This window comes from Clarias gariepinus, chromosome 21 (genome assembly GCF_024256425.1).
Source record: "Clarias gariepinus isolate MV-2021 ecotype Netherlands chromosome 21, CGAR_prim_01v2, whole genome shotgun sequence".
Taxonomy (NCBI): Eukaryota; Metazoa; Chordata; class Actinopteri; order Siluriformes; family Clariidae; genus Clarias; species Clarias gariepinus.
Window position 1 is genome coordinate 23,987,503 of NC_071120.1, and position 53,836 is coordinate 24,041,338.

Sequence of the window (53,836 nt, forward strand, 5' to 3'; positions counted from 1 at the left end):
ATGGTCCAAGGAAGGGCAACCCATCAACTAGTGGCACCATCATGGGCACCAAAGCCTCTGTGTGGCGCAAAGACTACCCTGTGTGGTCTGATCTCACAGAAGAGCTACTGTAGCTGTCCTAGATGGCTGAAAATATTACACTATCACACTGCAAAACATGGTGTGAGGAACATGACAAATAGGTCAAGCTGTTGACTTGTCCTTCAAATTCCCCAGATCTTAGTCTGAATAAATATGTCTGATGCATGGATGGCTTACCTCACAAGTTACAGAACTTAAAGGATCTACTGAAAACTTTTTCGTGACAGATACCACAGTATACCTTCAGGGGTCTTGACTGGTCAGAGTTGTTATGGCAGCTAGAGAAGGTTTGGGCTGTTTAGTGTCACATAACATAAAAAAAAAAAAACATACCTTTTTAAAAATTCAGTTTATGTGCAATGTCTGCGTATGAGTCCCTGTGGAAGTGGTTTCTATAGAAAAGATAAAAATGACAGCAGCACCACGACTCGAAATTTATTCAACCTCAGGAAGGAGTCAGGAATTCAACAGCATTCGGTAAAAAGCATCAGTTTTGTAGAAGTTAAAGAGACCTAAAACGACTTGCCAATGGAGACAGGTAATGCTGTAGGATTTGAGTCTTGCATTTATCCAACATTAAAAGACAGACCTTCCGTAACAGGCTGTCATACTGGGTGTGGTGGTGTTGGCAGGCTGAGAGACAGACCAACATTCAATCAGAAAGAGACAACCGTGAAGAGCTGAGTCATACGTCTAGCAGAATAATTATGGAAATTACTTTTGGAAGTATGCGGCCTCCGAACAGCCCCCTAAACCTGACTAATCTCTCCCGAACTCATTCACTCCTGCATTAAGAGCACTACGCTTCTGCTAGACCCCAAAACTGTTGCCTTTATTCCTACTGTCACATTACAGCACAGAACAGGTCAGGGAGAGGCTAAACGACTCTCACGCCGCCCACACGCCTGTCATCGTTCAGGCCAGTCTGGAAGATGACACAGTAATGATCAGAACAGCAAAGAAAGAAATAAATAAAATCCATTTGAAACAGAAAATGAGGGGGAGGTGATTATGTATGTATCTGTGCTTCTCTATGATAAATGATGGATAAATTTCATATTATGAAAGATGAGAAATAGAAAGCAGTGTGTGCTTGAATGGACAAGTTTGCTTTTTATAACTTAAGTAATAAGAAAAAACTCATCTAGTTCATATTATGCATTATTGTTTAGTTTTTTTGGCATTTTGGTCCATGTGCAATCCAACACATTGGGCGACCACCATGGAGGTACAGTATATCCGTCGTTTCTGTGGCAATTACTTAAGGGGTCGGGTTGCCAGCTTAACGCCAATTAGCCTAACCTGCATGTCCTTGGACTATGGGGGAAAACCAAGTAGCCGGAGGTAACCCACCAAGCATGGGGAGAACATGCACACTCCATGCATGCGGACCACGAGGCGGAATTCGAACCCGGACTGTTGAGGCGCAAGGCGACAGACACTGTGCTAACAAGTAAGCCACCATGTTGCCTGGTTCTATAGTACCAACTTACTGTAGGAACAAAGATTTGTACAATATGTTGGTAATATGAAGTCAATAAAGTTGGGCATCAATCAAGGGACAACCTTTGATTCTAAAAAATGAAGCCAATACATAAGTGACAAAACATGCAGTTCCTTGAATGTCCACTAGGCCCCAAAAAATGAGTCAATCCCCATAGAGCCATGATCAAATTGCTAGCTGTCTGCTATGTGTCACTTTAGCTACCCAGGGAATTGGAATATTTTTACGTTAATTAGTTAGGCAACAACAAATCATTGTGACAACCATTTGTCACATACACATTATTGTACAGTGAAATTCTTTCTACGCATATTCCAGCGTAACAGTAGTCAGATCGCTGGGATAGGTATGATACGGCACCCCTGAAGCGGATGGGGTTAGGGGCCTTGGTCAAGGGCCCAACAATGGCAACCTGCAGGAGATGGGCCTTGAACCTCTGATCTTGCAATCAGTACCTCTGCACCTTAACCCTCTGAGCTAGCATTGCCCATAGTTTACCTTACCACAAGAAACGTAGGAGTTGACACGGAAATGTCCATGCTATGGATGACGGAGCCAACCATAGTACTTTAGCTAAGGTGAAGCTAATAATCATGCTGTCTTGTGGATGAAAACCGAGTTAGGTACAGTAGGCACATTCCAAACAACAGCCAACAGCCCTGTTTGTTTCGCCCATTTATGGATTAACCAGGGGTTTAGGCGGAGTCAGCTCCTGCCAAGATGGCGATGACCAGAGCGTCTACATCTGAGCTTCTAAAAACGCTTTTCAGAAAACCTACGGGTGACTTCAAAAAGTCTGTTACTGTCTGTATAATCACCCCCATCACTCCCCCATCATCCCCATCCTTTGTTCTCTAAGACAGACGTATAGACTATGTGCCTTTTATGCTTGAACAAGGAGGTATGCTTTCTACATCTCAGTTTCTGGCTCTAAAAAAGGCTCTGAAACAGGCAATGGGACTCTTTCTCTTCCTCATACACATTTCATCTTTTTCTGATTTAAATGCACATACATTCAGTTTCTCTCTCCTGCACACAGGGTGATTTAAACAAAAGTGCTTTGAAACATATCCATATATACAGTCCGAGTCTCTCTCGCTCTCGCTCTCTCTCTCACACACACACACACCCACAGAATCAGATCTTGGCCCCTTGACAAGCTGGAAGCATCCCTCTGTGTCAGCAGTAGTTCTGGTCCTTGTTGCCTGAGCTGTCAGCAAAACAGACAAACTGTGAATGTGGATACCATCAGCTGATCTCCGGGCCAGCTGTGCTTTTTACACACACACACCCGGCAAATGCTTTGTTCTTCTTTCATTTAACAGACGGATCTGTTGTTCATTGAGCCTTTATGTCATCTGAACACTCAGTTTCATGCAATTTACACCTACACACTATTACAGATGACAGCACTGATGACAACGCAAACAGTACTTACTGGTGTCCTACAACGGTACAGAACACAACCCCTGCTGGTTGTTATCTTTAAAAAAATGCATTTAGTTAGAAACAGTCCGTGGCCTTTATGGACTTTGGTACTAATCGACCACACGACTGAAAAGCAAAATGCTGCAAATGCACACCTCACTATTCAGCTTAACTTGAATATTTTAGTGCAGTTCAGTATCGTGTGCATGTTACAGCATGTATAGAATTACACCTCGCAATTACTTCATGGCCTGAAAAGTTCATGAACCAAGCTCTTGCTAATTAATTATAAACATTAACTTTAACCATGATATGCAAGAGAACTAGAAATATCCTGGTGGCAGAGTTTTTTCCACAGGATGAAAGGCAAAGATCAATTTGTACAAAGCACATGTGCAACAGAATTCTATACATTCTATTTTAAATCTAACATTTTAATGACAGACTCACTTTATCAATCCCTCCTGCTCCTACAAAGACTGCAGACCAATCCCTCCTGCTCCTACAAAGACTGCAGACCAATCCCATCTGCTCCTAAAGATACTCTTGACCAATCCCATCTGCTCTTACGATGACTCAGACCATTCCCATCTGCTCTCAAAGACTCTTAACCAATCCCACCTGCTTCTAAGACGCTCTTGACCAATCCCATCTGCTCCTACTAAGACTATAGATCAATCCCATCTGCTCCTAAAGACACTCTTGACTAATCCCACCTGCTCCGACAAAGACTCTAGACAAACCCCATCTGCTTCTAAATACATCCTTAACCAGTCACACTTGTCCCCCAAGGCATTCTTAAGCAATCCTACCCACTGATACAAAGATTATGGGTCAATCCCATCCATTCTTAAATACACTCTTGGCCAATCCGACCTCTTCCTTCGGACACTTTTGAACAATCCAACCTGCTTAACCAGACACCCTTGAGCAAGTCTATTTACTCCCTCAAATACCACAGACCAATTCCACCTATTCCGGTTGTCACATTTGACAAAATCCAACTAGTCCCACAGACAATAGACCCAACCAACCTGCACCTACAGACACACAATACTAATCCCACTTGGTCCTACAGACACTTTTGACCAATCACATTTACCCCTACGGACACATCTGACCAATCACACCTTTGTTCTATGGAGACTCTTGGCCAGCCCCACTTGCGTGTACAAAGATTCTGGACCAATCCCACTGGCTCCCCTTCGCTTCTCTTTCTTCACACGCGTTTGACCAATGGTGCCTATTTGACACTTCCAAACGAACACACTTGTTCCTACAGAGACCAAGCCCACCAGGTCCTATGGACACACTTGACCAATCCCAAGTGCCCCTATGGACACTGCAGAACTAATCGCATCTGCTTCTAGAGAAACTCTTGACCAATCCTGCCTGCTCCTAAAGACATTCCTGACCAATTTTCACCTGGTTATATAAATACTCTTGGGCAATCCCATCTGTTTCTAAAAATACATTTGGCCAATCCCACATTGCAGATACTATTGGCCGATAACACCTGCTACTACATGCACTCTTGTCCAAGCCCACCTGCTTTGAGAGACACTCTTGTCCATTCCCACCTACCTCTACAGAGTCTCCAGACAAAACCCATTAGCTCCTACAGAGACTCCAGACCAATACCAATCCTTCCTGCTCCCACAAACACTCTTGGTCGATTTTAGTTTCTCACTTTGCCAATGGCCAATTTCCGCAGTCACACTTGTTCTAATCTTGCTCTCTCCTGCAGTTAATTTTGTTTGCATCTGCTCACAAATACCTCTAAATCAAATTACTTGATTGGGTTTCCCAAAAATGTAAATTAATTAGTATTTTAATACTGCAGTGGTACTGAGCCATCACCTCAACACCATAAACACTTTGGGGAAATATTACAGCAAGTGAAACAGGTACATGCCAATTAAAACAAAATGGTACCCACACCACCAACCTACCCTACCCACTTCCTTCATCCCTGATAGATAGAGGGATTTCCAATTGTGAAAATATTATTCATAATAGTAAATCAAAATGATGTGTGCTATTTATCCTCATTCGAGAATGAGGAAGGTGAAGGTCTTGGCAGGCAAACTGCAAGTAGCAATGACTCACACTGCTATAACTTCAAGGATAAAAAACTACACGCTTTGGAAAAGCTGATTTATTGTTACATAAAATACAGTATACCAGTAGACATTGTGAAATATGTTGCTGAAACAGAGAACAAAGGTCATTATAGAAAGTATTTTACAAACTAGAAAGAAAAACATGAGAACTGAATTGTACATCAGACCAGATAATATATCAAAACAGTCATAAATCACTTTCTTTAAGAGATCGCAGATTTAGCTCAAGCAGTCCATAGCATTGTTATGATGTTAAAATGCATTTTGTTCAGAACAGGGCACAGTGATGTTTCCTCATGAGAGAAGCGGCTTTACCAGGAGCTGAAGTCTCCAAATCCTGTCCTGCCTTTAGGCTTCTTAGCTGCTGTCTCGCTGCTGGATGGTTTGCTGTCCTCATCGGCCGCTGAGCGCTTACTGAACACATGCAGGCACAGGCACGTTAACAGCCACGCTTTCACAGTAGACCGCAAGAAAACAGAACGGGTAACGAACGAGAACTGTGTGTGCACAGAAAAGGGCGAGTGGCGCTTATAGTATGTATTGTGGGTCTGTGACTCGTGAGATGCATGAAAGACACACACAGCAGGGTTGCTTATGTGTGTATGAAACCGAGAAAGAAAAAAAGATCAGTCCGAGTGTGATGACTTCACAACAAATTTGGCTCCTATATACTGTGTGTGTGTGTGTGTGTATAGGGAGAGTGGGACAGGAATCGGTGGGGTGCCGCGGGTAATTATACCGACGTCCCACTGTTTCTACAGAGAGGCTCGATCATATCCTGAACCCTTCTAAGCAACACTAGAACCCTGAAACAATCACCTGCACCCCCTAAAAACACGGCAGTGACGGTGGTGACTTAATCGGTTAAGGCTGTGGGTAACTGATTGGAAGGTTGGGGGATCAAGCCCCAACACCGCCAAGTTGTGATTTTAGAACCCTTGTGCAGGGCCCTTAACCCTTTTTGCTCCAAGCCTCTGACACTGGGATATCCAAAAAAATAATTTCGCTGTGCTGTAAGATACATGTGACAAGTAATTTAATCCACCTCGTCCAACTCTAACAATAACAGGAGCTATCCTTAACTTTGTCAGACGCAGGTCGAAGTAAAAGTGCCTCAAGGTTTCCTTTTGTGATATTTAACTTTCTTGACTTACAAATCAAATCTATAAAAATGGTGGTGATAAAAATAATCGGGTTTATTTTTTAAGGCTCATGATTGAATCTCATGATCTGCTAAGGATAGGGTGAAACCTTAGAGCGACTCATCAGGCTGCGGTGTAAAAAAAATTTTTTTTTGAAACAGTTTTGATTCTTTGAAACAGCCCCGACTCCAGCTCTGGCTCCGAGCCCTTCACCCACGAGTCTTTCATCGTGTTACACATTGTGTGGGTGTCCTGTTCACTCAGCTGCTCTGTGCCTCCCTGTCAGTCCGCCTGTGTGTCTGCATCTCCGTTTTGGTCTCCCTCTTTCTGTCTGTGTCTCTGCAACTTTGTGTCTTTCTCCTCCGGTGTCTTTTCATCTTGCTGTGTCAGGATCTTCATCGTATCAGTTTTTTTGACTAAATGTTTGTTTGCGTGTATGTAAGAGGCTCCACCTTAGTGGATCACGTCCCCATGTTATCGTCCATGAAAGTCTCTGTGTCCCTCTTTGTCTGTCCGGCTCCCTGCTTCTGAGGCTCCATCTCTATTTTTCTGTCTCTGCATACCTATTTGTGCACGTGTAAATACGTGTGCGTGTATCTGTACGCATGTAAGAGTGTGTGCGCGTGTGTATACTCACCTGGCAGCCATATTGATATATTTGCCCACTCCGGCTCGGTACGTTTTGGGTTCTTGTTCAGTTTTAGCTTTGCTAAGCGAAGCTGAGGTTTGGGCTCGTTCTTCATCCTGCTTCTGAGCCTCCTTTTCCCGCTCAGCTGCAATCTGTAACACACACACAATATATCAGTCTATGGTGACAGACCATATATTACAATCACTCTAAAGTGACAGATCATATATTATAAGCCCTGAAATCCAGTCCACACTCAAATAGTCAGATGTTAATATGCACACACACACACGAACCTGTGCATCTGCTTCCTCATAAGGATCCACAAACACCGAAGTGCTTATCAGCTTAATCTCAGTCTGTAAAGAGGAGAAAGAGAAAGAGAGAAAAGTGTAAAGGAAAACAAAAGAAAAAAGAGTGTCTCTTACACTCACACACACACTCTCACACATACAATATTATCTGGGAATTTAAGAGGATTTGCTCTGTCTGCTTGTTATTAGTGTCCCATATAAACTAGAATCAGAACTAGAATCCTTGAGCAGGGCCCTTAACCCTATTTGCTCCAGGCGCAATGTATCCTGGTAGACCCTGCCCTCTGACACTGGGATATCCGGAAAAAATTATTTCGCTGTGCTGTAAGGTACATGTGACAAGTAATTTAATCCGCCTCGTCCAACTCAAAGCAGCGCGACTTAACAATAACAGGAGCTATCCTCAACTTTCTCAGACGCAGGTCGAAGTAAAAGTGCCACGAGGTTTCCTTTTGTAATATTTAACTTTCTTGACTTATAAATCAAATTTTTAAAAATGGTGGTGACGAAAATAATCAGGTTTATTTTGTGATTGAGTCTCATGATCTGCTAACGATAGGGTGAAACCTTAGAGCGACTCATCAGACTGCGGTGTAAAAAAAAAAAAAAAAAAAAAAAAAAGGAGAGCAGATTTTCTGAAACAGCCCCGACTTCAGCTCTGGCTCCGAGCCCTTCACCACACCCACAGAGTCTTTCATCGTGTTACACATTAGACGTATATAATATATGTGTTAGTAAACTGGGTTGGAAACAACTGTACAAAACTGTATCCCCTTCTGTCATTTTGACACATGGTCAATAAAATGTTTCTTTTTTTTAATAAATAAATGAATAAATACTTTTAAAAGTATTTCCTTAACCCTATGTATAGTTTTTCAAAGCATGTGCAATGTACTAAAAGACTAACTTTTTTTTAATAAATAGGGAACAGCGGAAAAGCGTTCCCCCTCTTATCCAGTGATGACGAGTTAATTCCCGAGTGATGCTCCAGACACTGATAGCTGAGAGACTAGAGAGCAAAACGGTCCTACTTTCTCTGTGTGGTGTGTGTGTGTGTTCTGCATCATTTATAGCGATGCTAGACATACACAAGCATCTCTGAGCTCATGCAAGCAGAAGGGGTGGATAGCGCTTTCCTCCAAATGTGTTACAGCAACTTGAAAAGTTGCACTGGTACTGTAACTTCATGAGCTTCAGAGGACACATGTAAGTGTGTTCCCTCAGTGGTTGGTAGCTGCCGTTGATGGGCGAGTGTCCCAGCACTGTGGTTCTTCTCCATCTTGGTTCTGGAGCGCCCTTTTTTTCACCTAGGCACCAAGTTATGGGGCTAGTTCGGAACCGGTGCCTCATTTTGAAATAGTTCTTTGTTTTCAGACAGCAAAAGCACAAAAAACCTGGTTCCTTGCCAGCTAGGACAAAGAACTGGGACTACCACGACCAACTAAAAGTTTGTAACCTAAGTAGGGTAGCCATGTGTAGTGTAATGTATCTACTGATAGAACAAAACAAAGGAAATGCAGTCAAAATGCAACAGGTAGCACTAGTAATGAACACTGATCCCAAAGCAGACTCGCAAAGCCAGGAGAACTGCTTGCAAAGTCATGTTGAAGTTTGTCATTGTTGCTGCTGTTGGGTTTGCTGCTAGTTTTTTTGCGCATGGAATTTTTCGGCTGTTAGCATTGCTGGGAAAGTATTCCCAGACACAAATGTATACAGTGATATCGTGTTGCGACTTTCTACCCCATGAAAAAATGGGGTAGCTCAGTGGTTAAGGCATTGGACTACGGTTCGGAAGATCCCAGGTTCAAACCCCACAACCACCAAGTTGCCACTGTTAGGCCCTTGAGCAAGGCCCTTAACCCTCAACTGCTTAGATGTGTAATGAGATAAAAATGTAAGTCGCTCTGGATGAAAGCGTCTCCTAAATGTAAAATTAAGTACCAGACATGAATTAGCACCGGGAACATTGTGGTGGAAAAGGGGTAGGAGACTAGGACTACCCCCTACCTTGTCGATTCTCCTGTTTTCCTTGTTATATTACACCACTTTAATAATTTTTTTTTTTTAAAAAGGCTGTTAATTAGCTGATTAGTTAAACCAGGTGTGCAGGGAGCTAAGAAAACACTAAAACATGCACGGCAGGTGGTCCTCAAGGGTCAGGGTTAAGAGTCATTTACACTGTACTTGGGAAACAAATCTGTTCTGATTGACTCACATGTGCATGGAATTACATCTGACTAAGATGGAAATCAGAAATTAAGCAGATTTATTTATTTTTTTGCTCTCCAAGCTCAGATTCTTAGTGTCGGAAAAAGCAAAATGTAAAGAAATTTTTTAAGAAAAACACACGAGACGTGATAAAAGAAATAGATAAATAAACCAAATTAAAAGGTTTAGCATGTAAAGCTGTGTGAGGCAGGGGTTATTCCTGAAAGAAACCCTCTTTCAGGGTAAAATTCTGAGCGTGAGTCAGTTCAGCTCCTCTGAGGATTGAGGCGACGTTAAAGAAATACCAGCGGGAGCTCAGAGCAGCTGCGCGGCGTCCATTAAAGCATAAAAAACGACTTGCCTCGCTTTTATTAATGACACGTATGCAACTTTATACAGATGAAAACTTTTGAGTGATGAAGGAAAGGAAAAGCTTTGGTCTAAGTACCTTGGGTTTATCCGTTTTAGGATCGCTCTCTACGTTCTCCATGGCTGTGAGGGTCTCGAATCCACCCACCACCCTGACAGAAAGAACAGAAAAATAGCGTTAGTAAAAAAAAAAAAAAAAAAAAAAACCTGATCGACACTGTCTATAGAGAATTTAGACAATTCCACAGAATTAAAAACAGCACCTGGTCTTCAATCGATTATGAGCTAGACTTTGGGATATAAAAAGAAGCGCCAACAAAAGCAAATAAACCAGACATAACATTGGACCGAACGTCCTATGGTAAAATTTAGCAGATCTTTAATTAGTTTATGCATCACTGGCTGCCAATGCATTTTTTTTATTATAATTTTTTTTATAATAAATATAAAGTGTTGACTGGGTGATCCATTTAGCCTTCATCTTACCCTTTGTTAACCTTTCAGTTCTCAACATTTTTAACGGCACGGCATGATGCTGTAGCCCTAGCTTGATACTCATTTCTCAATCCTAAAAAAACAATCATGAACTTTTTCCAACCATCATTTACATCTACAGTACTGTGTGAAGGTCTTAGGCACTGTATTATCTTTACTACAACTGTTGTTCTGTATATCTATTGTCTGTATTATTATGTACAGAACTATTCACTATTTTTAAACATACCATAAAAATGAATAAATAAATAAATACAATTACAGTAGAATATTTGGGTGCCACTTGATCAGTTTTCAGATGGAAACAGAACAAAAACCTAATGTAGGCTCTTGCGAGTTGCATGATAATAGAAAGGGACAAAAATAACAGAATGGTTGTAACATTCTCCAGCACACTCAGTAAAACTAAACAGCTGTTTTACTGTGCAAACACCTGGGAAAAGATGCTTTTGAAAACATTCCTACATAAAGGAAACTTTGAAAGAGTAATAAAATAAACAGTCAATATTTGCTGTAAAAACTTTCTGCTTGAAAATATTCAGGAGTGTTAGATACAGATGTGTACAGTTTTATAAGTAGAACAGTTGTTAGGTTTTACTGAGCATGCTGGAGAATATGCTAAGAGTTCTTCTGGTAACTTTGTCACACTCGCTCCTTTCTATTTTTCTGCAAAACCCAAGAGCTTACATTAGGTTTTTATTTTTTGTTTCCATCCGTTAAAACTGATCCATTATGTAATACAGTGCTGTGAAAAAGTATTTTAAGTTTTCTCCATTTGTGGATGATGGCTCTCACTGTGGTTCGCGGTTAAAAATGCTTTGTAACCCTTTCCAGATTGATACGTCAATTACTTTGTTTCTCATCTGTGAATTTAAATTTATTTTCTTTTAGATTGTCAACAAAGCATGATTTTTATTCATTTATTTATTTTTAGATGTTTAAGCATGCTTTACATTTAAGGAGCAATTATTATTAGCAATTTTATAATAATATCATAATTATTATATGTTATTAAGGGGACTATAACTCACATTAAATTAAATAATCATTTTAATCAAAACCTTATTTAACATTAAAGTGAGTTTGATAATTCTATATCCTTCTGTAATGTTATTTAATTATTTATTATTCAATATTAAATATTATCATTTTTAGGTACTTTAGCTGTCCATTCTGCATTCGGACACAGCCCTGACTCTGTAAACGGGGAAAAAAATAAAGTGGCGCAGACTGCAATATTTCAGCCAATTGGCAACAGGAGGCGTTTATGTTCATGACGTTTTCTATTAATGTGGGTCGGCTAGCCCACATTTCAGTGCCACACTGCACCTTGTCGATATGAATTTTGGGGCAGAACTTCTGAAGAAGCACAAAAGGAAGGGTGTTTTTGTTTTTCTCTAACTAATCAAAAGTGCTTCCTCAGAATCGCTGACTCCTCCTTTAACTTTTGTCACACTGAACAGACCGGAACATCAACATTTACCTCAGAAAAATGTTGGCATATTTCTTGGGAAAGTCTTTGCATATCTAAAAAAAACACCTGTAATTATAATTAGCTGGACTTTGATAGGTTTGGATGTAATGAACACTATCGTCAATGTGGCGTCACAACTCACGAATGCGGATCTTTCAAGAAGCGAAGCAGCGAATAAAACCAAACTGAATCGAGGAAATATTAAAAACAAGAATTTGTTTTAAAACGTAGGTTAAGCTGATCCATCACAAAAAGTCATAGTATTGTTTTAAGCTCTTAAGCTTTCCATATTTTACAGTCATAAACACTACAGTCACTGATGGCTTATTAACTTATAGGAGCTTTATCCAAGACACACACCATGACTCAACTCAACTTCATTTGTATAGCATTTTATCATCAAGTGCCCCAAAGTGTGTCACATAATTAATAAAGTAATATAAAGCTGTAGTCGATGTAATGCTGCCTGAGAAACCCCAAAATACAAAGCATTACAATAATCGAGGCGAGTGGTAATAAAGCTGTGGATGGCTATTAAAAAAAAAATTGCCTCAATTGAAAGAAGCTAGACCGAACCGCAGCACTGATCTGTTTAACAAATTTAAGGCCACGGTCGAAAATAACACCTACATTTGATGCTGCAGGGGTTAACATACTGCTCCAAGGCTCCCAAATCCAGAGGTGGAACTCCGCCCCCACCACTACCAAGATATCGGTCTTTGTATCATTTAAAAAATTATTTTAAAAGATTTTGTGTGATTCTTCAGTGTTGGTGTGGAAGATTTCTTGATTGAGGATAGGCTCAGGGTCAAGGGGTGTTTGACAAGTGTGTGTGTGTGTGTGTGGCGAGAAATGCAGAGAATACAACTATGTGTTTTTTGCTAAGGCTGCATAGTTAGTGCAAGGGTTAGCCTGTTTACACTACAGTATATCAGGGTATGTGTGGACTGAGAGGTGAAGGTGTGTGTGAGTGTGTGAGTGAGTGTGTACAGAAACTGTTGGTCTAGACTAATGTTGATTCTCAGAATTCTTCAGCTTTAGCAAAGGGATTAAAACATTTTGCCAAATGGGCAAGACACTCTAAAAGTGTGTAAGTGCGTGTGTGTGTGTGTGTGTGTGTGTGTCTGGAATGTCCTGGCTGAAGAGTATACATGCTTTTCCCTAGAATACACTTTACACAGCAAACATGACATTTTACTGACATGCTCGAAAGCACACACACACTCACACGGGGCAAGACAAACACACAAATGCACACACACACACAATTGTTTTAAAACACACACGAGCACTGGAAAAACAGTAATAAAAGTTTTTTTTTTTTAATCACCTGCCAAATACGGTGTGTTTTCGGTCCAGGTATGTGCACGAGCGGAAAGTTATAAAGCTAAGGGGAGAAAAAAAAAAAAAGAAAGGGGAAAAAGTTTCATTACTACAAAACAACACAACACAAGATTGACTTTTGACAACCTGAATGAAACGAAACACACATCAGGATTCAAACACTCACAACTGAGATTTGTTAGTGTTGGGCCCGGAGTTGGCCATGCTCAGGACGCCACGGCCGGTGTGAGAGAGATTGGGCTTGAACTCGTCCTTAAATGGCTTGCCCCAGTACGACTCGCCGCCTTTTACAAACACAAACACACACACAAAGAAAGAAGGAAAGAAAAAAAAAAAGGTCAGACAAGAAAAATAACAGACTAATCCCTGTGGGGGGTCATTTATTTATCATCTGCAGTGGTCTAGAAACAGCATACAATACAGACAACACCACATTCAATTAGATTAAATGCGATTAGAAGTGTATTTTTCGTCCTATCATAGCAATAAAAATAATAATACACGATACGGCTGTGAGAAACGGGTTTAATTTACCATAACAAAATATCACAGATGCACTTAAGTTCAATAGACCTGACGAAGATCGTAAAAAAGCCAGGGTCGGAAATGCAAATGATAACCACAGGGTGGGGGGACGTGACAAAACAAAAACAAGGGCATGAGAATAAGCCGTTCCAACTATTAGTGCCGTGTTCGGCTCCTCTGACAGCTGCCATGATTAAAGGCGTTTCACATTAGCTCCTCTCTCATATGAACTGCTGTTATGAATTTTTAAAGAAGTGCTCCAGCAATTTTTAAGGTCATCTCAATTCACTAAAATCTATAATGTATATGTTATCTTTTAGACAGCATCTGGACGTCTCTGGTTCACGTCTGAATGAGCAGCTGGACACTATCCCAGGGAAAGTCGCGACGATAAACTTACAAGGACAGACCAGGTCGACATTTATGTATTACTTTCAACATGTCGAATATATACAGTAGGGTATGTCGGATAAAAAGGATAGTAAGTCCCCGACTTGCGAACAATTCCGCAGACATGAACGGACAAAGGATTTACAAAACATTTAAACGAATCGCGGAAATAACTGCATTTAAATGAGGTCAGCTGACAGTATAATGCGAAACCAAAACACCAAATCTTTTATGTTTCACATTGTACAAAGGTGTGTAAACACACACACACACGTATACACACACACTATTTGATACTCCCCCATTTCTTCATATATTCCTTTTAAAGAGACAGACTTTTATATATTTTTAACTTTTATGGTTTTATTTTTTGTTTAACTCTTCAGGAATACTTCTCCAGGCACTATCAGAGAATTTTTGTGTGTGTTAAGCCACACAGTGACCTTTAAATCACTTAACCATCAAACTTAAGGCATGAATCAGTGAGAAACAGGTGCAGATAATGACAGATGATCAGACCGATGATTAGTATGATTAGTATACTAGTGATGCTGAATTTAATGCTGAGTGGTTGGAACAGACGAGAGGGGAAATGAGGTCGCTCCTGAGGCTGTTACATAAGCAACCTGTTTTTTAAAGGTATTTTTTCAAAGCAGTTTGCAGCCTGACGCAGAAAAAAAAAATTTGTGGATGTTTACGACAAGATGTAGAATTCGGCATCTAAAGCTTCAACGTATTGCAAACCTAGGTGTCATAATGTAAGAAAATCTTACCGAAGCTGTTCATTTCCTATAACAGCAGCTCTGACAGTAGCTCCAGCTACCACTGTAACTAACGCAACCACTCGCTTATTATAGTTTCTATAGTAACGATTTACACATGGTAGTATTTCGTGTTTTTTTTATGGTTTTTCAACGGAGGATAAAAAAATGTAAGGTGTTTTTTTAAAGCTGTAACAAAACAAACTACCATTTTTTTGGATCCTATTACTTTCAAGAAAAAAAAAAGTATTTGTCGATTTGTTAATGACATCATCATGCTTGATTTTCGCCCAAGCTGTGAGCACTCTGACATGTAGGTGTGAGGTTTACTGGAGTGGAGTGAGTAATAGTGCGATGGCAAACACCTTCATGAGCAAAAATCTCCTCTAGGTGTGAGAACATTTCACTCTTAACTCGAGCAAAAACAGACACTAGAATCAGAGGGGAAGATTTTGTGATGAGGGCGGGGGCGTGGCCAAGTGAAGGACGAGAGTCGGGTAAGCGGGAAAGAATTCGCACCTGAAGAGAATGTGGATAATTACTGACCGTGTGTTTTGAGACTGGTTTTTATTTCCAGTTCTCCTCAATTTTTTTTTTTTTTAAGATTTGTCATTGTGAAGTTGTGTTAAAAATAACAACAATAAAAAAAAAAGTCATCAAAAGCATGCAAACTTTTCACAAACGTTTCCCCTGAAACATCCGGTCACGTGACTCATTATAATATCTGAAGATGAAAAACAGAGCACACAATAACGGATTAAGCAAAAAAGGGATGTGACGTGGCATCAAACACATTTTATTCAAAGGAGAGAGGGGATTTTTATTATTTATTAATTTTTTTTACATACTTTGTAAAAATTTGTATGAATTAAGCTTCGGAAAGATTTCCGGCTTCAGGCAATGCTGTAAGGCATATACACGCTGCAAAACAACAACATGTCGACTTCGTAATTATTTAACTCACCTTTACGCTCCCTGAAAGCATTTTTAAATCTCTTATTTTACAAATAAATGAAAAATTTAATAAGATATGCCAAATACAGCTCAATAATAATAATGAATAAACGATTAACAATAGCAGAATTACATTTTCGATGCAGAGTTTAATATTGAACTGATACACCAGTCAAGTTTTGCTTCCAGCGTCAAGATTGCTTAAGACTCTGGAATCTTAAGAAGTCAACCCCATCCCATTGGGAGTGTTTTCCGCCGAAATAAACTCATCCTTAAGACCCCCGAAGCGAGCGGATTAATTAACTTGTCATACTGCCCAATCAAATGCTCGACAGGAGACCAGCTCCCAGCAAGACACGAGTGCATGTGTGTTTGTTTGTGTGTGTCTGTGTATCTTGCCTCCGTGCTCATAACCCAGCAATTCAACGAGTGTTAAATCTGAACGAGCCAAGATTTCTGCCACACACTTATCGCAACGTAAACTCCAACACGTTGCGACCTTTGATTAGCGCCCCCTGCCTCACAGCTTAATAAATCCAATAACATCCTAATAAAGAAGCTGATCTGAGATCAGGCTCTCGCTGGCGCTCTCGGGCAGCTGCCGGGGCCACGCTGAGCCCTGCTCGCCGCTCACACCGGTCTGCCTTTTCAAACGCCGCGTGCCCTCGTAAACATTACCCCGGTGATATTTCTGCATAATTTATGGCCTGGTTGACATTTCCTACCCTCACCATGCCGTGGAGTTGATTAAAAAAAAAAAAAGGGAGGAGGAAAAAACCGTTCCAGGAAGTGGATGAGATTCCCTGTCAGTGCAAATCAAACAAAGCCAAGATAACAAGCTGCAGCCGAGCTCTCGCGCTGTCGATTACATAACCGAATAAACACAGACATGTGAGAGGGCGATAATGTGTTTTGTTGCATTGACATCTGTTCCGAGTTCCTCTTATTTACAGACAAACTCGTGGAAGAGGGAACTGGTTCTATAGGCAGGCGCGCATGCTGTATGCAATGACTTCAGAGCTGACTGACCAGTCTGTCCGCACCACTAACCCCGAGGTCACGCCAGCGAGAAACAAAGGGGCTGACACACAACTATTCGGATCTTATGCAAGTTCCACAATCCACACACACACACACACACACACACACACACACACACACACACACACACACACACACACACACACACAATTCCAATTCAGAGACAAACAACATAAATAATTACAGTATGTTCAATCACCACTTCCTATGCAAGAAACACCCATAAAAAATAAAAATAAAACCATACAAAAAAAAACAACAACCCCCAACTGGGTGTGTGCTGTAATGGGAAAATGATTAATGACAATGAGGCGTGCTGCTCTCTGTACTATGTACTCTTTATCCGTCTATAGTTACATTCTCACTCTCATTTTTCTTGTATCCTGTATAGAGGGTCACAAAGGGGTCCGGAGCCTATCCCAGGAGTCTTGGGGCAGGAGGCAAGGTACACCATGGACAGGGTGCCAATCTATCGCAGGGCGCACACACTTACACTCAGAGGAATTTGAGAATGCCTAATCTGCATGTCTTTTGACTGTGGGAGGAAGCCAGAGTAACCCACCAAGCGGGAAGAACATGCAAACTCCATGCATACAAACCCGAGGTGGGAATCGAACCCTGACCTTAAAGGTGCATGACTATCCACTATTTTTTTTATAATAATAATAATAATAATAATAATTGGTTTGCATCATCACTTATAAATTTTCATTCCACTTACCAAACTCTCTCTCTCTACAAAAGTTACCACATTTGCCTCACACTTTAAGATTTACAGGTTCAAATCTTACCTTCAGTCTGTGTACATCTAGTTTGCATTTTCTTAGGCTCAGGTCAATTATACTAATCTGAAAGCTGACCAGGATGAAAAAAGGAGTGTAAGATGCAATTATACTCTGGCGTTTTACGACAGAATCATGCTCAGTAAAATGGAAAGGACAAGTTTAAAGCCAAATTTAAACAGAAAATGAGTCCAAATTGACTCAGTGTTTTGAGAACTAGTCGGCTTTGTACCACTGATTATGCTGTGTACTTAACAATGGAATTGCTTCTTGTATGTCAAGACAGCACAAACATTAATTTTATTCTCATTCAAGCTCGAGACGATATAACACCAATGCAATCGATCAAGACAAGTCCAAGTTCGAACGCTACTATTCTGCAACAAGTCCAACCCAAGCAGAAAACATCTGGTAATCAGCCTTAAGTCTTACAACTGTCGATAAAGAGATACATGAGGGTTGCTCGAAGATCTTTAACTGCTATAAAATAAGTCATTGACGGCTGACATACAAGAAGCAATTCCATTGTCAAGAACACAGCGTAATCAGTGGTACAAAGCCAACTAGTTCTCAAAACACTGAGTCAATTTGGACTTATTTTCTATTTAAATTTGATCTGGACTTGGCTTTAAACTTGTGTCCTTTCCATTTTACTAAGCATGATTGTGTCGTAAAACGCCAGAGTATAATCGCATCTCACACTCCTTTTTCCATACCGGTCAGCTTTCAGATTAGTATAATTGTCCTGAGCCTAAGAAAATGCAAACTAGATGTACACAGACTGAAGGTAAGATTAAAAGATTAAATCAGGAGACTAAACTGACAAGGTGAACAATATAAGGCTTGTACTAATACTAATGTGAAAGTGGGCACAACTTATTAAGAAAAGGTACTACTCAACATGGCAGCACGGTGGCTAAGTAGTTAGCACTGTCACCTTGCATTTCCAGGGTCCAGACTCGATTCCCGCCTCAGGGTCTGTGTGCATAAGGTTTGCATGTTCTCCCCGTGCTTGGTGGGTTTCCTCCGGGTACTCCGGTTTCCTTCCACAGACATGCAGGTTAAGCTAATTAATGTTCCCAAATTGCCCTGTAGTGTAAGTGACAATCAGGCATTGAGCTGGCAACCTGATGCCGTAAAGTAACTGCCACAAACAACAAATACTCTCGAGGGTGGATAGCATGTGGACGTACCAAAATACTAAAAACTACTCGCTTGTGATGGAAGCCATCTTTAAACCCTTCTCTCGTATGATGGTCTTCCATTTTGTGGTTTGACTTCAGTGCTGGTTTCATCCATCATTGCACTTTGCTCTTGTCATCTCTGTAGACATTCTGTAGCGCGGTGGCAGACCATAGGACACAAAGGGGATTTTCAAAAGAGGATCCAAGAGTTGGGTTCAACGATGGCGCAAATGCATGGCTAGTAATGACTATGTTGAGTAATACCTTTGAATAGAGGAAGAGTCACACTGCCAACATGTGCAGTTCAGTTTGTACAACCTACGTCAACCAAAAAGGGAGGGGGTGTTATGCTCACTTTCAGTACAGCCCTTATGCAATAACAAAATACAGGTTGATTTCAGACATTTGGCTCGAAGGCTAAACATAGCCATTGGGCTTGCTCATACTTGCACATTTAACGACTGCTTCATATCAGCTAGTCTGTGTGAATCTCCAGCTTTAAGAGCGTTTAATTGTTAAATGTTAATCCACATTCTTTGATGGCCTTTTTATTACATGATGTCACCTCAAAACATAGTCTACGACATCATTAGGGAATGCAGCGTTACGCCATGTGGCCTGAGGTAAAACAAAACACGAGTCGGGAAAAACAATTACACATGCTTTGTTGTGAGCTAGCAATGTGGGAATTATGGAAATAATTTAATCTGCCATCTTTATCCCTCCGGCATGCTTTAAATGTTAAAACTGGCTATGCCGGATTTTTGTGCCAAAACTAAGACCACACCCAGACACCATTTAAAGCGCACGATACTTTACGTGGCAACTCTTACGCAACACAACACAAATATTCAAAAATACAAACAGAATGCATTCAGACACTGTGAAGAGGAAACAAGAGTCCCTCTGACACCTAAAATGAAAGGGGCACATCTGAGGAACTCTTTTCTGATAACTCAAGAATATCTGGCAGTTCTGAGTTTGGAAAGGGAAATTTGTAAAACCAACAGATCTGAATAGTTTTACTTGAGCTACAGAAGTTTGAGCACAACATTAATTAGCTTTAAGAAGCTTTAAGCGTGAAAGAAAACGCTTGATGAAATTTCTGGTGAATTAAGGGGTAAAGATGATTAAAGGTCCCCCGTACAGTCCTGACCTCGCTCCAAGCCATTTCCACAGCCATTAAAAGAGTCCCTAGGAGGCCAGTGTTTAAGATGTAAATCAGGCAGTCTGATCAGGGCTCTGGTGTACTAAGAACACTTTTTACCTTGATGGTATACAAGCGCTAGGAAAACACTGGGATAAGTGCATTAGTGTAGCAGGGCATTATATAGGGAAATAAAGGGAGTTTTCTCTCAAAAGTTCCAATTTGACTCGAACGCCCCTCTATTATTTAAAAAATAATAAAAAAAAATATATGAAATATAAATAGTCAGAAAGTGTTTATTACTTTTGTATAAGATTACGGCTTGTTAAACAAAATGGTCCATATTAACGTTGAGTCGAATGTGTTATCATAACAACTTAACGAATTATACCTGAAACATTGGATAATTTAAGACAAATAAATGTTTAATCTTTTGATGTAGTGAAATTCTTTTTTTATATAAGAAATAATCATTAAACATTTTTAATTTTTTTTTTTTTTATTTAACAGTTAGCACTTTTTAACAGTCACATTGTATCCCAGTATGGGAAAATAATCAAGACAGAGCAGTTTATGTTTTCCGGTTTCCTAATAAGAAATAATGGTGCTACATAATGTCAATCAATAATAAATGAAACATCGTAATCACAGGCAAATGAGCAGAATAACACTCTATAGACTGTGCTCTATTATGAAAAATAACCACTTCTGGAATACACAACAGCACTTCATTTTGTACTGCATCACACCACCCCGAGCACTCATGTGTCATCTGTTCCCTACACTCACACATAACTCCTATAAACAGAATGGTGGGCAAAGTGTGAAAATGATTCCTCATGCTCCCAGGACCTCTCTTTCACTGTTTCAGTGTTGAAATACAGGTAGTCCCCAACTCACGAACGAATTCTGTTCCGGGAGCATGTTCGTAAGTCGGATTTGTTCTTAAGTCTGATAAAGTGAGTCTTGTTCACCTTTGACATGAATATATAATGAATAGCATACCAATCCACGTTAATAAACCAAGTGGACTTTCTGTATGGCCATTCCTTCATGGAAAAAAAAACTCCATAGATGTGATGAACTGGTCATTCAGTACATTCAGGTTGTTAACTGACTTCATTTTTTTGCCACATAACATTGCTGAAGCTAGGACTCCGAGTGGCGCAGTGGTAAAGTGCTCGCTCTATCTTCCAGAAATCGCTGGGTCAATCCCCGGGTGATGCTGTTACCTCTCACAGCCGGAGGTCTAGAGAGAGCTGATTGGCCGAGCTCTCTCAGAGCAGAGGGATGAGAGGTACTTTGTGCTCCCACATTAATCACGGCTCTAGAGCCAATCAGGGGCAAGCGGAAGGAACAGATAGCGCTGTCCTCTGAGTGTGTTACGCCGCCCCCAACGGTGCGTGAACAAGCAGTTCGAAAAGATGTGGTTGGCCGGCGTCACGTGGTTCGGAGGAAACACGTGATAGTCTTCGGCCCTCCTGACTGAGTGGTAGTAGCCTTAATGTGGGAGTCCCCTAGTGACTGGGAGGAATTGGCCACGACTAAGTTAGGGAGAAAATCCCCCCAAAAAACAAAAAAAAATTTTTTTGCTGAAGCTAGACCTGAGGATCGCTTCATGCTCTTCCCTCCTTACCCTGACATCACTCTGGAATAGGGTCAATCTGGACTCATCAGACCACATGACCCAATTCTATCGCTCCAACATCTTTATGCCTTTCTTTTTCGGATAAGTCTTACTAGTAAGTGTTTTTCTTATAGCCACACGTGTTACTTTCTCGTACCAAGCAAGACAAATACATCATACTTTGGCGACTATAAGATGAACGTAGTATCTGAAGCGAGCAGTGCTCTAAAACCCCTTTATATTTTTAAAGTGTGATGTTTATATATAATTCTGGTGTAATATACTCGGCATCATGGAAATGAAACTGCTGCAGCTCTATTGAACGTGTGAAACTCGCACTTACAGCAGCATGTGCTCACAAAAGTGTGAGAGAATACACATGAACCTTACTCTCAGATAGACAAAAAAACATCAGATTTATCATTTCCCCTCCATCTCTGCTTCATTTTTCTTCCTCCTATCTGCTGCATTTTTAATGATGTTGACTCTATATATAGCGCGTGTTTTTCTGCGCCTGCACTTGTGCATCATGTCTGTGATTAAAGCTTAAGCATTGTAACCTCCCTCCTTTATCGTCCTGTCATGGACAAGATAAAAAAAAAAATCCAGCCTCCTGAAACAGTGCTACAATTACCCTCAAGCGCGGTGCTAAACACCTTCGACGACAGCACCTTAAAAAAAAAAATCCTTTCTGACTCGGGGACACGGCAGAATTAAAATAGGCTTTTAATCCTTTGCGATCCTTAAATGTTTAGTCAGCAGCCACTTCATCACCTGGTAAAAAATTAATCTCGAGCAATAATGCACTTCTTAATTGATCCATGAGCAAAATGGCCTGAGCTATTATCAATCTCTCTCTCTCTCCCACTGAACATATTTTTCGAAGCCAGACGGTCAGCATGGATAAGCTCAGCTCAACCTGGAAGGGTGCCAATACTTATAGAGCAGACTATTAACGCTTTCGACAAATTATATTTTAAGTTTAAACTTACTGTATGGGCGCGTTCTGCAGGTTTACTTTACCATTATATTTTCACACACACACAAACACAATATTTCCAAAAATATCGGCACCCCTTGTGGCATTTCAAATTCTCAGATGTGTGCATGTTCTTTTTTAAAATAAATAAATCACTTTACTGAAAATTGTATTTTCAGTAAAGTTCAGAATCAGAGCCTGGGGTCATTCAATATCTTGCTTAAACATTCATCTCCTGTCTGACAGAAGAAACCAGGTTTGGAGTTACACAAGTCACATAAGTCTGTACACTACAGACTGGAGAAAAATGGTCCGTCTGTGCAGAACCGTTAAAAAAAAAAAAGAAAAAAAACCTCAGCTAACAAAAGAATTAGTGCCCACTTATTATTATTATTATTATTACTACTACTACTAATAACCTCCATGTCTGTCTTCTGGCTTACGGTCTTCTAAGGTTAAAAATTGGATCTTGGGTGGCTTTTTCAGTACATATGGGAGGAAAAAAATAAAATAAACAGTGATGTATTGCAATTCTTTTGTGTGGAAATTTATTCTTTAGTGCCATGAAAATGTATTTGCCCCCTTTTCTGGTTATATTTTTGTCAAATATGTTTTTTATTTTTTCCACAATTAAATTATTTGGATCATTAAACTAATTTTTAATATTACACACAGATAATCGGGGGAAATACAAGATTAATTTTTTTTTAAATGATGATTTCATTTATTAAGGAAAGAGAGTTGTCCAAACTTACCCGGCCTTATATGAAAAAGTAATTTTGTTAAATCATGAATGAACTGTGATTAGCCACATTTTTTTTGTCTGATAAATAAATAAAATCATACCCAGGCCTGATTACTGCCAGACCTGTTGAATCAAGTAATCACTTAAACAGAATCTGTCTGGCAAAGTGAAACTTGCCAAAAGATCTCACATTATGCCACAATCCAAAGAAACAGACGAGAAAAAAATAGTAAGAAAGAAAAGTTTCAGTCTGGAAAGGGTTACAAAGCAATTTCTGAGGCTTTCAGACTCTTTCAGATTTTTTTTCCAAATACTTTACATGGCACTGTACTGCCACACTGACTCCAGAATAGATTTAAAAAATTTTTTTTTTTTTTAGTTTATATAAGTTTGCATTTCAACTGGCAAAATGCTGAGGTTTCTTTATAACCCTTTAGGTGTCAAGCTCTAAACTATTCACACGTTGGCAGGCAGCACAGCATCCTGGGTATTAGGGGCAATTTTTTTTTACGTTGGTTCAGAATTGAACAAAATATAAAAAAAATAAAAATAATTTATAAAAACGTATGGCACGTACAGAATCATGATACAAACTGAATCAGCACCTAGGTATCGTGATATCATATTAGGAGGCCGCTGGTGATTTTTAAAAAAATCTATAAGAATGACCACAAATAAATGTAGCAAAAATATTTTATATAAATTCTCAACTAAAAGCCTTCTCATTAAATCACACTCCTGTTATTACGGCCTGTAATAACAGACTGCGTTCTTTACTTTCCATCCTGAACAGTTGTGTGAATGAGTGTGTAAGAGCAGAGAAACATCATTACCTGTTCCCAAGCCTGTCGGATCTCCACCTTGAATCTATAAAAACAAAATGCACTCATTTAGATAATTAACAAATAAATTAACGCGTCACAGATTATGATCTATTAGCATCGGTCTAAATAACACTACAGTAAATACTGCATGATTAGCTGTCGCAGACCTAACCAAAGGCTAGAACTAAATATTTTATTTTTTCTGGAGTATAAAAGATGTTTTAATCCTTTTTTACATTCTTCATACCTCCCTCACTTACTGTCGGCAAAAACACAGTATTGGTGCTAATTTTATTTTATTTTTTTATGTTTTACATATACAGTAATACAGAAAATGTGTGTGCCAAAGAAGTTACTTTTAACTAGAAGTTGCTAACTTCAGCCGTTTAGGAGAGATGATTTCATATGTGCTCCAACAATGGCAATTTCTCAGCGGTATACCGTCTCACTTCAAACAATCAATTTATAATATGAATTATTCATATTTCTTTATGAATATTGATACTAAAACTGATGTAAGCTTCTAAAAGTATATGACCTGTTATTGTTTAATTTAAAGTATTCCGGTTTTTGGTAAAAGCTTAAAAAGAAAAAATAAATACATAAATCTGTAGTGTCCGTAACCATGTCAAATTCATGTTGCAATATTTTAACAATTGAGCATTTTAGAATAATACACTTTGTCAGGTTTATGTCTTTTCATGTGAAATCTAAATTGGCAGAGTTTTATCTGAATGACAGTTAAGATCGTTGAAAAATTTGAATTCAAAAAAGTTCCGGACATTACAGACATAAAAGGGCATGAAACTGTATGTAGCAAATGTGTTTCTTTTTAACTGATAAAAATATAAATATGTATGTATATTTACAAAAAAAGATGGGATCAGGAGATAAGAAGCATTAAGTACTGTATTATGAAAAATGGTGTTATCTGATTCTATGTGAAAATTCACTTTTTCACCCAAGGGAGACAATTTTTATCACCAATATCACGTTTTCTGGCTGTGTATACATCATTAGTGTTTTCCCAATACCGAAATATTTAAGATCTGTATTTCAAGATCTGTAAAACAATGCATTAATATGTGTTTATAGTTTCCTGCTTAATTTCTTACCATGAAGTTTCTAATGGAGCGGTGAAAGATGGTCCCATCGTAGTAGCCTTTCTTACACAGCTTTATAAAGTTCTCACCAGCTTTGGGAACCTGAACGAAGAAACATCATAGCTTTAACAAAAGCCTATTGTATGGAATTGGATTTTTTTTTTTTTTTCATAACTTGACAACTGAGCCTTGACTCGGCCTCGTCACAAATCTAACCCCCATCTTCGAATTGTAACTTGGCACTCGGAAACTGGATCTTGAAAGTTGTCACGAGGGGTTTGGAGCCAGGAGTGAAACTCGAAACGTAGGAAATTCATTTTCTGAGCCTTAGCCACAGGATGAGAGGCGCAGCATCTGATACGATGTACTACTTCCAGCACAAAAAAATAAAAAAATACACATGTAATAACACGATTCCTGTAATATTTAAAAGTGATTAACCTGAAAACATTTTTTGCAGTGTATGTATTGACTTTCAACTGAGTTTCAACTAAAATATTTGTTCATTTCTTTATTTGCAGCCAGCACATGGATATGTTCAAAAACTTTAAGCAAGAACGATAGAGAAAAAGTTTCTTTAGCGCCGTACCTAAAACTCTACCATCAGATCAGTCTTTTCTCTTTTAAAGGGTAAATGTACAACTGTTTTTATTCTTCTGTTTAACCTTCACTCGATTCTTCTCCTATATTCTCTAATAACTGCTACCGACCAGGAGGGTCGAGGCTAAGGTTCATCATGATTTTCCTAAATAGTAAATTGTTATCGGGGAAAACAACAATTGCCGATCAAACTAGCGTGACATTATTAGCAGGTTGTTGGCTTGATGGACTTTTTAGACAGTTTCTTAAACGGGACCAATTATAAAAAATTACTTTTTATTTATTTTTAGATATTCCGATTGGTATCCAGTAGGGATGGGAATCACCATTTTAACCAACTTTCCCAACCCCCTAATACAGTAATTAGTGTTATTTCTAATAACACAAATTATTAGACATTATTTTCTAAATTTAAAATAAGAAACTGGGTCACAACAGCAAAGAAATGGCACAAATCACATGTTTCGATGGTTGTTTTTGGTTATTTCTATTGCCAAACAAATAACAATATGCTCATTTTGTAAAGTTTACATTTTGACTTCATCCCCATATTCTGCTAGTGGTAAAATTTACCCTTTATAAAAGTAATGTAAACTTTTCTTTCACCTGATGGATCCGAAAACCCAAGTTTAAAGTTTGAAGTCTGAAGCCTCCCTGTTAACACACACCAGAAAGGCTTCGATATAAGCACATATATATATTTTAATCATCATTTACCTATGCTAAGTTGCTGGCACGTATCTGTACCGCTTGGGTTTTGCAAAAGTTTAACATTTAACTTCAAATTCAATTAAATCAAAAGCTAAATTTTATCAATGCTGAGCAGCACGCATCTCTGCCATCTGCCATTGATCTTCATTCTAAACATCTTTGGCAAATAATTCACTCCTACACCACAGGATGCCAGTGTGTAAATAGTTTAGAGTGTACCACCTGTAGGATTATAAAGAAACGGTGATATTTTACTGCCTGAAATGCCTCACTGAGCATTACATCATTAGTATTTCAGCCAGCACATTAACTGACACACTTTGGGGAACAGTTCAGTCCTGTGTTAACTTGTTAAAGAAATATGGGACCTTTCATAAATTTCAATAAATTCTGGCTTCAAAAGCTTCTCAGGTGTTGGCTCAGCGACAAGGAGGGGAAGAGCTTGTAAAGAGTAAATGAGAAAAAACAAGAACCCTTTCAGCGCCATGGATTTCCAAAAATAGCACTCGGGATGACTGCTGGATCCTTGATAAGGACAAACAACCCTCAAAGGTCAATGTTTTCTATAAATCTGATAGGAATAAAAATTTTTTTTAAAAAACATTACGATCTATCTATTAAACCAACAGTTAACAAAAATAAAATTTACACCTTTACACCACGTTAGTCTTTGAGCGAATCTCAATTAAAGCTTGCACGCCTTGAGCAGGGTAAAAAAAAAAATTGGGAATCAATCCAAGTTTTAATCTTTTCATCTTTGTTAAAAAAAAAAAAAAAAACCTAATCGATCAGGATGAACTGACGCTGAAAGTAACGAGCTGAAAAAAAAAAAAAACTTTGATCAACAGTTAACATAAATATAACAAATTCTTTTAAAAAAGCTTAACACAGCAAAACAAAGCTTTACACAAATAGGCAGTCTTTGAGCGAATCTCAATTAAAAGTTTGTATGCCTTGAACAAGGTCACAAAAGGTTAGGAATTAATCAGTTTTAATCTTTTTCATCTTCGGGGGGAAAAAATCTATTAATTAAAAAAACAAAACAAACAAAAAAAAAAAACAATCAATCGTGATAAACTGACACTGAAAATGACGAGCAATTAGATATATAAAAAAGAAAAGAAATATGCATTACTTCCAATTAACTTACACTACCCTTAATAGGAAAATACGCCCGGCGTTCGCTCTGCCATATTAAATCTAACTACAAATCAGTGAGAAAAACAAAAAGGTTAGAGGAGTCAAAAATAAACACCAGGCCACAAATAGAAAAGCCAAGTGGTCAGGGGAGTGGGAGTCGAGGTGGACCTGGGGGAGGAGTAAAGGCGACAAAACGAGGGAGGGAGGGAGGGATGAAAGAGACAGGAGGGACACTTAATTCTTTATCGCTTATTTTCTTTCTTCTGATTTGACGAGAACGCAGCCAATGGAGAGAGGCGAAAACAGCACCTAGTTACTGCGGCCAAGACTGCAGAGGGCTGTCTCTATGCCTGCCAGGCAGCTTTACCTCAGCCACAGCAACACACACACACACACACACACACACAAGCACGAGGGTGGTGCTTGTTTTCATAATCAAAGACAGGAAGCAAGACAGACAGAGAGACAGAAAAAGGAAACAAGATCACTTGTGTGTTTAGGTGTGATAACTCAGCTCTCATGAAAGTATGAACCTTCATTTCTCTCTCTCTCTTTCATGCACACAATGCAAAACTCAAGACATTATATAAGTAATAAACACAAAACTACAAAAACAGAATCAGTGTGGATGATCGAACTTGGTTATTTTTCCCATAACACCACATCCTGAAGTGTTTTATTCCTCTTATACCAGAGCTAAAAGCCAACTATTTAAATCATTTATGAATTAAAGAACGTCACATTGGACTTTTTAATCCTTTTTCAATTACACTGAAGGTTATTACTTACTCTACAGCAGCATTTAAAGACAGAATAGACAGATTGATATAAAATATAGAGCGTGATGGAAAATTTGAAGTGCTGTAATTTTTAGCTCTGTAGACTCCTTATAAAAACATACGTTTTTTCTTTGTTAAATAAAATACAATGCCTAAAAGTGACAAAAAATGTAAACATTTTGTTTTTATATATATATATATATATATATATATATATATATATATATATATATATATATAAAATTGGTCTATAGTATGGTATGCGCCTAAATATATGTAGTACTGAAACTTGCAACTTGTGGGACACTTCAAACTCTTACATTAGGCATCCCAGGGAAAATCAACTCGCTAATAGTGTGTATGTTAGTTTCTTTTAGGAAAAATAAACTCACAGATGACGACAAGGTCGATATTGTTCGTCTTTTGATTTAGTTCTGCATATTTTGGCGCATACTGTATTTTCCCCAAATAGCAACAGTACAGTAAAATTTAACTCATGACCCTACCAAAAAAAAAATAATAATAATAATAATTTTATAATAATAAAAATAAAAAAGGGTGTGCCGCCAAATCAGAATCAGATTTTCAGAAGCTTGTAACTTGTTAGTGGGGAAGAAGATATTAATCTTTGAAAACTTCAAATCACTGATGCAATTTAAAAAATGCAACCAAAAAAAAAAGGGGTGAAATTAAACGGGTTGGAAACTTCCAAGAAAAATTTGGGGTTTTCCGTTACTTGCCGTAAGGTTTGTTTTAGCAAGTTTTCATCAGAATCTAAGATAGGAAAGGGAACTTTTGGTTGATTTCACACGGAATTACACGAGTCCCTTCATTTTCACAAACTCAGAAGTTATTGGACAAACTAAGAATCATAAATATAAGTATGATTTTTGATCCATTTCAAATCAAGAATACAGAAACTGCCGAATACTTATAGACCTGACTGTGAGTAAACGGCACGAGTCTCGGTAACACACAGGGGTCAGTCATACAAAAGCGAAACCAGAGTACCTGTAGTGTTTATATTGTACACAGTTCTGTTCGAGTATAAACACGAGAGCAAAAATAATTAAATAAAACCAGCTATTGCATGTGTTTTGTGTGTTTGTGTGTGTGTGTGTGTGTGTGTGTGTGTGGACAAGGGTTTAAACTGCACGCAAATGACCTCAGGTTATTGAATCACAGCCTAGAAACACTTGACAACATTACACCCCGATGACATTACAGCGTTAAAACGCTCTGCTCCTCGTGTGTGACCGTCCCAATGGGTTCGCGTTCTAGCTGTAACCTGAGACATGGTGAGGTCACTAATCGCGGCCACTGGTCGTAGAGATCCTGATGATCTATCTGTAGTGTAGTTATTTATCGATTTCAACAACAATCTTCAAACTCGATTGTAACCACTGGATGATGGTGGTCCTAAAAGCAAGTAATTTAGGGCGTTGCCATGGTGATGTAATTGGTGGAACGAGGGGGGGTTATTAGAGGACAAATTATTTAATCTTCATAACATTTGCCTCTAGTGTGGCAGCTCGCTGAGTCTGATCGGTCTCGATCACTCAGAGTGTGACTTGGACAAAATAACAGAGAGAGAGCGACAGAAGAAAAAAGTGTTTGAGAATTACATGAAAGAAAACTGTACAACAATAGAAGACAGAATGAGAGAGAGAGAGAGAGAGAGAGAGACAGACAGACATATACAATGAAAGGTAAGGACAGAGAAGAGAGAGAGAGAGCAAGACAAAGAGACTTGAATTAAAGAGCTGCAAAAATGACTGGAAAGAAACAGAAAGAGACCCAGAGAGAGAAAAAGAGAGCTTGTGAGACAAACTCTGGAGACAATGTCAGGGAAATAAAGAAAGTAAATTACAGTGAGAAAAAGGACAAAACTACAAAATGCAGAAAGAAATCAGAGAGGAACAAAACAAAATGAGAGGTGTAGAAATAGAGAGCAACAGAAAGAGAGACTATGAGAAAGACAAAGGCGGAGATGAAATCAGAGAGAAAGAGACAAAAAGAAGAAACTGCAAAGTCAGGAAGAGAAGAAAGAGTGCTACAGCAAGAAAGAGACAGAAAGGAAAGGAAATGAAAAAGGGACCGAGAATGAAAGTGATGAAGAGAGACTGGGTGATGAAAGAATGGCAAAGAAAAAGAGAAAAACTAGAGACTATATAAAAAAAGAAAACACCAGTGAGACAAAGAGAGAGAGAGAGAGAGAGAGAGAGAACAGAAAAAGAAAGAGAACTATTTAGAGGGAGGCAACAAGAAATAGACGCACTGAGAGAGAAAGTAAGAAGGATGCACAGTAGTAGAGACACTCAAACAAAGAAAGAGAGACAGACAGACACAGACGGATGTGTGTATTAAAAAAAAAAAAAGAGGTGCTGCCTCAACTTTTACACACCTTTACCGGTTTATATGAAGACAAGGTGTGTGTGTGTGGGTGTGTGTGTGGTGTGTGTGATGTGCACCTTATCACAGTGTAGCTCCAGGTTCAGGTCTCCTTTGTTAGTGTGGATGCGAACGTAGCCTTTCTTCTTCACGTACTGGTAGCGCACTGCGTCGTCCGTGATAGCGTCTGAATGCACAAGTGCGAACACACACACGAGAGAGAAAGATGGGAATTTATCATTCCGTAGAAGCAGAAAACTCACACACACAATCAGAATCCTTGACTATAGATTCTCAGCTTCAAAAAGATAATTTAGTAGTGATAATGGGGATGTTTACAGAGCAAGGTCAAAATAAATGTTATAAATACTGTACATAAGGTAAAACTGTAAAGTTGGCGTGTCTATACATTGAAAAAGAATTAGGACGTAAGATGAGTAATTGAAAAACATCAAGGGGGCCTCCGAGTGGCGCAGTGGTAAAGTGCTCGCCCCATCATCCCAGGCGAGCACTTTCCCGAGTGATGCGGTAACCTCTCGCAGCTGGAGGTCTAGAGGGAGCTGATTGGCCGAGCTCTCTCAGGGGGGACTCACGCAAACAGAAGGAGCGGATATCGCTGTCCTTCGAGTCTGTTACTCCGCCCCCAACGGTGCGTGAGCGAGCAGTTCGAAAAGATGCATGTTCAGAGGAAACACCTTAAAGTCTTCAGCCCTCCTGACTAAGTTTTAGTAGTAGCCTTAATGTGGGAGCCCCCTAGTGACGGGGAGGAATTGGACACGACTAAATTAGGGAGAAAATCTGGGAAAATAAAAAAAAATAAAATAAAAAATACACATCCAGATGTTTTTTAGAAATTTTGTCTGTGTCCATTTGTTTGTGCACGCATCACGTAAAAACTACTGAAGGAATTTTAATGAGTTTTCACAGGTGTATTTGCCTGTGCTTGAGGTAACATATAGGCTTTGTTTTATTGCAATCGGCCTGCGGGAGGAGAAGATATGCTAATTAAAAAAAAAAAAAAATGCCCTTATGTTAGCATAAAAAAAATAATTTAAAAGCATCAGTTCTTTTTAAAATCCAACAGATTGCGCAGTACATTTTTTAAGACGCGCTTACGAATGTGAGGTGGAAATCTATATTCCGCGTGCCTATACTGATAAAAGTGATGATGCGCTACAAACTTAACTTGCGGTTGGTTTTCTTCAGAAACCTAAATCTAAAGAATTTTACAATTTTCAGAAATATAAAATGATAAAGATGGAAGACAAGACGTATTTAGCGTGTGAGCATCGTACCTGCTTCATGTGTGGTGGCTGGAGTCATAGCAGTGGAGGTAAAGGAGGCAGACACTCGGCCTGTCGAGTAATGAGCCTAAAACAGAGTGACATACACAAACGCGGTAAGTTTGACAAATGTCTCGTACACATGGTACGCTTAGTACATCTTTCATGTCTCCTCTTAGAGAGAGATGGAGAGGGAGAGAAAGACAGAGAGAGTGGGAGCTGGATAGGTGTAGTTTGGGATTCTCTGAACATCACTACACAAATGATCGATGTTCCTCTCTCTGTAGTCCCTGTTCTCAGCTGACAGCCAGTGCTCTTCTGCGACTCATACGCCTTAAATCTCGACAGTCTGTGACGTTTTCTGCTCAGCGCGGTTGTGAAGCAGTCGCGTCACGCCTCTGTCCTCTCTTATCAACAAGGTGTACTTGCCTGTAGAACCCTCGCTTGTTAAGTGTTTTTAGTTTTACACACCACACAATGCAAACTCAGAGATAAAAAATCATAGATAAAGATGATCTACACAAATTACAGTAGCTACATCTACTGTAGCACTTACGACAATACCAGGTCACTGAGCACATTGGATTCATCTAACGCTGCACGTTATGGACCCGTGAAATTATTTAATCGTGACTTAATCACAAATTTAATTACAGGAATTTATGTAGAATTTGTTACTCAATTTTTTTATATCATTTTGCGTTGATAAATAAATAAATAGATATTGGCAAACATCCATTTAAAGTGATTATTTGCCCAATTTTGTGCCGTTAGACTCGATTAATAGGTTTTAATACTAAATGTAGAATTGTAATTCTACAATTCTACATTTAATAGCTATATATCACAGTTTTAATCGCAACTGCAGCATGTCAAAATATTTGTGAGGTAAAAATTATTATTTTTTAAAAAATCGTGCAGCTATAGTTTCCCACTGTTGATATTTGATGTGGCATTAAGTGAAGAGCTAGAGTTATAAAAGTAAGTTTTTTTTTCCACAGATACTCTGCTACGTGATTGGCTGACTGCTTACACATTAACTTTTACAGTTATTGCCTATAGACAAATTATTTATTTATTTATTTTTAAAGCCAACTTATGAGATAGGTGTGGTTTCCGAAAAAAAAAAACGAAGAAAAGGAGAGATCCTTTGGAAAAATCATGTCAATTAAATTAATTTAATTTATTAAAAGGGACTGATTAAAACCCAAAATATATATATATTAAAAATAAATAAATAAATAAATAAATAAATAAATAAGTGAAATTTAAAATAATTTTTGTCTTTTTATTTTCCATTTTCATATTGGCTGAGATTTAAACGAGCCAATTAGATCCCTCCCCATTGTGACCTCATATAAGACGATCCCCTCCCCTGGCTTGTTGCTCAGCTTTGATCACCTCACTGGAGGGGCGTGAATTAGAAGTAGCTCATTTAACTAAACACTGAAATGGACCATTTGGAAAAGGAGTAATTTTTGAAATAAATATATCAGAGTACGAACTTGTTGCAGAAATCAAAAAATAGGGGACCTTTGAAAAAAATTTAATTGTTGCTCCCTAAAAAGACAAGCTTCTTCATAAACAACGCCTTCAACGACACAATTGTTGCTTTGACCGGATATGATAAATGGGAAAAATAAAACGTAAATTAAACAACTAAAAACAATCAAACAAAAAAACAAAAACAAACAGGATAACGGCCAGTCCTCTTTTAGCGTGAACAACTCCTTCATTGTTAACGATCCGTCCGTGTTTCTTGGGTCTCGACCGCAGGACCGTGTGTTCCCTGCATCCCTGTTCTGTGGAAAAGATCCCGTGCCATGGAAACCTGCATGTTCTAGGAATTGCTTTTCCACTGCGGATGGATGCGGTAATAGAGCCAAGCCTGTCAGCGAGTGTTCAACACCGAGCCATCTCACACACAGACACAGAGCTGTGGCATTTCACCACCTGAGTGACAAAAGCACTCCATTTCCACACGCGCAACATATGACTTGCTCCGTATTACTGTAGGTCAAGGATCTTTTTTAGAGCATCTCGGTCTCAAAGGGCAAATCTCACTTTGTGGCATCTTAGCCATTGAGTCGTTTCCTTAGCGGCGAGTCAGAGACTCCTGCCCCTGAACCGACCAATTAAATCAACATCTCTGTGAAAAGGACTGAGCTGGTAGAGTTAATCTAGCTGAAAGAAATGTGGGCAGATGTGCCAGAACCGGAGCTACAGTAATCTAGGACCAAGTAAAGCTAGGCTGATGTACAACACACACACACACACACACACACACACACGTTACACACTCCGCAGTACGTCTCACAATGAGTCATGTTCAGGGCACGTCATTGCTCCTGAAATGCAGTGCCCCCCCCCCCCCTCCGTGTCAGTTCGAATATGACATGACAGTAGCTGACGTGTCACACTCGCACTGCCGCCATCTCTTCATTTGCTGGTAGTGTGTGTGTGTGTGTGTGTGTGCGTTGTTGCAAATTAGCCGAGGTGGTATCTTCTGCTCCAGTTGCTCTGTGATGGTGGAGGCATCCAAGGAGGAGAGGGATTTACCTCAGAATCTTACACACACTTAACAGAACAGAACGTGTGTAGGAGTTTAAGCCAAACACAAAAACACACTCCGGTAGTAAAGATGCCCCAGTCAGAAACAGACTACCATAATCCTGACCAGGAACGCCGCTGTTCTGAGTGACGTCTTTTCTGAACTTCATTCCAGTCATGAAAAATTCAAAGCTTGAAAGGGACTTTTAAAAAAAATATTTAAAAAATATTGTGAAATTGCAGTGTTTTGAATGTGTTTACACTGGAGTCAAATGTATGCAAAGGTACCATAATAACACTCATTAAGTAATGATCCAAAGCCGGATTATTTCACTATAAAGAGCACGTCCTGTCTGTTTCACTTCCCCAAAACATTACAATAAAATGCCACGGCTAAAAAGTTTGTTCTTTAAATAAGAATGGCATGACATCAGGTTAGAGTTACCTCTATGTTAAAGCTATGAAATGGAATAAAAGTTGGTTTCTGTTTTAAGACAGAGATATGAATACATTACTACTGAAATAGGACATGGATCCAAAAAGAAAAAGCATACGAGACAAAAAAAAATAACAAAAAAACCCCAATAAGAATATGACCTCATACATTGGAGGACCCAAAACCAGGCTCAGAAAATGTCCTGCCTGTGCAGTATGTCACAGCGTTACTCAAAACTGGCTGGACGGAATTAAATGAAACTTTTGCAGTAGTTCAAGATATTTTCTTGAGGTTTAACCTGCACCATAAATGAAATCAAATGGTAAGTAAAAGCGATGTTAGGAGCAGTTATGATCTGGATTTAATAATCTATTTTAAAATAAGCCAATGCTCAGTGTAAACAAACACCTGCACCGATAGATATTAATTAGAAAAGCTAAACTGAATACTTTTACTGGGATTAGTTCATATTTTTACTGCTGAAATAACAGCGATGAAGTGGTATGAATGAATTTTTTACTCTTCTATAAATATTGCTTTTTTGCAAATATCCCGATTCTACAGATGTAATTTTTGTTATATTTGTTATATTTTTGAAATAATTTTGTTATAATTCTAAACAATTAATAATTCGCTCCCATCACACATGATGCTGTTCTGTGCGATGTAAAGTGTGAATAGTTTAGAGTGCACCATCTGTAGGATTATAGAGAAACTGTAAAATATTATCACCTCAAATATGGACATATATAAATACAAAATATTAATAAAAAAAATAGATTTTGGAGTCAGCGTGCCGGTACATGAATTGCCGGAAAAAATCTCTATAAAATAACCCCCCCCCCCAATAAGGACATAGTAAAAATATATTTTTAGAGTATAAAGTATAATAGAGTAGAGAGTATAACATCATATACAATAATATATCATATTCCTATTATGACATAAAACAATGTTTCATGAATAAATAATACATAATATATATTTTTTGTTTACTTATTGTTTCATATTATCATATGTCTAGACGATGCAATAAAAATACGATAATGTACTATTATAAAAATGTAAAGCAATAAGAATATAATAAATATGACAATAAGAATAGTACAAGAATGTGGCAATATGATACGATTCTGACCAATTATAATCAAGAATTTTGTCTAACACAAAGAAAGAGAAAGAAAGAAATAGGTTTGTAGATGTGACCAACACTTTGGTGTGGCTGAGACTGGTGAGTGTTTATCAGGCAAAACTGCAATATATGTGAAAATGTGAGAACGTAATATCCACATCCTTCCCTTGAAGCCCTGCAGACATTTCTGTCCGAAACTACAGTCAATTCAGTTCAGTCAATCGGTAAAGAAATAGAGAAGAAAGATCGATTTCCTGAGAAAAAGTCACCGGCTGCTTCGGGGCTTTTTCTGCTGAGTGCACTCACCGCATTGAATTTGTCGGTTTTCTTAGCCTCGGGCTCCTTCATGGTAGAAGCCAGCAGCTCATCACCTTTGTACTCCTTATAGAGCTCGGCCAGGGTCTCGCGCGTCTCCAGGTTTGTGCTTTTCAGGTGATACGCCGGGTCCAGTTTTGCTTTCTCCTCGTCTAGAGGAAAGAAAAAGGAAAAAAAACAGACAGAAGAAATTACCCAATTCTGCTACCTAATTTTTTAGCTTTTTGTTAGGAAAAATCTCTAAATCAGCATGGCACAAACTTGGTGTATTTAAGCATGTTAGGTCAGGTCAGGTCAAGTCGGCTTTCATTGTCATTTTAACCATGTACAGTTCAGTACACAGTGAAACGAAACGGCGTGGACCAAGGTGCTACATACAAACAACATAAATTTACAATATAAATTAAGTTGTAGAATAACCTAGCTAATTAAGACACCCAAGGGACCTTACAAAAAGTATTGTAATGTCATGTTGTCGTATTCGTCACTTTGTCACTCGTTTGCACATCTGCACGTGCACCTTATGTTGTCTCTTTTGTGTAAAAACGTAGATAGTTCTCTGTTTAACTTAAAATACCAACGGGTCTTGTCTTAGCTAGCCAGCTATTTAGGTTTCTTAGTTAGCTAGTTAGTTTCTGTTCATTTATATAGTATGTAGCACCTTGTTCCTGGAGAAACGTTGTTTTTGTTTTACTGTGTACTGAACTTAACTTGACTTGAAAAAGTAAGCATAAAGTTAAAATAAATTAACATACTAATACACCTAATTAGCTGACTTGCTGAGACAAAACATTAACACTATAAATTTTCAAAAAAAACTTGGCACCTTACAAAAAGACAAGACAACATTAAGTGGATGTAAACATGGTCAAGACGACCAGCTGGAGTTCATACTGAGAATCAGAATAAAAGTTGATTTAAGTGACTTTGAACGTGACATGGTTGTTGGTGCCAGAAGAGCTGGTCTGATTATTACAGAAATTTCTGATCTGCTGGAATTTTTACACACAATCATCACTAAGGTTTACAGAAAATGGTCAGCTCTCTGGGCAAAAATGCCTTGTTGATACCAAAGGTCAGAGGAAAATGCCCAGACTGGTTTGAGCTGATAAAAAGGCAACAGTAACTCAAATCACATTATGTTACCAAAAAAGTATGCTGAAGAGCATCTCTGAACGCACACGACATTGAACATTGAAGCAGATGGATTTCAGCAGAAGACCACACCGGGTCTCACTCTTAAGCAGTGTTGGGTGTACCTCGTTACAAAGTAATGCGTTAGAGTACTTCGATTACTTTCTTGATGTAACGAGTAATCTAACACGTTAGGTCCGCCGTTTAAGTATTCAGTTATTTAGTTATTTTTTCAAAAATGTAATCCATTATTCAGACAATTTATGTAATCCGTGAGCCAGACAGCAGTCATTCCCAATCCGTTATTGTGTGTGTGTGTGTTTGAAAGTTGTCCTACAAGCCCCGCCCCCGTTAACCAAAAAAATATGGATCCAACTTGCCTGTTCATGCTGGTGGTGATTTTTAATAGTGTGGGGGAGATTTTCCTGGCACTCTTTGGGCCCCTCAGTACCAACTGAGCTGAGTGTAAACTCCACAGCCTACCCGAGTATGGGTTCTGACCGTGTCCATCCCATCATGACCACCAAGACATGTCACAAAACCAAGAAATCAGTTTGAGGTGATTTTAAACTTGTGATGCTGTCGTGTCAATATGAACCAAAAAATCTCTAAGGAATGTTTCCAGAACCCTGTTGAATCTTTGCCATGAAGAATTACAACAGTTCTGAAGGCAAAAGTGGGTCGAAGCCAATACCATCAAGATGTACCTAATCAAGTGGCGGGTGAGTGCAAGTTTACACCACAAGATATTTCAGTTCTTGGTCTTTGATTGATGATGGTTATTTATTTTTTTAACAGCAGCTCTGAAAGTAGGACGGGCTCCAAATTACAGGTTTAAGTCACAGGTCCCCACAGTGTCTTAAACCGAAAAAGTGTCGTGAACTCCATGTTTGCAGCATCGTCTTTGTTACAGGATTGTTACCAAAACTTGTTCTTTCTTTAAAGTAATATAAAACACACCTTTATGCCATATCCCTGAACCTTTAAATAAATAAAGGTCCGTTTATTTTCATAAATACTAACACTATGATGACATTATACGAGAACATTCAGCAGGAGTCCTATACCTTGGCAAAGCTGAAGAAGTTTATTTAAAGCTGAATAATCAATAAATAGACAATGCTGTTACTAGCATTATCAATTTACAACATAAGTTAAACAATAAAATAAAATAAACTCACCAGGATCCAAAACTTTCAAGTTGTTTTTCACATGGAAAAAATCTGACACGTTGAATTTATCCAAATTGGTCGGATCCTAAAGAATAGCATAAAACAGTTTTTAAATCCTTTTAAATCTGACATTTTAAAACATCCTAAAAACAGGGTAATTTCTACACATTCCCTTCTCTAGCCATTTTTAAGTTACAAATACAAACTTATTATAGGAAAGGAAAATCAAAGTGTATAATAATTATGTAAAGGCTTTAAATGAACTAAGATCGTTTAAAAAAAATAAATAAATGTATTCAAGTATGCACACTTGTTTTTTTGTTTTTAATGCACTGTACGGTGTGTGCGTTTGCATATTTACTTGCAGGCATACAAGCACAGACGTGCTTAAAAGCACACGCACACACACACACACACACACACAGAGAGTAAAGTAGCACAAGGGCAGTGAGGGGTATCAGTGGGACGAATCAGTTTTGGCTACAGGCGTGAGTGTGATGGGAATGTGATACGGCTGACTGGACAGTTTGGGCATTTGTCCAAGTACACAAATAGTCAAACCCCTGTCTTCACGCCATTTCTCTCTCTTACTCACACACACATAATGTGTGACCCAACAATCAGTGTATCAGAGCCAAACAGGTCAAAGAGTGAAACGCGACTCCAGCAGGGCACTCGCTGGCATCATTCCACTGATCCATACACACACACACACACACACACACACACAAACACACACAGTTTTTCCAACACCAGAATAAACCCCCAAAATATTTTCCAGTCCCAAAAATAAAGCCAACATTTTTTCCAATACTGAAATAACACCCGAACATTTTTACCGACCTCGACATCCATCGTATTTAACCCCAAACTCCTAACCGCATTCCCCTCTCTCTGTGTCAGCACTCGGCCCTGACAAACCTGAGCTTCACATGACCCCGTCTCCTTCACTCCATCATCAGCTCTAACCCGTTTAACCCTACTTCTCCCTACTCTATAAACACCCTCCGTCCGTTCTTTTTTATTTTTCTTCTCCAAACACCAGGGTGACCTGATGATTTTGTCCTAAACCGTGCTGGCGGTCATGATTTTGGTGAGGGTGTCGGATGATGATCGCGCAACCTAGAACAGGAATCTGACATTAGAGCTGTTGAATCCATCCGATTTAATTTTTAGACAATGTTTACTGTCGGATTTGTCTCATGCAGCTTTATCTCCTACAGCGTTTAAAAGATTAAAAGCTACTAAAAGTATTTAATAATAAACATTTAAATGATGTGTGATTTTTGCTGTTGAGTGTTTATTCAATTGAATTGAATTCAGTTTTATTTACATAGCGCTTTTAGAATCGTCACTGTTGCAAAGCAACTTTACAGAATTCAAACAAAAGTGTTATAATGAAAACATTATAATATATATATATATATTATAATTAAGTTTGTAATTTCTTTGAATGTTAAGTCTCGAATAACGCAATAATCTTTTTTCCCCACTAATTTAAGTAGCAATACTCTTGCAGCAATACTGCATTTTCAATGATTACTGTTTGAAGCGAGTATAACGCAAAATCATCTCACCGAAAACGGCTGAAGTTAGCAATTTTTTATTTTTAGGAAAGCAAGATTGTTCACTTTCATGTTGCATAAACTTCAGCAGTAGCTTCTTTGGCAAACACATTTCCTGTATTATATTTATACCATAAAAATAATTAAAATCAGCGCCAATATTGTGCTTTGGCTGAATGGAACACCAGTCGATTGACTGAATCGACAAACAAAAGATTATAATCTGTATAATCGATCTAATCGGCTGGTACTTGGACAGCTAAAGATTGGCAGATCCCTCTGTGGTCTCAGATTCCTGCTCTTTTGTTGTAGTTCATCTTCAGAGGTTTAATATTTTGTGCATTCTGAGATGCTTTTCTGCTCAACACGACTGTAAAGGAAGTAATTTGGCTTACTTTCGTGAAACCTTAAACCTGTCTCAATACCAAACTGTGTATACCTGCACAGCTATCGCTCAGTGGATGTTTTTAGTTTTTTACACCACTCTTGTCTCTGAAACTCCCAGCCACTCCATTACGGTCAAAACTCAGCAATCTCAGCTCTTTACACTGCACCAGCTGCTCTACACACTTTCTAAAAATACTCCTTACCAAATATAGTCCTTATACAGTGCAGCTGTATATTCACAATATACACAAACACACACACATACAAACCCCCACCTGCAACGTGATGATATCCTGGCGAGTAAACGGCTCATCGGTCAGCAGGTCTTTGTAACTCTTTGTCTTGATGTTGAGCTGCTCTACAGCCTAAACGACACACAGGAGTGATTACACACACACACACACACACACCTCAGGTAATGTAGCTGTACATGTCCTGACCTCGGCGTCATGCTAACGCACCTCGTACGAAAAGACGTTGCCGGTCACTTTGTTGGCTACGATGTGCGAGTTGTTGGTGAAGACTGTATACAGAACAGGGCAGTGGTACTTCCCTAAAGAGACCAAAGAAAATACATTTAAATCTCTGTATTAGTGCTGGATGATTCAAACACTGAATTATGATTGTACAAACTGCCAAACTGACTCGTTTTAAAAATATATTTTTAAATTATATATCTGTATTAAAGTTGGTAAAACTTTACAGTTCCTATATAATCCTACAGGTGTTACACTCTACACTAGTGATGGGAAGTTTGAATCATTTTAGTGACTCGGTTCTTTGAATCTCGCTCATCAAAAGGAACTTATTTTTTTTTAGTCTTTTAGTTCATTTTGTTCTTTTGACCAGAAATAAAATAAAATGGTAAATTTTCAATAAACAATGAAACAATTTTTGGCTATAGTTCCAGTAATGAAAATATTCCAATGCAGCTAAGGACATATGATAAACAGAATGAGTAGCTCACCTCTCATATTTTCTAGTCCGAGTCATTCGTTCTTTTGAATTTATTGCACCGCATAGCGTCTATGCGAGCCACGTGATAAAAGGAATTGAAAGGACTCGGACTAAAGACTCAAAGGTAACTACTCATTTCCGTTTCCTGTACATAATCTACGGAGGTTTTGTGACGCTTTGCGCATGCGCCCCCAGTAGAAAATGACAAATCACTCTCCAAGACTACTCGTTCTTCTTAATGTCACGATCTTTAAGTCACGTTAAAGATTTATTCAAAAGGAACAAATCGTTCATGAACGACCCATTACCACTCTAAGCTATTCACACATTGGCAGGCAGCACAGCGTCCTGTGTGGTAGGAACAAATTATTTGCGATGGTTGTTCAAAATAAAAAATAAAAAAATAAATAAAATACATTTAAAAAACTAACTTATCACAATACCTAGGTGCCGATCCAATTTGTATTGCGATTTTGCAAATATAATACATCTCAATTCGATAAAAAAGTAGTTTTTTTTTCCCCCCCAGATTTTGTTACAACTCTAAATAAACTTAGCAAATAATTAGCTTCTATTACATGGGATGTTGTGCAGCCGGAAAACATGCAAATAGTTTAGAGCGTGTTACATGTAGGATTATAGAGGAACGGCAATATTTTTTCCAACTTGATTGCAAAGAACGAATTATTATTATTTAATGATCTGTTCTGGAGTCAGTGTAGTAAAATATGACACAAAAGAATACCGATACATTACTGAATCGATGCCTCCCCCTTCTCTACTATTTATTGTGTCAGAGAAAAATAATACTGCAATTTACAGTAAAGTCTTTTATCCTGTTTTATTTTTCCAAAATCCAATCAAATCAATAAAAACCCACTAAATGCATTATGCCTTTACATAAAATCCTAAGAAAATCTAAATCTTAATATGACAGTTGGTCATGAACTAGATTTTGTTGTTAATATCGTTCAGCTGTACACTTTGTGTTCCTGCGAATCTCGTGAACATAAAACCTACCGTCGTTGTTCTTGGAGAAATTAAGCTTGATGAGAGACTTGGCTTCGAGTTTCTAAGAGAAAGAGAGAAGCAGAAATGATGGAAGACAGACGTGTGAGTGTGAACAGATTATCACTTTAGGCCTCGTGCTCACGCAGCATGAAAAAGTGAGTGCAGTCATCGGCGTTGTCGTTAAGTTTCAGCTCCTTAAATAATAATGTTCGCCTTTGTGTTAGCTTACATCTTGGATTTGTTTTTCTAGATTCCTGATTAGATCGCGAGCACTTAAGAGCAAATTATTACACAAAACAATACAAGTGCAAAACTATTTTTGAAACTATTCTAATGATAACCCTGTGGTACATGAAGCTGTGGATTGGATATGGCCATGATAATTATAATTGATGGAGGTGTTTAGAGTTTATACAGTATTATGCCCTAACATCTCCAGCAGCTGCATCACGCTCCTCGAGGCCTCCAGCTGATTATAATGAATGCAATGTATATCACGATAATGATTTATTACTGCTATAGCGAGCCCTGAAGGATCACCTGGATCAGTGATGCGGATTTCTCGCATCCGCACGTCTGGCAGCTTGAGATTGGTGCTGGTTCACGAATACCCGCCGTGGCAGATTTTGGAAAAGTAAAAAGGTGCGTTTGCACGCTTAATGATTTCGGCGTTAGCGGTTAATTAACTGTTAATTATCTCCTCCTATTACAGCTGCTGCTTGACACGGCGAGAGCGGATATTCAAGCTGAAATGATGCTGCGGTGTGGGTTGTAGCACAGAGAGTGAGATTACAGCGCGACAGCTTCGGCTGCCAGCTGCAGGGGAGAAAACTATAACGGGGCTTTCCAGGACAGGTAAGTCTGTTTCCAAAAGTAAAAGAGATAAAAACCTGGAAGAAAACAATCAGCGACGCAAAGCAGATTATTACTGTTAGCAAGTTAAAGAAAGTTTTTCCATTATAACATGTTCGTGTGTGTTTTATTTCTCTCACACCACAATAACATGTTCCAACTGCATTTAACACTGTAGTTAACCAACTACAGTATTATAATGTTTTTATTCATTAAAGAACATCACATTGTACTTATTTATATACACAATTAAAGGCTACGCAAATGAGCTACTGTTGAGCCACACCCCTTCGGAGATGAACAACAAGTGAGCACCAGAGCTAGGTGTACGCTTATATGATGTCACAATAGGAAGAATTTTTTTTAATGTATATATAATATAAAAATCTAGAAAGAGGACAAGAAAGAAAGTATTTAGTGGGTTTCTTAAAGAGGAAGGAAATAAATTTTATTTAAAATAAAAGGAAGACGAGTGCGATCAAGCACAAAAAGGTGGCACTAATGCAACAAAGTAGGTGCTAACTGCTGGTAAACACCAACAAGAAGAAAAAAAAAGTAAAAAAAAAAAACAAGGAGTTTTGTTTGGATACAGACTGGAGACTTTCTAAAAATGACTAAAAAGATGTAGAATGTCCAAGAAACAAGTCAGTACAAGTCATCACTCGCATTTCAGCAGCTATGAACCTTAGTTCCATTAAACTTGATAAAAAAACAACTTTTTTTTTTAAACCATGATGCAAAATTTGAGAGACACTGGAAACTCCGCTTCCGTCCTTTATGCTATAGAAAAGACAACACACTATATTCGCAATATTTAAATAATCTTCTGAGATTTGTCTTGCACTACCAGATTCCGAACCAGGAATTTAACAGCACTGTGGTATAATCATGTTCAGTAGGAGGTTAGAATATTTATTTATTGTTTTTTGGAAAAACATCACTGTAACATGAAAATGAAGCAGCCATGAGGTCACGTCCCATCTTTATTTTGCCTCTAATAGATTTCCAGCGAATCACATTCTGTACAGGCTCTTGTCCGAGTCGATATCGCATTGATTATGAGAGGTTCGTCACTGGATCCTCTGACGTCACTCACGAATGTTTGGAAAATGGAATAAGAGCACGCTGGGAGATGGGGGATGAGAGCTTATTAGCTCGGCGTGAGCATCTGAGACAATCCATGTGTGAGAACACCACAGAAACACAGAGTGTGACTTCATTTCCTGTTAAAGTGCATGACTCAGTGCTGCAACTCAAAAGATTCTTATTACTGCACTAAAAAGCTAACTCTTATTGATTGCCACAAAAATAATCTTGAGAGGTTTTGTATGTCACTTGTTGCATGACTTTCTCCCCGGACTCAAATTTCACAACGCTTCCAAGGTTTTGGGTACGTGCCAAGGTTTATTGTCTGTCCTTAGCTCACTATGACTTCACTTTACCTTGAAATATAATCATGAAAATGTGTCAATAAGCATGTTTTTTTATTTATTTTATTAGTCTCTCGGATTGAGAATGGTTCCAGGCTTTGTTCAGGCTGCCAACCCGATTCTGATTTTCCGTAAATTCTGTTTGGAATCAGATTGCTTTTACGTGTTCTTAACGTATTCTTCTTACGTATTTCTTAACCTCAATCAGATTTTTCCAAATACGATTTGAACCACATCCAGCGATGCTCTACCTGCTTAAATCGGCTTTTAAACCATCCATTACGTCACTCGCAATGTGTTTACATCCACATGGTATGGACACGGATCCATGGTTGAGAAACGAGCAAAACCATGATGGAAGAAGTTTTCCCTGGATAGAGAACGACGTGGAATGTTAGATAGTGGGGCACTTTTGGAAAACATGAGATCGCCATCCTGTCTTCTTGTTATCTGTTTGTTGTTACATGCTAGTTAAAATTCGGACACCAATTCTAATCCTGTATTTTTTTCCTGAATTTTATTACAATATTATCATTATCATATTTTAATATTATCATATTTTGTAAAACAATGCAGAAGAATGCGTCCAAAATAATCTTAAAGACTTTGTACAGTTGATATTGAGATGTATCTGAGGTGCTGTTTATTAACTGGTGATTTCTGAGGCTGGAAATTTTAAATGAACTTCTCAACGTTTGACTGGTACTTGAAAGCTTAAGTTTGACGTCAAACTACTACAGTGTACCAATGCCTCCAATGGTTGTTACCGCAGCAACCAGATCAGATCTGCCAGCAGTGACTCATTTTGTTAAGGTTCTTGGTTACTGACCAGAAGGTTAGGGGTTCAAGTCCCAGCACAAACCTGCCACTGTTGAGCCCTTGATTAAGGCCTTTAACTCTCCCTGCTCCAGGGGGCGCTGTATCCAGATTGTTTGGTCCAGCAGGTGGCGTAACACAATAAAGAGACCTAGTGTACAAGGAAGTAAACCATCACGTTATATCTAAATGTTCCGGAAATATGTCAAACGTGACCATATGTCCTTCCGTCCCACTTTATCAGCTGTGCCTGTGTAGCTCAGAGGATGAGACTGTTCAGAGCGTTCACTTCCTCGTTCAGAGTCAGAATGTTCACCTTACGGAATGTTCCGGACTTTAGGGTCAAGCGTACTGGAATCCATTCCGGAGACTGTATTGTAAAAACACACTTTTTTTTTGTCCAGCTCTCTCTCACTTCCTCGTCTGGTCATTCTGATTTAAATTTCATGCTAGCACTGGCGTCAGGGCCATCGCGTCTGCCATCCTGTAGATCTCTCCGCAATAACTAAATTCTGGAACTTTCTACACTACAACCATGTTGGGCCGCTTGTTAACGGGAAGCTGGAAAAAACGTGAAGATAGAAACAGAACACTACTAATATTCTAAAAGTAGAGTTTTCTTTTGTTGTTGCAAGTTTTAGACGATGTCCTTGCAGTGTGGCGAAAGTAAAAAAAATAAATAAATAAATAAAAAAGGAATGCAAGGGTGAAAAACTGAAGGGTAAAAATTTTTTTTACACTCCTATACACACACACACATACACAAATCTGTACACACAGTTTTCTCACACACGCTACAGAAGCTAACACGCTGCTGTGTGCTGAAGACAAGTCCAGGCATGTCCTTGTCCACAAGACCTCAAATCTGTCTCGCATGCACTCGACCAATCAATCAGGAATGTTTCTACAGGACAGTCCAGCTGTGTGCACACACACACACACACACTCGCTCAATCTCTTAAACACGCACTCATTCAGATAAAGGCATGTCGAGACATGTAGAGCAACATACAGACAACACAAACAAACGTATACCATGTGGCGAACCCAAACATATCCTGTGTACAAGAAGAGCATTACACGCACACACACACACACACAGTGTTTCATCTCTCCCAAGTCTAATAAGGAAAAATATCAAAGCAGCCAAAACACAGTATTGGTGCTGATAAAATTTAGGTTTTTTATGTTATACATATAATACAGAAAACTAGTGTGCCAGAGAAGCCACTTCTGAAGTTTATGTAACAAGGAAATGACCAATTTTGCTTCCCTAAAAATTCTAATTGCTAACTTCAGCCGGTTTTAGAGAGATGCTTTCATATGTGCCCCAAAAATAGAAATTTTTTCAGCATCATACTCTCATTTCAAACAATAATAATAATTTAAAAATGCAAATTATTCATATTCATTTATTTATTAATTCATATCGATACCAAAAAAAAAAACTTTTTATTTTTGGTTTTTGGTTAAGACTTAAAATAAATAAATTAATACAATTTGTAGTGTTCGTAACCATTTCAAATTTATGTAGCATTATGTTAACAATTGAGCATTTTAGAATAATACACTTTGTCAGGTTTATGTCTTTTCATGTGAAATCTAAATTGGCTGAGTTTTATCTGAATGACAGTTAAGATCGTTGAAAGATTTGAATTCAAAAAAGTTCCGGACATTACAGACATGAAACGCTTTTTAGCAAATGTGTTTCTTTTTATCTGATAAAAATATAAATGTGTATGTATATTTACAAAAAGACGAAGCATAGAACAGGAGATAAGAAGCATAAGAAGTACGGTGTTATATGATCCTATCTGAAAATTCACCTAGTTTCACCCAGAGGGACTTTTTAGCACCAATACCATGTTTTTTGGCTAAGGTTTTCTATAAGATGCTTATTTAACATTTACAGAAGGCGTCTCCAGTGTCAGTAAGATTAGAGAGAGAAAGAGAAACTGGTAAAGAGATGACCATTTTCCTAAACAGCTGCTGTGATCCAAGTGATCGAACTTGTTTGACATAAATACGGCTAGAAATCATTCAAAGTGTGACGTGACATTAATTATTTTGTTCAGAATTGTAAAAGTTGTCGGCTTCCCGTCATACAAGAGCATGTGGTCACTTCGGGACGTTGAATTATTGCAGAACAATCAATTTTATGGTCGTTAAAAAAGGAGCTACTCTTCACACAACACTAGAAATCAGAAGGGTGAAATGTTTGGTCTACCTAAAGCAAAGAAAACAACTAAAGAGATTTTAGCCGTTTAGAGGCGCTTTTCGGCATACCTCGATTGTTAGTTATTTGAGTTACTGTTGTTGCCTTTCTATCTGCACGATTTAGTCTGGCTGTTCTCCTCTGACCTCCGACATCAACAGGGCATTTTTTGTCCGAATACTACCCTAGCTGGATATTTTCTCTTTTCCAGACCATTTTTTTTGGCTGTGTGAGAAAATCCCAGTAAATCGGAAGTTTTACAAACACTTAGACCTACTTAAATCACTTTTCTTCCCTGTTTTGATGCTTGGTTTGAACTTCAGCAGATCGTCTTGACCTAATCAAGTGCCCGGTTTGTGCACATGTAAAAGTTATATAGAACAACTGAATCATAATACACTAAAATATATACTGTTACCTACAGGGATTAAGATAAATATTCCTTATTCCTACCCTTTTTTTCAATTCATATAAAATCTCATTGGATGATAATATGATTATTTCACTGCACATGTATGCGCATTACTGTTCTGAATAAAAGGAAAGAGGTTTCTGTGACTAATCTGAGCAACTCCACAGCTGGAAAAAACAGGATGTGGCGAGATGACCACGTTAACCAGATCTTAATTCAGGAGCCGGGAATGAAGCCGTACACACAGAGCAACAGCTGGCACACCTGAAGCTACTGTGCTTCAAAAACACGCTACTCATCTTCCTGTTACATAACCTCGGCTTCCTCTGCTGTTTGTCCAGCTGTTTAACTGGTGGAGCTTCGGCGCCCTCTCCTGGCTCCACAGCTTCATTTCAGCTCATTTAACTTTCTGAATTTAACTCGATGCACTTTTTGTGAACGTACCTCTCCGGAGATAGGGTTCGTCCCGAACTTCTTAATCCAGGGAACTATACTCCTGCAAAGGGAAAGCACATGATTTAGTTTTTAAGTGGATGTCAGAATGTAAAGTAATGTGCCAACAAATATTCTAATGCGACAGGCTGCCATGTGTCTAAAGATTAAATAAAAAAATTGGTTGTTTATGAAACAACCTCTGCAGCGACCTCATTTCCCCTCTCGTCTGTCTATTAATCACGGCCCTGATCATCTGTCATCATCTGCACCTGTTTCTTACTGGTTTATGCCTTAAGTTCGATGTGGGTTTTTTTATGCTTGAATGATTAATAGGTCACTGTGTGGCTTAATAAAGAAAAACGTTTGTCCAAAACTGGTCAGGTATAGTAACTGGACTGAAAATGATAGATTAAAAAAATAAATAATTTAGGAAGCCTGGAGAACTATTCAATTCAATTCTATTTGTATAGCGCTTTTAACAATTTACATTGTCAGAGAACTATTCCTCAAGACTACATTAAGAAAGAAAAGACAAAGTCTGGCTCTCTGGAAGCAAAATATGAAGGAATGAGAAATTGAGTACATAGTAAAGACTTTTACACAGTACTGTATATATGCTGAGCAAAATACACAAAGACATGACACAGTGGCTGCAAACGTGTGAAGGATCAACATGTAAAGCTTGTGTTATGAAGAATTAAGTAAAAGGTAGTAGACATGGGTGAAAAAAAAATTATATACATACACACACACACAATTTCCCCACTAAATAAATTACACTTGATTAGCCAAGACATGCTGAGGATGAAAAAGTCCAGGAAAAATCTCTTTTATTACAGAATATCAAGAATCCATGTGCTTGTTTTTTGACTACAGCAACCGTTCAATACTCAGTAATGCAAAAATAGTATGAGCATATGATTATTAACTTTGTAAATCTAACAAGAATCTAATAAGAAGCATAAAAATGCTTTAAAAAAAGGTATAAAAAATATGATACAGAAAAAAAATGACATGCATTAAACTGGACGTACTGTCATAGTTAAATTCATATGATTTTACCAAAAAAATGCAGAAAAACTGAAAAATCACATCATCTCTATTTTCTAACTTCCTGTGCTTTGTAAATCGTACTATAAAAATGTGTCTGGTATCAGTTTATGTTTCCTCTTTGCAGAATCTGTTACTGTTTGCTTGCGTCTCTGTTTTAATCCTTGTCTTGGTTAAAGTTCTTCCAAAAATATTATATTGAGCTCTAGTCATGTGATTAAAAATTATTTCAGAAACATTAATGGAAATTTTTAAATGTCAAATTTTTTTTTATTATTATTTTAATGCATTTAGAGTACTTTAGAGGAAGACTTGTCCAAGATTTAGTCTAAATCATTTTTGCTCTTAGAGGTTAAATATAAGCTGAAAAACAAAAATTATGAAAATTGAGAAACTCAGTACTAAAAATGGTTGGACATGATGGAAAGGTGATGATGATGTCGATGCCTGCATAATATAAACCTGGTGGTAAAAACAGTACACTTTCTAAATGAAGCGCTTGACAACTTTAAAGTTGAAATTTTTAAATAAGTAATTAATGAGGTGGTAGGGTGTAATTTTTAAAAGGATCTGATATACTCACATGAGATCGAACACCACGCCTTCTTCGGTGCACATTGGATACTCAAATGGCTGAAGAGACAAACTATGAGAACATAAAGCCACAGCATGATTAGTATTAATGGTTAATAATAGTATAGTAAAGTATATTATAGTAAATATGGTAAAAATGGTTAAATATAATAAAATAGTTTTTTTATGCATTATTCCCCCATGATGTCATACTACATGATCTTAAGCATCGAAAAAAAAAAAACCTTAGAAAAACTAAACGTAAATTATAATATGATCTGAAATTCCGACTTTCAAAAAATTCCTGCCTGCTACATAATTAATAAAAATAAATGTATTAAGTCTTAATTAGCCGACTCATTCTCAGACAAACAACATAAAACTTTTTTTTTCCACCATGCCATTATTTATTTAACAAAAATTATTGTTTTTGGTGCCTGATGCAGACCAATAAATTGAGCTTTCTAAAATTGTCATTTTTTTATTTAAGTTTTTTTTTTTTTACACCAGGCAGTGCATCTGTGGATGTTTTTACAAGTAAAATAAAAAAAAAATAAGTCAAATTTGGCATTAAATCATCTGCCAATTTTTCCCCTAAAGGTCTGTATTTGTCCATAAATCAGACCGATGTATATAATAAAAATGAAATGTACATTTTGAACACCATTTTTGTATAATGCAACACTAGACTTACCTGCAATGGTCAAAGGGCAAGCGCCTGAAATTGGCCTGAGGGATTTCTGTAAAATAAACACACGAATATCACAGACTCAAGCAACCATAATCCGTGAAAAAAAATTATGGTTATAGATAAATAAAATCTATGTACATACCTGCCTTCTTGCCTCCATAAAAATGTGTGTACTCTGCACAAGTGATGTACCTAAGAAAAAAACAAAAACAAGAAAGTGTAAACTTCACAACCTACTTTTTCTGTAATACAAATTACAGCCGTAAAAGTTTTGAGAATGACAAATATTAATTTTCACTGCTGCTTCAGTGATTTTAGATCTTTGTCAGTTTCTTGCAGTGTTGACGCTTCTTTTTCAAGACCTCTGTAATTCGCCAAGTCAGTCAACTTCTGGGCCACTTCCTAGCTGATGGCAGCCCGTTCTTGCATAATCAATGCTTGGTGTTTGTCAGAATTTGTAAGCTTTTGTTCGTCCACTTGCCTGTTGAGGATTGCCCACAAGTTCTCAATAGGAGTAAGGTCTGGGGAGTTTCCTAGCCTTGCTACTCTTATTGAAATGTCACAGTAACATATCATGAAACACTTATGAAATGCTTGTAGTTATACTTCTGTATACCACAGCATAAAGTTTTATAGTTGTACAGTTGAACAAGCGAGTCGCTCTATCTGTTCGCTGCGCTTCGATAAGCTTTTCTGGTGTCAGGAAAGAGACTTCTTCACCAAATACAATAAAATCATCCCTAACTTTAACAGCCTCCCCAACCCTGACAAAGGAGCACAGGGAGAGCTGCACACTAGCAGCACAATAAACACATACCTGCCACCAAATAAGGGGCAGCGAGTGACCACACCACACCTTAACACACACACAGACACAAAGACACGAATGCACGCACACACATACGAACTGATACGAACTGATCACTATTACTATTACTACCACTATTATTATTATTATTTACATATGTGTATATACAGCACATGCTTTATTTTCTCTCATTTTTTAAACAATGTTCATGGGTCACTTTATCTTTGACTCAATGTCTGAACTCTTATTTTATATACATTTATTTTTTATTATTAATTTTTATATATCTACTGTTTTCTTTTTTACTTTCTACTCCTGTTATTGTCTTGTGCCTTATTTCTAAGCTTTGGAAATACTAATGTAAATCTTTGTCATGCCAATAAAGCCCCTTTAAATCTTGAGAGAAAAAAAGGTTTTTAAAAAAAACTAAAGCAGCAGACATTTTTGAGAACATTAATTAAAAAAATTATATTTGTGTCATTATTAAACATTTTGACTCCGTCTGTGCATATTAACAGAATTTAAACGTAAAAGCTGAAACACTGAATAACTATAGAAATTATGATTAAATATATATATTTATTTTTATTTACTCTGGCTTTACTTTACAAACTAAAGTTTTATGCATTACTGAATTGTTGTTCTGTCCAAATCTAAACACACAGTTAGCTTATTAGCAGTTAGCTCACCACGTAAACAACGCGTAAATTAATTAGAAAAACAACATGCTCACTCGGAACTTACATCTTATCTTTTTGGTGCTGTCGTTTCCCCATTTTGAGTAAAATATGCACAAAATCCGATGAACAAAATCCACAATTTCTTAACCTAAAACAAACTCCAACACACACCACTTCCGGAATTAGAGTTCGCAGACCGTTCGGCGGTTAAATGTGTCCGGGTGAAACAGCACCGTACCGCTTTTAGTTCCGTTTTCCTTGTTCTTCTCCTTTTTTTTAAGTTTGTTTGTTAAAACTCTCTTTATTTTAGAAACTTTCAAGTACGAATAAAGTTACAATACGTAATATTTTTGTCTTTGTAAAGAAAAGTGTGTGAAAAAAAACAGGCTTTAATTAGGTCTAACTAACTTATTTGAAAACCCTTATAACTCATTAACCATTAGATACCACACATTATGGAAACAATTAGCCAGGTTTAACTAAGAAATGAAACAGTATTTATATTTTTAGTGTGTGGGATCAGTCTTCACATCTCCAGGGTCTTCGGTCCATCCTGAGCTCAGGTTACAGCCGGTGCAGAGTTGTGTGTGTTTCCCCTATTGTATGTGTGTGCTGTAGGTTTCATCCAGGTTCTCCAGTTTTCTCCCACTGTAAAAGGGTGATGGAATGGAAAATAATGCGGAGTATATTGTCGCGTTAACATCAGTGCTGACCAGGAATAAGCCCAGAATAATGATGATGAAATATTGAACTCCACATTGCAGATCATCTACTGATATCATTCCAGTATCAAGTGTTCTTAGTTTGATTGCAAATCAGCTCTAGTAGTTTGTAATGTTCGTTATGATTTTTGGTAATAAGTTGGGGATTAATAAGATGGAATGTGGGTTGCTTAGTGGTTAAAGCATTGCACAGTCCATGGTTCAAGCCCCAGCATTACCGTGCTGCCATTGTTGGACTGTTGCTGTTCTTTATTTATTCTATATTTCGGGTTGTGTACAAGACTTTTCCCCATGCATTAGCTACATTTCTCTAAAATTAATTAGAAAATGCAGCACAAAAACAATTATGCATAATAATGCACATCACACTATGACTCACCTGCACTGGTCAAAGAGTAATCTCCTAAAACTGGCCTG

General features: G+C 38.1%; 1 protein-coding gene across 1 annotated transcript; it reads right to left on the minus strand.

The window, feature by feature from the left end:
* Positions 1–5,156: 5,156 nt before the first annotated feature.
* Positions 5,157–52,894, minus strand: ppil2 (peptidylprolyl isomerase (cyclophilin)-like 2). Its single transcript, XM_053480408.1, has 20 exons — positions 52,762–52,894; positions 51,352–51,401; positions 51,213–51,258; positions 50,529–50,591; positions 48,905–48,956; positions 42,745–42,796; positions 41,229–41,320; positions 41,043–41,132; positions 38,825–38,900; positions 36,501–36,661; positions 32,089–32,164; positions 30,874–30,980; positions 25,185–25,274; positions 24,079–24,112; positions 13,277–13,394; positions 13,097–13,153; positions 9,877–9,949; positions 7,203–7,265; positions 6,916–7,058; positions 5,157–5,550 (listed from the first exon to the last, which is right to left on the minus strand). Exons 1-20 carry the CDS (start codon positions 52,791–52,793, stop codon positions 5,448–5,450), a joined length of 1,578 nt encoding a protein of 525 aa, XP_053336383.1. The 5' UTR covers positions 52,794–52,894; the 3' UTR covers positions 5,157–5,447.
* Positions 52,895–53,836: the final 942 nt, after the last annotated feature.

Coding starts and splice junctions, on each gene's coding strand:
- ppil2 (XM_053480408.1), bottom strand. CDS start 52,793: ATGGGGAAACGACAGCACCAAAAAGATAAGAT. Junction 48,957..50,528: donor GGCGTGGTGTTCGATCTCAT/GTGAGTATATCA, acceptor TTCCCTTTGCAG/GAGTATAGTTCCCTGGATTA. Junction 30,981..32,088: donor AGCCACCACACATGAAGCAG/GTACGATGCTCA, acceptor TTGTGCATTCAG/ACGCTATCACGGACGACGCA.